This window comes from Helianthus annuus, chromosome 6 (assembly GCF_002127325.2).
Source record: "Helianthus annuus cultivar XRQ/B chromosome 6, HanXRQr2.0-SUNRISE, whole genome shotgun sequence".
In the NCBI taxonomy this organism is placed as follows: Eukaryota; Viridiplantae; Streptophyta; class Magnoliopsida; order Asterales; family Asteraceae; genus Helianthus; species Helianthus annuus.
In genome coordinates, this window is record NC_035438.2 from 84,460,501 (window position 1) to 84,532,589 (window position 72,089).

General features: G+C 38.1%; 3 protein-coding genes across 3 annotated transcripts; 2 read left to right on the forward strand and 1 right to left on the reverse strand.

The window, feature by feature from the left end:
* Nucleotides 1–5,254: 5,254 nt before the first annotated feature.
* On the reverse strand, nt 5,255–6,058 carry LOC110932533 (uncharacterized mitochondrial protein AtMg00810-like). The gene has a single exon (XM_022175860.1). The coding sequence runs from the start codon at nt 6,056–6,058 to the stop codon at nt 5,255–5,257; it is 804 nt and encodes a 267-aa protein (XP_022031552.1).
* A 5,251-nt stretch (nt 6,059–11,309) lies between these two features.
* Nucleotides 11,310–12,143, forward strand: LOC110932535. The gene has a single exon (XM_022175861.1). It carries the CDS (start codon nt 11,310–11,312, stop codon nt 12,141–12,143), a length of 834 nt encoding a protein of 277 aa, XP_022031553.1.
* A 2,850-nt stretch (nt 12,144–14,993) lies between these two features.
* LOC110932536 lies at nt 14,994–57,511 on the forward strand. Its single transcript, XM_022175863.1, has 5 exons — nt 14,994–15,133; nt 16,011–16,044; nt 16,152–16,244; nt 56,094–56,617; nt 57,301–57,511. The coding sequence occupies exons 1-5, from the start codon at nt 14,994–14,996 to the stop codon at nt 57,509–57,511; spliced, it is 1,002 nt and encodes a 333-aa protein (XP_022031555.1).
* Nucleotides 57,512–72,089: the final 14,578 nt, after the last annotated feature.

Below are 72,089 nucleotides of genomic sequence, written 5' to 3' on the forward strand. Positions count from 1 at the left end.
TCTCTTTTCGATGATAAAAGTTATTTTATACTCGTGACTTTAGTAAACTTGCTAACCGTTAAACGTGATTGTGTATGTTGGTGCTTAGTGGGCTACGGGGTTGAGTTGGGCCTCGCAGAGGTCATTGGGCCGCCATCACTTATAAGTATCTTGGCCCAACCTCCTTAAATAATCCTTGAACTAAATGCTGCTTGGCCCAACCCTTTAATATTATAGAACTCGGCCCAACTCCTCCCTTTATTTTATATATACGTAGATTAGAGAATAAAACACAACTGTCATCATATTTTGCAAACCCTAATCAAGTAGGAAACGGCTGTGGCGAGACCCCCTGTTGTGATCATCATCATCATACCCTCATCTGTCATTCGGTTAGTGTTTCATGTTAATATTGAGATTGTGCGTCTAAGTGAAACCCTTGTGTGATATTCCATGCATATTGTATGATTCGAAGTTATTGACACCAGTTATATTATGTTGATAAGTGTACACCCGAAACCGCATTGTATGTTGTGATAGCATAGATATGTTGTATGATCACTATAATTACTGAACCGAAATCAATACATGTGCGTGATCGGTGGCCCTATAGAAATAAAATACTGAATTCATATTATGTGTGTGTAGCCGGTGGTTGTAAGTAGGTTAGTATCATTCATGGACTAATTTGATTGGTGCAATGGGCCGCACACTTTGGTTGGACAGCACATTTTATGAGGTTGGGTAGTGGGTGGCATGTGCTTACAAACATGGCCTTCTTTATGAACTGGGAACATCCGGCTAGTGTTGGTCCAGTAATAGAAAAGTGTAATTGTTGTGATTGGACCTAAGTATATGCATGACCTCATGATGATGATGATTGTGATAAAAGGAAAAAAAAATAGTTAACAACCTGCTGTCTCGATAAATTGAAAAACCACAATTTGATTATTTGTATAGTGGGCCGTGCACAGAATGTTACTAATATATTAGGCCACTCACTTACAATGTTAACCTACATATGATGATTAAGTTGGCCCAATAGTGGCAGCCGGATAACTGGGTTGTTCGGCCCACTTTATTTGATGTTTCTGTTTGTACCCAAGTGTGACTAACGGATATAATGACTAGAGTATGTTAATAAATAATAATGATCATGTTATGATTCAGTGTGAATATGTTTATATTGATCCTCATGGAATAATCTTGGTCAAATGGGTTGAAGTACCTACTGGGTTTGAATGCTGAATTTGACAAAGAATAACTGTACATGGACCGATTACATGTAGCATGTGTAAGTCTTGGGCTGAATAATGAACTAGTAACATAAAACCTTAATGGGACTCATATTAGAATCTGGGTCAGATGTGTGACCGATGTTATATGTGCAATGGGGCTGGGACCTTTTTGGATGTCATGAACACTTATAAGAATATTGGGCAGGATAACTTTCAAACAAGTAAAACAAGTTTGCTGGGCCAACAATACTGGGCCGAGCAAACTGCCAAAGGGGTGGCCGCATAGGGTATGAATCGGCTGGGCAATACATGCTTTAGATTTGTTAGTAATTGTGTTCTTACATGTATTATCTTGAATTATTTATGTGTGTAACGTTGGGTTCGAGGGGTGTACAAACAGGTTACGTATGTATGTATTTGACCTGTCAAGTAGTCACATGTTAAGCAAGTTGGGTGATACCCCACATAGATGAATAAATTGTCATGACCAGGGTCACATGTGTGCGTTTTATGAGCTAAGAATATGCTTGATGTGAACCTTGCATACGTTAAATTGTTGTACGCTATGTACATGTAAACTGACCATAACTGGTAACCTTATAGGACGTGTTGATTTACTGAATAACAAGTAGCAAATCCTACCGAGCAAACCAAAGGTGAGTTCACTACATTCGAGCATGCGTCCCAGTGGTTGGGGACAGTCAGTGGGTATCCCGTTGAGGGATAAGTCTTTTGGGTAAAAACGGGTATATTGGTTAATATTCTCACCTATCATTTTTGTAAGTCCCTTATTATGTTACCTGGAGGGTAACGGGTATTAGTTGGTAGCGCTACTTAGGTTTGGCACCCTCACACCGCTCCTAGAGAGGACGGATGTGAACTAATGACCCAGTCGTGGCCCAATACTAGATAGGAGTACGTGGGAAGGGCAGTCATGTATTTCAGGAGCCGTCTTGTTCGGAATTGAGATATTAACAATATTACTTGCATTGGTTATTGAATTGCTTTACATACAACTGGTAACAAACGTTTTCTAAAACTGTGAACTCGCCAGCTTTGTCTGATACACTTGTTACATGCTCGCAGGTCATTAGGTGATTGGAACAGGAGCTTGTTGGCTGGAGAGCAGGAGTGGTCATGGTCATGCTGAGGACTTATTTATCAAACACTTATTTATTATGATCGTTTAGTATTTACTTTATGAATTATTTACGCTTCCGCTGAACTTATGGTTTTGGATAACTTATGTTTGGGATTTCAATATTATTAAACATTGGAATTTTATTTTAAATTCGTGATTCAATGTAATTGGTGGCTCATTGCTAGTCGTCACACGCCTAACAGGGACACACCCTAGGTGGTAATTTGAGGGTGTGACAAAGGACATCCATTGAAATCGGATACAAACATAAATGATGAAAAGTGTAATTTGCCCCAAGTTTTTTTTTCTCTTTTTCTTTGTTCTTTGCTCTTTTTATATATAATCAATATTAAGCCCCCGCGTTACGTAGGGAAGCATAAAATACAGAAACTAATAACTAAGTCAATCTAGGCCACCCACGTTTTGAATAAACATTTTATGAAACATAGATAAAATTTGAAATGTCGTGATGATATATTTAAAACTCTTCTATTTTAAAATCATTTTGCATTTCAATGGATATATTTTGTCTCCTTCTCTGGTATATTGTGTGTATGTTCAACAAATGACTGTAAATCAACTACAGTAATGACTTAGATGGAATGGCCTCTGGATTTGACAGCCTTCAACTTAGATGATGCATAATGTACAAATAGACAATGCTTCAACTAAATCCAGGTGCATTTACTTTACATATACCCAATTCCAACACAGATTTCAAAACATCTTTTAACAAATTTGATAAATTATTATGTTTAACAATTTAAACACAAAATCTTATTCACATTACTCATATTCTCTCATTCTCTCTCTTATCACTAGTAAAACCACCCACCTCCTGTCACACCTCAACCAATGGCGGAAACGTCGGATTGAGACTAAGGAAATTGCTCAAAACATCATAACATGACTAAAGTGACAATAATTTAAGAATTACCATCTTCATTTCATTTCTAAATTTCAAGGTACAATGTTTGAAAGGAAAAGTACAACATATTGCAAATTAAAAACATAACAAGTACACAAATTCATAAATAAACTTCGAGTGAGTTTCTCCTCCATCCTAACTAGATTTCTTGTCATATCGTCATCAATTTCCTTGTTTCGGCTAACTTGCAAGTTTTGCTTAGAATTTGAGAGTTTCTTGGAAGACATCTACAAAATCGAGTAGAGATTGAGGATAAGGCTTGATCATAAGGTGTTCATTTTTTTTGCATGATTTAGCATGATAGTATGTCACGTAGCATGTAAGTTTCACATAGTTCATATAAGCATTACATGAGTCTACTTGAATATAACAACACAATAGTGAAAGAGTCGTAAATTTCGTTTTTTCTTGAATACAATTATTGTTTTAGATTGCGAGCATAGCGCGATTTGGGATTTCGACTTTGAAATGATGGAGGTATCATGTGTAAAATGCATCAAATATTGATATAACATAAAAGAGGTTCATTGGAAAATCTTGGAGTGTCTCGGAACGAACCTAAGATTATTCCAAAGTAATAAAAAATTCTTTTGAGTTCGGGAAACATGCTTTGGCCTAATAGGTAGAATACTCTTGCCAAATTTCAGTTAACGGTATTCACCCTTCCGGTCACTACATGCCCCTAGTCAATCGAAAGTTCAAGACTTAGACGGGATTAAAAATCGAGGAGTGGGACTGTTTATCAAGATGTGGATTAGGGCTGGCATAACGGGTCAACCCGATCTGTTAAGACACGAACACGATAAGACACGAACCCAAAACACATAAACACGAACACAACACGAAATCTTATGGTGTCAGATTTTTGAAACATGAAACACGAACCTGTTATTAAACAGGTTACACGAAACGACCTCTTAAGACATGAAAAAACTACCAACGTATCATACGACCTATTTATGACACGAACACGACTTGTTAAGACACAAACACGACCTGTTTAAGACACGAACACGACCCAATTGGGGAAGATGTGAACTAAATTAGGAATGGTGGTCTTTGTGAGAGAGATTTAAAAATTATGGTTTGGATTGTGGAAAAAGAACCGTGTGTGTTTGTGTATAATTCATCCCAGGTCCCACGACTGATGGCCCCATGTCCACACCCACATATAATATTTTTTAATTTTTAATTATTAACATGAACGGGTCTTAAAAGGTTAACATGTTTTAACCTGTTTAGACACGAAACCTGTTAAGGTCTTATCGTGTTGACTTGTTTTAGACATGAAATCTGTTAAGGTCAAACACGAAAGATGATAACTTCGTGCCGTGTTATCATGTTCGTGTTAGTATTGCCACCCCTAATGTGGATATCACTCCTAGCTTGATAATGTCGCTCCCTAAATGTGGTTGGTGCTTACCAAACAAGTTAAGGTACTAAATCCGACTCGTTGGTAAGGGTCCACTAGAATGAGAATCGCAAAATTTCAAGGAAATCACTCCTATCTTGATGGTACAATTTCGTAAAGTCAATAAATGCGGATTAAGAGTTATCACCAAAGTAAGGGTTTCATGCCTAGTTTATACATGTTTGTTAATTAAATAAAGTAGTCTAAAATGAGAAGGCATGTTAGTTGAAAGCCACCCTAACGTTAAATTTAATGCAAATAAATATATTTATGTTGTTATATTATTATAGGAGAGATAATTTTACTGAATGATCTTGTCATTGTATTTCTCCTCAATTTATTAATACAAGGTGATCTGATAACTATGGCAACAAAATAATCTAATTCTAACAATAATCCTAATTACCAGTTATATAAATATATACACTATTACACCCCGTAGTCGAGACAGTAGGAGGTCGGATGTTGTCATCAAATAGAACTCGAGGGAGGCCTTTGGTGAAGATGTTGACAACTTGGTAACGAGAAGGGACATGCAGGATACGAACACACCCCCATTATACCTGCTCTCGTACAAAATGAATGTCTAACTTGATGTGCTTGGTGAGCTGGTGTTGCACTGGATTACCAGACAGGTAGATGGCACTTACATTGTCATAATACACCAAGGTTGCATGAGAAAGAGGTCGTTGCAGTTCGAGTAGAAGATTTTGAAGCCAACATATTTCTACAACAACGTTTGCTAACCCTCTGTATTCTTCCTCTGCACTGGAGCGAGATACGGTTGGTTGACGTTTAGAAGACCAAAAGAGAACGTTATCACCATGATAAACACAGTAGCCAGAAGTCGAGCGATGAGTGTCCGGGAAACCAGCCCAGTCTGCATCAGTGTAGGATAGTAAGGACAAAGTCTGAGCAGGAGGAAAGTGAAGGCCATATTCGTTGGTGCCCCGTAGATATCTGATGATTCGCTTTTGTGCATTCCAGTTAGCTTCAGTAGGAGAGTGCATATGCATGTAGATTTGCTGTATGACATAGGAAATGTCAGGATGGGTGAAAGTAAGGTACTTAAGAGCACCCACCAGACTACGGTAAGTAGTTGGGTCACCAAAGAGAGGAGCAGTGGTGTCACCCAATTTAGAATTGGTGTCAATTGGGGTGGCAACTAGTTTGCAAGAAACCATGGCAGCATGATGAATAACATCTCTAGCATAGGCATGTAGAGGCAAGAACATGTGATCCCCAGTACGAGTGACATAAATCTCTAAAAAATAAGACAAAGTACCCAAATCTTTCATTGCAATTTCTCCACCGAAGGCAGTCATGAGATGTTGTCGTAGAGTATCATGGGATGTGGTCATGATGATATCGTCAACATAAATAAGTAGGTAAGCCTTATGATGTCCATGACGATAAATAAACAATGATGTATCATATTTACTATGTGTGAACCCCTGCAGCAACACAAAGTCTGTAAAACGTTAGTATCACGCTCGTGGCACCTGCTTAAGTCCATAAAGGGACTTTTTCAGACGGTAGACGTGATCTGGATAGTTGGGATTTCAAAATCCCATGGATTAATACATGTATACTGTCTCTGTCAAATTGCCATGGAGAAAGGCATTGGTTACATCTAGCTGATGTATTGACAAGGACTGAGAGAGAGCTAAAGAGAGAACAAGTCTGCTGGTAGCCGGTTTAACAACTGGGCTAAACAGTCCCTTTCGCACGACAGGGTGATTCCATTCGCGCGAATGGCCCATCGTCCCATCTGTCACTCGTCCAAACAGTTCGTATTTCGGTTTTCGTTATTCTGTCTTTCCGCGTTCCTTGTCATTGATTCTGTCGAGCAAACTAGGACCCATAAAATCACAAAAACTCAGTGTCGAGACAAGTGCACGGACATAATATATTTTCTATTTACGTATACTTTCGTATTATACTAAGTACTTTGATTTTGTTTCATAATCCCCCAATTCCAACTCCAACTCCAACTCACGCCTTCGTTTGTCCTGTAGGGTAACCTTGGTGTTCCTGTACTATTACCACCATCCCTTTGCTCGCCGGGAAGAATAACCTTGGCGTTCCTGTACTACATCAAACAACACTACGCTCGCGGGATTTCTAAAGAATATTTAGCAAAATTGTGAGTATACTCGAACACCCATTTTCCGTTTTACCCTTTGGGTGCAATATGTTTACCTAATAACCTACACAGTTACACTTAAACTTTTATACAAAATGCACAAACAATCCAATACATGCATATGTTATACTTGATTCGTTAATCTGGATGATTCTTTTGTGTGATAACTTGTCATTTACTTCGTACAAGCTTCCCGTTAACATGTATAGCGCTATAGGAGTAACGCACCACCCGTAAACTTGTGGTCATGTTATATGCTTATTATTGCGGTAATCAGAGGGTTGACTCGAACATTCACATGCCAATTTTAATGTTAATCTTGATAACTAGTTTGCTATGTGGATTCGCTAAACTTTTTATACTATGCTATGTATCGAAACTTGTATACTTGCCAATACGTTTGTATTGAACCATGTATTTTTAACATATTGCAGGATGATGATGATATTAAAATGGGCGTAGCAAAGAGGTTTTAGATACACACTTAGAACTCGTTATGTTATGATGTTGTATCAAATTTTAAACTATGTTGTATTGTAACTTGTTTTGTTGTATTTGAACCAATGTGGTACTTTGTTTCGTATGATGTAATGTGACAATTTGTATCAATGCAATGAAATCCGTTTATCTAAATTATTGTCGCTTTTAGTGTTATGTTGCAATGAGCAATCTTGTTTTTGTCTCACTCCGATGTTTCCGCCATCGGTTGGGGTGTGACAGGCCGAGACCGGCACCCGTTAAAGTCGGGTAGTGGTTCCCGATGTTGAAGTATTGTGGAGATTCTCTCATATTGGTCTGTTAAGCCACTCAAGAGTTGGGTAACAAAGCGTTGATTATCGACTCGGGGTCAACGCTATTTACTTGGTCCGCCAAAAGCTTAAGTTTCTGACAACATGCCGCCATAGAAGAAAAAGATTCAATATGAATATTGGAGAATTATTGTTGCAGTTGAACTTGACGAGCACTCTTGTTATCTCTAAACAGATTTGCTAAGGTAGTCCATGCGTCGTGTGCAGTTTGACCAGGTGATAGGATGGGGTGGTGGAGATCGGTGGAGATGGTGCCATAGATCCATTCTAGTACTAGACATCCGATCTCTTCCACAGGGTTTCAGATTCAGTAGGGGCGACAACAACCTTGTCTGCGTCGGTAGAGGACGCCGCGGGGGTTGGAGTAGGTATGGGTTTTAGGTGGTCAAACACATGGTATGCCCTGCATTGCACCTCGAATAGGGCTGCCCAAGATGTATAATGAGAGGTTTCCAGTTCAAGGGTGAGGGGAAAATGATTTCTGATGTTATTTACTATCATAGCTGAATGGAGTTTGTTATCCATGACGGGAAGATTGAGGAGAAATGGTCGGCTAGGGCGGCAGAAGGCACAACGGAGAGGGAGGAGGGAAGGATCAAGAGAGGTTTGATACCATATAGGAGATATAATTTTACTGAATGATCTTGTCATTGTATTTCTCCTCAATTTATAATACAAGGTGATCCGATAACTATGGCAACATAATAAACGGATGCTAACAATAATCCTAATTATAATCAGAGTAATATAAATTTTTACTTATATTTTTAACTGAACTATACCAAATAAATAAGTAATTGTTTACGCCATGAGTCACAATTCTATATGCCCAAGATTTTGTAACTGTTTGAATATTTTCCCACGTGTTTTTTTTATGTAAGTCTAGGCTATACCTAATAAATAAGTAACTGAATGAATATTTTTCCTCTTATTGTTTCTCAACTATTTATTATTTTCTTTATTAATGTTTACTTTATAATTATTTTATTCATCTAATATCATTTCTCAGCTATCTCCTATATTCTTCCGCTAATTAACTAGTGTTTATATTTACATAACTCAACCCAATATAATATACGAGTTTCTAAATATATGTCTTCATCAAGAATAAAAACAACAGTTAATCCTTCTGATTAACTTGAGTTAGTTTCATAAAATCTGTGCTGGACTCATTGCCCCTCTATTATTTCTCACTCTATCAAGCTCCTGTTAATGTGTTAAACAAACTAGAAAAGTTAAGAAGAGATTTCTTATGGGGTGACACTGAAACTAGGAGCAGAATGCATTGGGTTCGATGGGATCGGGTAACAAAACCAATCAAAAGTGGGGGGCTTGGCCTGGATTCGCTTCATAATATGAATATTAGTCTATTGTCGATGTGGGCATGAAGATACAAGACCAAACCTAACAAATTATGGAGATCAATTATTAAAAGCATCCATTTTAATCAGAAGTGTGGCAACTTCCTACCATCCAAAAAAGGATTATCGGGTGTCTGGAACAATCTAATAAAGAAGGAAGCTACTCTTCGAGATAAGGACATTAATCTCAACAATCTCTTCAAATGCAAAGTTGGGCTTGGAGTGGAGGTCCAATTCTGGATTGATTGCTGGGCCTCGGATACACCATTCAAGACCCGCTTTCCAGCTTTGTATGCACTGGAGAAATTTAAAGCTTGCAGCGTACAGGATAGGATTCAGCGATCCGATCATGATACGATAAATAACATGACTTGGTGCTGGCGCAGGGTTCCAGAAGACGCAGCAGAACGAGCAGAGCTTGACGATCTAACCAATATTGTTTCACTTGCTTCCCTTTCTCAATTCGGAGATACCTGGTCGTGGGTTCCAGATCCGACAGGTACGTTCTCAGTAAAATCAGTGAAAAAACTTCTCCATCGCTCCTCCCTTCCTATCGAAGATATTTGCTTCACATGGAACAATTGGGTTCCACGCAAAGTAAACATTTTCGGCTGGCGTTTGGCCCTTGATCGTCTACCCACTAGGGTCGCATTAGCACACCGTAACATCAGCATGGAATCCATCTGTTGCCCGATCTGTGGTGATAAGTATGAATCTGCTTCTCATCTCTTTGCGGAATGTGTTGTGAGTTCCATAGTGTGGAGATGGTTTCAAGCTGGGTGAACATTCCTCCTATTTATACCTTCACCATTGAGGATCTCCTTCGTGTACATGAGAATATCACAGCCTCAGAAACAATGAAGAAACTTGTTCAAGCTATCGTCCTTATCTCTTGTTGGAGCCTATGGAAATTACGCAACGATTTCATCTTCTCCGGCACTCGAGTGGACATCTCAAGACTCTTGGCAGAAATCAAATCAACAAGTTTCCTTTGGGTAAAACATAGAGCAAAAATGCATTTGTTAGATTGGTCAGATTGGTGTAGCTTCAATTTCTTGTAAACTTCATTCTTTGTCTAGCTTCTTGCTAGCTCGTTTTCTTTTTTTTTTTTAAATAAAATCAGCCGTTCAAAAAAAAAAAAAAAAAAACTTGAGTTAGTTTTAAGAAAGAATAAACTTATAATCAAGTGTCATTGTTTTTATGTAAATTAACATGCAAAATTTAGTATTTATCAATACGAATTATTATTATTGAAATATGTGTTGCTTGGGTACGAAAACAATATTCCAACCCTTCCTATTCTGCTGTACTCTACATTTATCACACACACATAGTTATGTGTAAATAAACCAACAAATTTTGATTTCACTTGTTATTTAAAGTTTGGAAATTACGTAGTTATTTTTTTTCATATAAATTCTTCACTTCGTATGCTTAGCTTATTAAATTATTAATTGTAGAGTGCCGATATAATACAAGAAAAATGTATCCTTTCTCTGAATAGAGTGGGTGTTTTGGTCGATGTCGGATTTCCCATCTCTGATTCGGTCACTCTTATCTGGAGAAAAAAAAGGTTTAAAGTTTGGGTTCGGGAAGAGGAGAGAGAATGGATATCGGATTTCCTTGTCAATGATGAATGGCCGGAATCCTCTTCCGGTGATGATGACGACGAGGATCGGCGGGAAGAAGAGGAAAAGTCTCATGTGCATGGGGAAAATGAGGAGGTTCAGTGGGTAGTTAATGGTGTTGAGAAATACAACCTGCATGAGGAATGTTCCAAGGTCGGCGGCCAACAGAATTTAATTTTTGGAAGTTTTGAGAAAGTAGGGAGAATTAAGAAGAAGCCGTTTAATTTACTAAAAGACAAGCATCTCCCTAGGCCCAATCCTGTTAGCCCAAAGATTGATGACAGACCCAAAAAAAGGCCCAGAGCCGAATTAGAGAAGCCCTGTAATGACTCGTGGTATATTGGGCCTTTTCCTGCTGGTAGTCTTAATAAACATCAGGTGGATAACACAGGTGAGATCTCGGGGAGTGATGTGGGCATGTTTCCCCAACAACAGGAGGTCCCTTGTGGGGATAAAGGCTCTTCGCGACAGGATAGTAAGGAACCGGAGGAACTGGTGATTGAAGATACTTTGGAAGCCGTAAGGAAATTAGGTGCGGATTCGGATTATTTGCAGCAGGAATTTGCCTCTACAGTTATCCTAGGGGCAGCGGTGGGTGTAAAATTGGGAGGTCATGATTCGCTTGTTAAGCAGACGATTCTCAAAGAAGGTAACAATGTTGTTGAATTATGAATTTCCTCTCGATTAATGTTAGAGGTATTGGGGGCTCTGTTAAAGAAGGGTGGATTAAAAGTATTAAAATGGTTCATAAAATTGATTTTCTGGCTGTACAAGAAACTAAACTCGAAGATTTTACGGGTTTTAAAATCGATAACCTCTGGGGGAATACTTCCTATTGTTCGGAGTTCGTTGGTTCGGTGGGACAGTCCGGTGGTCTTCTATGTATTTGGGATGACGGTATTTTTCAGGCCTCTGCTGTTATTAAAAATTTGAACTTCCTTTATTTAGGTGGCCTTTTAAAAGGTAGCAATGAGTCCTTGAACATCGTTAACGTGTATGCACCTCAAAGTGTGGTTGCTAAAAAAGCTCTTTGGGATGAGATTCTGGCCCTGTCGGTCGGAGTTTCTGGCAAATGGATTATCCTAGGTGATTTTAACGCGGTCAGGGACCCTTCGGAAAGGAAAAACTCTAAATTCAAAGTTGGATGTGCAAAAAATTTTAATGAGTTTATTAATCAGGCCGGTTTGCTCGAGTATGAAATGAAAGGGAAAAGGTTTACGTGTATAAGAGAGCATGGCAAAAAGCTAAGCAAAACTGATAGGATTCTTGTTTGTCCGGAGTTTTTTAATAAGTGGCCGGTGGCGACGTTGAGGGCCCTCTCTTCTAAGTTCTCGGATCATTGCCCGCTCATTTTAACAATCTCAGATAAGAACTTTGGGCCAAAACCTTTTCGTGTGTTTAACTCTTGGTTCGATCAGCCAGGTTTCGGGGATTTGGTTGAATCGGCGGTCTCTCAGTGTGGTAGTGTGGTAATGAAGGTACACCGGATGTTAGGTTGTTGAATAAATTTTCGGGTCTGAGGAAAGCTATTAAAATTTGGAGTGAAGATTATTGTAAGAGGATGAATGAAGAATCTGATAAAGCTATACAGGACTTGGAGGAAATTAAGAAGATCATGGAGGATAGGGAGTTGACGGAAGAAGAAGAAGAATGGATTTTTGCCGTCAATAAAAAAGTGATTTATGATATTTCTTACAAAAAAAACTTGGACATTAAACAAAGGGCTAGAATAAATTGGGTTATCGACGGGGATGAGAATACTAAGTTTTTTCACGCTATGGTCAATAATAGGAAAGCAAAAAATTTTATTCCCGGTCTCTTTAGTTGTAGTACTTGGATTTTGAAGCCCTCGAGAATTAAAAAGGAGATTATGTGCTTCTTTAGGGATCGGTTTAAGGAGGATATTCCTATTAGACCTGAGTTTGTATGTGAAGGAATTAACCAACTGTCGGAGGATGAGAAAAACAGTCCGACGGGCAGGTTCTCGACAGAGGAGATTAAAGTTGCGGTTTTCGAATGCGATAGCAACAAGGCGCCGGGGCCGGATGGCTTTAACATGAAATTTATCAAAACTTTTTGGTATCTTTCTGAGAAGGATTTCAAAGATCTGTTGGAGTATTTTTACGAGTATGGAAAGATAAATATTGGTTGCGGGTCCTCTTTCATCACTCCCATTCCTAAAGTTCGTGACCCGGTTGAATTGAACAATTACAAGCCTATTAACCTTATAGGGGTGGTTAGTAAGGTCATCTCCAAAGTGCTCGCTAATCGTTTAAAGAAGGTGATTGGGTCGGTTATTTCGGATTCTCAATTGGCTTTTTTAAGCGGGAATTATATTTTGGATGGGCCTCTTATCGTTAATGAAGTGTTAAGATGGGGGATTAAATTTAAGAAAAAGGTCTTTCTTTTGAAAATTGATTTCGAGAAGGCCTACGACAATGTTAACTAGAACTTCCTTCTTTCTGTCATGGCTCAAATGAGGTTTCCTATCCGTTGGGTCACATGGATTAAGGGCGTTTTGGAATCAGCTAGATCCTCGGTGCTTGTCAATGGATCCCCTACTTTTGAGTTTAGGTGCTCAAAAGGCCTTCGTCAGGGGGATCCGATCTCCCCGTTTTTGTTTCTCATTGTGATGGAAGCTTTATCGCGTATGCTGGACAAGGATAAGGATATTGGTGCTTTTGTTGGTATTAAGTTGCCTAACAACGGCCCGAATATTTCTCATCTCCTCTATGCAGACGATGCAATCATTCTTGGGGATTGGTCTAAAGAAAATATGTTGAGTATTGTTCGCATTCTGAGGATCTTTCACATGTGCTCGGGTCTTAAGATTAATTTCGCTAAATCTAGTATTTTTGCGGTGGGGGTGGGAACTGTGGAATTGAGTGATGCTGCAGCTTTGATTGGGTGTCAAGTAGGGGAAATCCTTTTTGTTTACATGGGCTTAAAGGTGGGTGCTAACATGAACCGGATCTCAAACTGGAAGACGGTGTATGATATCTTTAATGCAAGATTAACCAAGTGGAGGGCTTCGTGTCTATCCATCGGGGGTAGGGTCACTCTTATCAAATCGGTACTTGAAAGTCTTTCGATATACTATTTCTCGCTTTATAAGGCGCCGGTGAAAGTTGTTAATGATCTTGAAACTAAAATTAGAAGATTTTTATGGGGTCACATTGGTGCAGCCAAGAATCTCCATTGGGTGGCGTGGTAAAAGGTTACTAGACCGAAGAAATTCTGAGGTCTTGGGCTTAGCAATTTACAGAACACAAATATCTCTCTTCTTGCGAAATGGGGTTGGAGATTCAAATCAGATAAAGAGTCGCTTTGGAAGAAAGTCATTGAAACAATTCATAAGGCCGGAGGGTGTGGGGGGCGCCATACCCGCCACCTCAGCCTCTATAGCGCCCCGGGCGCTATACACCCACACCCTCCATGTTAAGGAGGGGCGCCATACTTCACTCGCCAACATGGTAACGAGAGGAGAAGGGGGTATCAGGTGGGGCCCACTTGTTTGCACCAATCAAAAAATTTTTTTTTATTTTTTTTTCTATAGCGCCCCTAGGGTTATCACCACACCCTCCATGTTAAAGGGGGGGTTATAAAGCCCACTTGGCTGACGTGGCGCCTACGTGGCGCTGAGGTGGCGCTTATAAAGCCCCAAGGGGTTATCCCACACCCTCTAGCCTAATACAAGGTTGTGCTGGGATTTTATTCCGAATAGAAAGTCTATGGGAGGTGTTTGGAATAATATTGTCAATGTGCTCTCTAAAACAAAAATCGAAACGCCGTTAAGGAATTTCTTCAAAAGCAAGGTCGGTAATGGGGAGAACACCGCTTTTTGGCTGGACCCATGGCTTAGCATTGAGCCATTAAAAGACAAATTCCATGAAATCTTCAAGTTGGAAACTAAGAAAAAGTGCAAGATTGTTGATCAGGTGATTGTTGATGGAAGTGGGAGTAATTATGTGTGGGCTTGGAGAAGACCGATTCAAGGCGGACGTGAAGTTGATGAATTAGTGGGACTGTGCAGTCTTTTGTACAATTTTTCGCTTTCATCCTCACGGGATTCTTGGATCTGGTCCGACAGCAGTGGTGGGAACTTCAGTACGGGGGCGGTTAAGCGATTGCTGGATAGTAACCGGATAAATGACATGGTTGTTAAAGATTACAGTTGCAAATGGCTGCCTGCCAAATGAAACATTTTTGTGTGGCGGGCCAGCCTTAATCGGATTGCTACAGCGGAAGCATTAAAGACCCGGAACATTTCGCTCTAGGATGAGAACTGTAAGTTATGCAGCGAAGGTTTTGAGACTGTGGATCACATCTTTACGAACTGTTTTGTGGCCAACATGGTTTGGAACCATCTCAGTCGTTGGTGTAAGGTAGCTCCGATGTATTTTTTCGAGTTTAAGGATCTGCTAAAAGTCCACGAGTACGCCGGTTTTACTGGTCGTAAGAAGGATATCCTAATGGGTCTTATCAGAATCGGGTATTGGTGCATTTGAAAGGCCAGAAACGAAGCTATTTTTAATAACAAGGAGATTAAGATTGAAGATATTATCAGCAATGTTAAAGCTTTAGGTTTCTTGTGGAGTAACAGTAGGTTAAAAGGTTTTTCGGTTTCGTGGCATGATTGGTGTAAATTTGTAATTATGTAGCTGTGTTGTGTTTGGGTGGCCGCTTGTTTTGAGGTGTGCTGTTTTGCTGTTAATGAAATTATCCTTTCAAAAAAAAAAAAAAGACATGTCTCTAGTGGCACATGTGTGATGTTTGTTTATGAGGTTGTGATCATTGATGATGGTGGAAATTAATGTATGTAGTGTCAGAGATAATTAAGTAGATAATTTTTTTTTGAAAAATTAAGTAGATAAATCACTTAAAAAGTGTGTTATTAACCAATTTGAGTACTTGACATCATATATCAAGTGAAAAGAATAGCATAAAACAGATCAAAGACTTGTGTTATGTTATTTAAGTTGACTCGGTTACCAAGAAAGAATGATTTGATTATGCACATATGTTTGTTGCATTTTATAATTAGAGTGCTAGGTAATATTATAAAAGAAACTAGATATTTGGGTCGCGCGAAACATATTTAATTATTATACTTTGCTTCTATAGATGTACATAGCCTATTACCCATTCTATACACACATCTATAATTTTATTTTCACATCCCCTAGTATATACGGACCGTATTAGAATGATTTTGCACATAAATAAATACACTGAATTTTTTTTGTTTTACATGTATACGGACCGTATATCATTATACGGCTTGTGTATATGTGTATACGACCAATATAATGTTATAGTGCCAAATGTGTTTATTTTTTGAGGTTTGATCAATTTTTTTGAGTTTTAAGATCTGTATACGGGTCGTATAAAGTTATACGGCCTGTATGTAATTTTGTTTTTCTTGTGTAAAACCGAACAACCGTTTAATAAATTTTAGTAATTCTTTAGATAACGTTTTCAGTATCCGGAGTTTTTTGGTTTGTTTGTAGCTAGGGTTCAGAATGCTTGAATATGATGATATTAGAACACTGTATACTGCATGTAAACACAGTGGCTTTGTGATGCAAGGATCTTCGAATGCGGTATGTACGTTAAATTTCATTAAATGATACTATTATTCATCTGTTAACTACTAGATGGAGTCCTTTCGTGGTCTAATCATATACACTATGTAAGAGAGAGAGACATTTAAGTACAGATCCTACAGCTGTATTTGGAACAAGAAGTCAAACAATCCGTTCATTATCTGTTGTTGTCTCAATGCCCACAACACGCAGTCGTTGATGGCTTTGCAGGCCTATTGTTGTTTAATAAATTTAGTAATTCTTTATATAGCGTTTTAAGTATTCGGAGTTTGTTGGGTTGTTTGTAGCTAGGGTTCAGAATGCTTGAATATGGTGATATTAGAAAAGGAAAAACACTACCATAGGTGAACCCTCCAGAAGAAATCGCAGGCTGATACATAAAAATACATATAACGAGTTATCGTCTTCTGAGCCTAACAACTGTCCATGTGTGTTGTCGCCAGAACCTTGCCGATGATCGTCTGTTAACTACCGGTTAGAGTACTTTCGTGGTCTAATCATATCAACTAATCACTAGATGGAGCAGATAACGGTGAACTTTACGTCGGTGGGAATAAGTTGATTAACAGAGGATTCATCACGTATAAGTTGGTTTATGGGAACCGTTTCTAGCTAGGGTTTGTTGGGTTATTTGTAGCTAGGGTTCAGAATGCTTGAAGTTTTATTATAAACACCTTGGTGAAAGTTATCATCTTTTGGGTCAAGTGAAGCAATGAATGGAGGAATATATTTTACTTATTTTATGTTTAATATATGAAGCATATTATATAAGTTTTTAGATGGTGTTTGTAAGGTTTAATTGACTTGTGTAAGTGTATCATACATATAGACACTTGCAATGGTTCTGTCACCTGCGAGTTTATATGGATTAGAACATTCAGCTAAAATTTGATAGGCACTAGTTGTCAATACAGAAACTTAATAAGAGAAGCAACTAAAAAAGCGGTGAACGGTGAGGAACACATTTAACATCTCACCTCCCTTTAATCATCATAACCAATAACCTTCACCTTTTCACCATCACTACACTCCATCCCACACAATCCCGTGGTTTCTCTACCCATCTTCCTGTGACATGGCGTCTAAATCCTTGAATCCCAACGCGTCTCCTTACATTACTCATCATTTCCTGAATTCGAGTTCATTATGAAGTAATGATTGCTGATTAATTGCAAGACTGTATACGGCCCGTATAAAGTTATACGGGTCGTATACAACCTTTATAATTTTTTATTCGACCGTATACTCAACATACGAGCACTATTTTATGTCTTGTATACGGGCCGTATAACGTTGTACGACCCGTATACAATTAACCAACTTTCTTTTTTTAATTAGTATATGTGGAATTGATGAAAACGCAGTAACGTTGAGGATTTAGAATTACGAACTTTGTGAGTTAGTTAATAACTTTTTTGAAATAAATGGGTAGATAAACAAAGTCATAAGCAGACTTATTACCACCATTGTTGAGTTTCATGTTCTCAAGTTCACAATAAAGGTTCTGAAAATTGAAGGAAAAGGACTTTGTTATGGTTTGGGGAGAATGTTCTGGAAATTGAAGGAAAAGGAGAACTAGAATATCGATATGGTTGCTGTAAAATCTCACATTTTACTACATTGACTATGTGTTATACCTGCGAGACATAGATGCATTCGGGACAAGCAAGAGAGAATACGTCAATGATTAATCCAAGATTGCACTTGAAACCAAGTACTTTACATAACAAGAAACCTTGAACACAAGTTTTCTTTTTAAGCTTGATGGATGTCCATTATCTCAACGTTTCTCCTTACATTACTAATCTAGAATTGGAGAACCATTGTGTATTTGCTTACTGATTGTAGAAAAGATTTGTTGAAATCGAAGAAAAGAGTAAAAACGATGAAATGAGGCGTGTTATGTTGGAAACTGAGGTTGAAAATTTGAAGTAAAACATCTATATTTGTAAGTAAAACATTTAACATCTCATTAATGCAAATGCAATACTTATAATTAACCAACATACATTGATTGTGGATTTAACTTGCAACATATATCAAAGAGAATGCAAAGCTTCATGTAGTCGAGACCGCTTTGTTAATTTTAATAAAGCAACGAAGATTGAAGATGCCAAATAGAAACTAAATGAATTATGCAATGTATCCATATCCCCTTGGTAATTGTTACCATATCCATTATCCCCTTGGTAGATGTTACCATATCCATTGCCTCCTTTGTAGTTGTTACCATATCCATTATCCCCTTAGTAGTTGTTACCATTATTTCATTACGTTAAGTTTGATCTTATTTCATCTTCTAGAACTAGCAAAAGGAGAGAATACGGAACGATATTCTTCTAGAACTATATCTATCCATTATCCCAATTTACACTTGTTGGACCGTTCTATGACCCGAAAAAGTCAGTTAAGGCAGTTCATCTTCAAATGCAAAGGAGGAATCAGTGTAAATGAAGTAACACAGCTTTTCCTTTCAATTTCCTTCTCTATTAATGCTTTCTAAATAGATTTTGATAGAGTTTCGTCACCTAGCACAAGACCTGATTTCGCTCCAATAGTTACAAATGAAGATCACATTGGGTTTATATAGTGTGCCTGATTTCGCTCATATGGCTGCCTAATGAGCGAAATCCCATGTGATCTAAAAGCGAAATCACCAACTAACCTAAGAACGAAACCCCCTATGACCTAATCAGCGAAATCCCATAATCTATGTACATATAAGCGAAATACCAAGCTCTGATTTCGCTTATAATGACACATATGTCATTATGAGCGAAATTAACATTCTAAAACCCTATTTTCTGATTTTCCGACTCCGTACAATCTATCTAGACCTAAGGCTCAATATAAACGTAGTCAACAGACATTTAGTGCACCAACAGACTCCCCCTTGGATGTTGACGAAGTCTTCGGCTCCGAGTCTTTAGTCTTGGTCTTTTCTCCAACTCTGTCTTTTCATCGTAAAAACTCTATCTTCACAGGTTCAGGTTCACTTCCTAGCTCCATCTTCAGACTTCCCTTTGACTTGTTGATCTAGACTCCCTCTTTCACAGACTACCCCTCTCAAAATGCTAGAATCTGAGGTCTTAATCTGGTTCAAGCTTTGACAATTAGCTCCCGTGGGAATGATGAAGTCCAAAACCTGTGTCTCAAACATCAATCATTACAAACTTATCTTTTCACAAAATCACACAATCTATCAGTACTAAAAATCCACTCAAGTATTCAGATCCAAGTTAATGACCCTGATTACTCAATTAATCTACCAAGTCCAATCTAATGACCTTGGTTGATCTTTTGACAATACAGACTGATTTTGTAAAAACATTTTCAAACATTTTCTGAAAAATGTAACAAGCATCAAATTAATGAACTTGTTTTAACTTGTAATCAACTCAAACTCTATCAAAGTAAGCTCTCCTCATTCTTCAGCTCAGAACTTTTCCTGCATCTGCTTCAATCTTCGAGAATCCAACGATTAACTCTCCACTTTGGTTTGTCAAAAATAAAGCAGAAATAAAATCTTTTTGGATTTTAATAAAGTGTTCTAAACTAAGAAACGAAATATAGAAAACTTAAATTGCAGAATATAAAGAAATTAAACTATTTACAAACATATTTTTGGCGAGCGTGTCAGGGAATCATATCAGCTTTTCAGACAAATTACTAGTACCGTTAAGCTTCATTTCATACTCAGACTTAAACAATTCACCTCGATTGTCGATATACTGATCCATCTTAAATTCGCACACACATTTCAATCTATTCAGGATACGATTTAGATGTCTTATGAACTTAGCTCATTCATGTGTCCCACCTCTTGAATATACTCCCGTATCCAGAATCCCAGATATTCAGTCTTACAGGTGAGTATATCACAGATGATATCTGTCAGGGGTTAAATGCGAGGGCCGTGAGAGCTCAGGTCGATACTTCCGTATACGCAGAGAGATGACGGCTTCGACTTTTCGGTGTGTCCCCTTTAGAGGATCTTTTAGTTACAACAGCAGCGACTATCAATTTTATTGTTTCATCAGCTTGCTGAGGGTGATGCTATGTTTCAAGCATTTGCAGAAAGTATTATTCGGGGACTAGGTCAGAACTTCCATTCAGCAGAAGTCCCGGAATAATACCCCAGATATCACTGAGTATAAAGACCTAGTATCTCAGAATAAGGGACCTTTCAAACGAGATTTCAGGGGTTACCTATATATCCAAGTAGTGTTCCCCACAAATTACGCAAGTTTGAAATTTTAGGTTTATATCCCGAATAAATCTACTAAATGTGCGAAAACCTATTGACACATCATCAGCGAGACTGTTTAACTCATTTTACACTTTACAATTCTTTAGCATACTGTAATTGTCTAGCCGATGTACTATCATTTTCCCTTTATACACAAGTTCTTTTTCAATTTCTATTGTTTTTGGATTTTGAAATTTTATCATGTTTTTGTATTTTTGCATTTTTTACTGTTTTTGTATTTTCTGAAAATAAACTATATACAACTACTCCCCCTAAATACCAAAACAAGTAAAAAATCGATAAACCATTGCAGATTGTTTCTCATCTTCATCCGCAACAGTACTCTCATCAACGCCAATAATGCCATCCGACACCGAAAGAAGCTTCATACCGTTCAGTTTTAACAGATATTTAAACCGATTTTTATCAAACGCTTTGGTATGTAAATCAGCTTTCTGTTCGTCAGTGTGAATTTTCTCAATTCGTATCAACTTTTTCTCGAAACAATCGCGAATAAAGTGATGACGAATTTCTATATGTTTAGTTTTAGGGTGATGTACTGGATTCTTTGTTATATTTATTGCGGCCTCATTATCAACAAAAAGAGGTGTGTTAAGAAACTGCAAACCGTAGTCGCGCATCTGTTGCTGTATCCACAGGATCTGAGAGCAGCAACTGCTAGCAGAAACGTACTCTGCTTCACATGTAGATAGCGCCACAGATGTTTGTTTCTTACATTGCCAGGTAACCAATCTAGTTCCAAAGAACTGGCATCCTGCAGTTGTTGATTTTGAATTGACTTTGCAGCATCCGAAATCCGAGTCGGAATACCCTTCGAGCGTAAATTCGCCTGTTCTAGGATACCACAACCCCAATGTAGGAGTTCCCTTCAGGTAGCATAATATCCTCTTCACAATAATCATGTGCGAAGCTCTCGGGTTAGATTGATATCTTGCTGCGAGGCACGTTGGGTACATAATATCAGGACGTGAAGTAGTTAGGTACATCAAAGAACCTATCATGGAACGATAGAACGTTTCATCAGCCCTGTCTCCGGTGAGATCTGGGTGAATCCCATGATTTGTTGCAAGTGGGGTAGCAGCTGGAGTAGAACTTGACATTCCAAATTTCTCTAGAATATCATGCACGTAATTCGTCTGGTGAATGAAAATTCCCTTAGGTAGTTGTTCAACTTGTAGACCCAGAAAGAATTTCATCTCCCCCATTGATGACATTTCGAATTTTTGCTTCATCACTGATTCAAAATCTTTGCATAGATTCTCATTTGTCGACCCAAAGATTATATCGTCCACATAAATCTGAACTATCAGAAGATGTTCGTCAACCTCTTTAGTGAAGAGAGTGGCATCCACTTTTCCACATATGAAACTGTTGGCTAGTAGGTGTTGAGACAAAGTCTCGTACCAGGCTCTCGGGGCCTGATGTAAACCATACAGCGCTTTGTCCAATAAGTAAACCTTGTTTTTGTGGATTGGGTCAATAAAGCCCGGCGGCTGACCGACATAAACCTCCTCTTTAACCTTCCCATAAAGAAACGCCGATTTTACATCTTGCTGATATACTTTGAAGTTCTTCCAAGACGCAAATGCAAGGAAAATTCTGATTGCCTCTAGTCGTGCCACAGGAGCATAGACTTCAGTAAAATCAATCCCCTCCTGTTGACTTAAGCCCTGAACAACGAGTCGAGCTTTGTTCCTTACAACAACTCCTCTGTCGTCTCTTTTACACTTAAATACCCATTTCGTATTGATTTTCCTTTGACCATCCGGTAAATCCACTAGCTTCCACACTCCCAACTTTTCAAACTGACTTAACTCTTCTTGCATTGCAATGACCCAAGAGTCTTCAGTAAGCGGCTCTTTATACGTTCTCGGTTCGATCTGCGAAATGAAACAACTTAATGAGAAATCAGTTTGTAAAGGTGCTACTGTAGAGTAAAAACATGTAAGGCCCTGGTCAATTTGACGTCTCGTGCGAACGCCTGTCTGCAATTCTCCTATGATCAACTCCTCTGGATGATATGAAAGAGTTCGCGGCATTACTTCGCTTGGAACATCCACATCGCCTTCCAGATTAGTAACATTTTGATTTGCACCTTGTTCACTCATTTGGTCTATTTGACTCGAATCCTGAATCTGCTCCCCCTCAGAATCTGAATCTCCTCGATCAAATATTGGCATGTTCTCAGAATCTTGATTATCATTCTGAACCGTCTGATTATCTTGAGCAACTTCATTCTGTTGGACAGCATCATGTTCACCAGCATTACTCGGACTTGCTTCATCGTCATTTGAAGTTTCCCGTGGTCTTCTAGAATACTCAGCTGGGAACCTTTGCTGTGACTCATACTCACGTAGAATATCCAACTCATCAAAGAAATCTTCTTCTTCTTCTTCTTCTTCTTCTGTCATGTAAAACGAATCCCACAATTTGTCATAATGATATCGCCATGAATCTCCTGGATTTTGTGGTGGCATAGTATAACCTTGACATTCAACATTTGCAGCTTCAATAATCCGCTTTTCACTTGGAACGAAGACACGTCGCGTAGGACTTGAATATCCAACAAATATACCCTCAATGCACTTCGGACCAAACTTTCCAAAAGGCTCTATAACAGTACAGGGTGACCCAAACGGTTCTAGATACTTCAAATTCGGTTTGCGGTTATTGATTAGCTCAAAGCATGTTTTATTGAACTTCTTGACAGTGAGAACTCTGTTGAGCGTATAGCATGCGGCGGAAACAGCTTCAGCCCAAAAATTAATCGGTAACTTTGAATCTGCGAACATAGTTCTAGCCGTCTCGATTAGTGTTCGGTTTTTGCGTTCTGCGACTCCATTCTGCTGCGGAGTGTACAGAGCACTAAACTCATGCAAAATACCTCTTTCGTCACAAAATTCTTCCATCTTGCTGTTCTTGAACTCAGTACCATTATCACTTCGAATTCTTTTGATACGCCTTTGGTACAGATTCTCAATCTTTTTGAACAACGCCATCAAACTGTCAAATGTTTCATCTTTCGTCTTCAAGAAAGAAACCCATGAAAATCTGGAATAATCATCAGTAACCACAAGACAATATTTATCTCCCGTAATACTCTTGACATTCACCGGACCAAACAAATCCATGTGAAGTCTCTCCAGGGGTCTTGAGACTGAATTGACTTGCTTTGTAGGGTGTGACTTTTTCTTCTGTTTGCCTTTAACACAGCTAATGCACTCCCCTTCCAGATGAAAACCTTTGACATGAACTCCAAGAACTAAATCATTATGCACCAAGTGATTCATTTTTCTAAGATGTATATGTCCCATCTTCCGGTGCCACAATCTCGATTCTTTTTCAGTTGCTCTGGACACGAAACAATGAGCCTGACCCGTGGTTGTAGTAGCTACGCTCATATCCAACACGTACAGATCATTAACTCTCGGTGCCCTCATGATAATCCATTCCTCAGGGATAACAAATCCTGGTTTCAAGATCAAACATTCTTTATCAGTGAAGTGAGTGGTATACATCCTGTCACAGATCTGCGAGATACTCAGCAGATTGTTCTCCAGCTCAGCAATGTAGTTAACTCTCTCAAACGTCACAATCCCGTTGGATAACGTTCCTTCACCAATAATCCTTCCTCCTTGATTACCCGCAAAACCAACATATCCTCCATTGATATTCTTCACATCATACAATAATGCAGTCTTCCCTGTCATATGTCGAGACGCTCCACTGTCCATAATCCAGCGTGAAACTAATCTCGGAAGATCCTGCACATATCACAAACATGATTTAAAACTTCAATAAGGATGCCGATTCATGCTTCGCGATCAAGGAAGCTCCGACAATTCAAACTGTTTAGTCGAACATTGTGTCCACCCAAGCCTCATCAGTCTTGGGTGTAACCTTGACACTTTTAACTCTTGCAATTTGAATTTTAAAATTTTCAGCCTTCAGAGGTGGAAAATTTGCATCATAATCAATCGGAATTGACTCCTCAGAAAGTGAAATCTTTTTCTCAGTTTTAAGTTTCCAAACTTGTTGAGATAATGCAACCCGTTTGTAAAATTTGTCATTTTTAGTTACCACTTTCTTTATGGGTTCATTTTTCACTTTGGTGTTGTCATTTTTCACACTCTTTTTCTCAACAACCATTGGTGCTTTACCCTTCACCTCAACTTTCGTTTGTTGAATCTTCACAGTTTCAGTCTTAGGCTTCACGTTGGTACACTTTCGTGCAATGTGACCAACTTGATTACATCTGAAGCATGTGCGAGTATCAGTTACCCGACTCGTGCCTTCAGACTGAGCCTGTGAAGCTCTCTTCTCAAAGAACTCTTCATTTGATTTTGAAAAAATCTCTTTCTCTTCATCAGCAAGTGAACTCGAACTGTTCACAAACTTTTTCTTTTCAACGAACCTTTTGTTTTGAAAATTTCCTCTCTGATAATTCTTACCACCCTGATAACCACCCGACCAATTGTTTTGATTCTTGTTGTTATAAAAACACGGTGGAACAACAGGTTTCTTGTAGTATGATTTATCTTTTTCAAAATTCATTTGTCTCTTTGTTTTACTCAGACTGTTCACTTTTGACAATTCAACCTCAACCAACTTGAAAACTTTTGTTAACTTTTTCACATTCACATTCTCAATTGGAAACTGTGGATCCGAATATAACTTATCAGATCCCAACATCTTGTACATGACAAGAGTAGGTTCATCATTTAAGTTGTTTTTGGATTTTTGTTTCGGAATGTATTTGTCCAGAAAACAACCATCATCTTCAGCTGAATTAGACATCAAAACACTTTCAGCTGTGCTCTTAACAATCTCTGTCTGAACACTATCATCAGATGGTGTAAAAGTAACATCAATGTTTTCAGGAAGTTTAACTTCATTTTCTTCCTCAATTTCAACCAACGCAGATTGCTTTTTCGTATAATTTTCCAGAATCGGAGGTGGAACTTGGTGAAAACGCACCCCGGTTCCATCAGAATAAACATCTTCTCCAGCTTTGTTTTTACCGATGGGTTTTGGAACAATGTGTTGCAAAACAAAGCTTACGGAGTTGTAACTGTTAAGCTTCAACCGGATTCGCTCATTTTCAATTTCAGCCTCTTGAACTTTAAGTTTCAAATTAGCGATTTCATCCAGTTGTTGGTTGATTGATTCTTCTTTTACCCTAAGCACGGCTTTTAGTTGAACATTTTCTTTATAAGTTTTACCATTTCGATCATCATTATCTTTCATTGTGGTTTTAAGCTTCTCAAAATTTTCAGTGATTTGACGGTTTTCAAGAACTAATTTTTCATTTTCTTTTCTAATCCTTTCATGATCAGTTTTATCATTTTCAATTTTGTTAGTTAACTCTTTTATCCGTTCAGTTGAAGCTTTAACCATCTTGTCACGATCAAGAATTTGATCCTCAACTTTTCTGACTTTCTCTGTCAGATCATCAACCTTCTTACCGTTGAGATACGTGACTGTGTTACAAAATTTGCATTCTTTGATGCAATTTTTGCAATCAACATTCCCATTGACTTTCTTACCTGATTCAGTCGTTGACGTGTTTGAACTGACCTGGCTTTTAGACTCAGAGACGGATTTAGAATCTACCTCAATCGCCTTAGCTGCCAACACCTTGTCAGCCATCTTTCCGAGATTTTCAGTAGTCAACTCCTGAGTAGTGTCAATGATTCCAGTATCAACTTTCTTTGACTTCTCTTTCTCTTCTTCCTCCTTCTTCTCTTTCTCGTCTCCAGTTCCCCACCATTTATTCTGCCAATAATCATCATCCACTTTGAACTCATTGATTATGGCTTCTATATCAAGAGTGTTGTGATCAATAGCAATGTTTCCGTCTGGGTCAAGATAATACTCCCTGTCTGGATCCCATCTTCTTGCTCTTTTCGCTTCCAAATAGATACCAGATATTCTAGTAGTTCTGTTTTCAGCTAACATTCTTCTGTATCTATACTTCTGCTCTTCACTTCTGTTGTCTTTCCACGGAACAGGTTCATTCTTTGCCATGAAAGCATAACCAACCGCATCTTCCTTCGGTAACAACTCACTCCAGTCGTAACCCTCATCATCATAAATCACCGCAAGAGCTCTAGATTTCTCTTTGTTCTCTTCAATCTGCTTCATTATTGGCGGCTCCGATTTATTTTGATGATATATCACCTTCTTGTAGTAATCTTCCCTGAACGGGTTCTCTGATTCATCAGCATATGCGTTTCTGCATTCTCGCTTGAAGTGACCTTTCTGCTTACACTTGAAGCATGTCACCTTGGACTTGTCAAACCCCAGCTTGGTAGATGGTCCACCAATTGTCTTCCTGCCGGTTATTTCCATGAAACGTTGAGCTCGACGAACAGCACTGGCCATGCACCACCTTATGTCAATTAGTTCCATTTCTTCAGGATCTATTTGATCATAGTCCTCTTTTGTTAGGTTAGTGTTGCCTATCTTCCCAACTACAAGGCTTTCATACGATTCCAAAACCGACGCTAGGAAAACCATTTGTTGCTTAGCCGACTCCTCGTCAAAATTCTGAGCATTCTTTAAGTCTATTGCGATGTTACATTGAAAACGATTCTTTGCATCAGAATGACTTGCAGATGATGAAGATCCACTGTGATTTCCACTGCTTTGACCACTTTGACTTTCATTGCTAGTTGTGGACACATTCTCAGCAGAAAACGCAGTCTTTGGAGAATTGTTCTTTGGCATCATGCTCTTTGGATAATACAAATCCAAATTCTGCTGATAAGATGAGTGATTGATTTTGTGTGTCTTCTTCAATTCCAACTCGTGACTCTCGAGTTTCTCAATCAGCAAATCTAAGGTTAACACTTCTGGCTCTTTGATAGTATTTTTCAGCATCAGCGCATAATATCTCCAATCCATTTCGTCTGGCAACGAATCGAACAATTTGTCTACTAGCTCATCTTCAGGATACTTAATTCCATGTCTAGCTAGTTCCAGCTTCAGATGCCCAAACCTCTCGATCATTTTACAAAATGATTCGTTCTTTAAACACCCAAACATATCAAACTCTTTCCTAAGTAGTTTCTTTTCGTTTTTCTTGATTTCTTCACTACCTATACATTTCTTTTCTAACTTTTCCCAGAGATCTTTAGAACTAGAATAGTCAATCAAAGATATTATATCTTCTCGAACTGATTGAAATAATAACGCGACACTGTCACACCCCGATTTCCACACGTTTCACCGGTGGGCCCGGTGGGGGATTACCGTGACGTAGTTGGTAACAATACAGTCAAACAACACAATATGTAAATGCACAGCGGAAGCAAAAGATAGATATATTTCAACTGAATGTTATTGTAATATCATGTATATCACAATTAGTTGAAAATAATCCACAGGGGATCAAAAATATAAATAGGAACATTGTTCAACAGCTTGACGTCCAAGCTTGCGAGACTTATTGTGGACGCTAGGAGAAAGCCAGCCTAGTTCGTTTAGTACCTGCAGTTAACCTTTTTGGGAAAATACGTCAGTTTACACTGGTAAATACACTCAACCGACACTTTTGTAAAAGGTTTAATAAAATTGATTTGAATGCACGTGGCACAAACTTTTATAACTTGGGATAATTATTTTAATATAATACTTGTAAACGAATTACATGTTTCTTTGCGTTCAGTAGCCCGTTCCATAGACCGGGTTAAAGACTAATAGACACATCACAGGTATAATGCCCACAAGGTTAATCCTTAAAGGAGATACCATTTTTCATATGCAGCTGTCAGGTGTACGCCTACACCCCGTGCTTAGGTCGTGGCCATCTCGTAAAATGATGCTAGGGATATCCGGGACATGGTCAATAACACCCCAAAGGCTTTAAGCAAACAAATCAAATTTTTAACGGGTCATCTTGACAATACTTAACCACTAATCGATTAAGGTCAAATGCCCGACCAAGCGGTATTCTATATACCGTACCCCAAGCCCGTATAGGGAAATAAGTTAAAAGTATTTACCTTTGCAAGTATAATTCACAACAGCTAATGCAAGTAGCTTTTACCAGGTCTCCTATTCTGGAACGAAGGTTTATAATAACCTATTAGAATCCTAACGGGTCTTTGATTAAGCTTAAACTTAGACCGGTTAGTTTTAACGAAAGATACGGTTCGAACGCACGGTTAAGCGAAGACCGGAATAAAATGCGATTTAGACCCGACAAGTTTGAAGACTTGTTTAATATGGGTAATCCAATCACATTCTGGGTAATGACAAGGTTTGACATGTTTCGGCTAATTTATGTAAACTAGTTACATAAACCGTACCGAACGCGTAAATGGCGTAACGGGTAACCGTAAGAGTCCTACACCGGTTTACTAAGTTAATATGCTCTAAAGAGGTCGTGATATCAGTAGGATACCTTCCATTATGCCCATAATGAGTTTAATCCCAATATACGCCCCGTAGGGGTATTTTGGTCATTTTAAGGATTATAAAAGAGATTTCCGGGTTATATAGGAAATCTGAGTTTTCTGACCAGGTTATAAAGTTCAAAATACTTTATTTATTATATGAAATCAGTAGCAATTGGATTCGGGTCAAAATGCCATGTAGAACTCATTTTAGGTCCGAAAAGGGTATATTCGGTATTTACCGAATCGACGCCATAACCGCAGGTTATGAGCAGGTTAAAAATAATTAAAAATCTTTAAAAATCCCAAAATATTATTTTACATCAGTGTGCAAAAGGTTTGGTGTCGAAATTCGGGTTTAGATAGGCTTTATGCTAATTGCGCTGTTTAATTACTAAAGTTTTCTCAATTGCGCTATTTAGCATAACTCCTATTCTAGACCTCGGATTGACATGAAATTTTAGGGACATGCTTAGAAATCAGTAACTAAAGTTATTGTCCTTTCGCATATCCAAAATTCTCGTTTTAAGGTAAAAAGGGCATTATGGTCAACTTTAAGCATATAACGGAAAATGTGCAAACGACTCGGACAAACTACGAACCAGCCACAGAGGGTTATACCATCATGTAACCTGGTCCTAAGAGAGTCCTAAGGCATATCTAAGTCATACCAAAACGGGTCAGAACTGAAGTCAAAGCAAAAGTCAAAGTTTTGCGACTTTTGGTTCCGAACCGGGTCAAAACAGTAAATGGTCGGATCAAACAAGCTTAGACCAGTTATAATACTTATTATCAAGTTATATGAGTGATAAAACAGGTTACATACCATCTACATTGTTAATTATGCATTAAATCGAAAATTAGCATTCTGTTGACTTTTTCTAAGCAACTTTGACTCGACATTTGGACTAGTTAGAGTGGGAATCAGAGGGTGCCCTTTTAAGGGTTTAATGCCCACATGATTACCAACATATAACTACATTTGATTCGACTAATCACTGGACCATTAGTGATTAATCGTTAAGTCAATCGTTAATTACGACGGATTGACTTTTTAGCTAAAACTAAGCAAAAACTAAACTAAGAAAGGTTAAGCACACTTACAGAAGCCTAGTACACGACCAGAGGTGCTTAGAGAGGACACTTGAGCTCCAGAAATGATCAGAAGTGAAGGAATGAGGTGTGGTTACAATGTGTGCATACAAGGCCTTTATATAGTAATCCAAACACCTTAGATCCTTGATAACTAAGTCTACAAGTGTAACCAGATCATCAACAAGTGTCTCTGAGGTCTAGGGGTCGTCTAGGGGGCGCCCATGATGTTAATAATGGCTTCTAAGTCGGTTAAAACACCAAACAGTGCTTCTGTCCGCATTTTCTGTATCTGGGAGGCTGACGCGGCCCGCGTCAGAGGTCCTGCAACTCTTATGCGGCTCGTATGAATCTTCCTGTCAGAACCCATATCTTTTACTGTCCACGCGGCCCACATAAGCCTTGCGGCAACTCTTACGCGGCCTGCCTGAGGCCTGCTGTAAGATTTTTCAAATCTTTTTACATTATTGCAGCTGGCTCTTGGCGTTTCGAAAGGTTAACTTTGCATTTTGGGCCTTTCTTATTTACGTATAAGGGCCTCGTGACTTTTACCCGCTTTGTTAAGCCCTCGGTTAGTTTATTACTACCCGAAAAGTCCTAACTTTCAATGTTGACGCTTTTAACCCCTCATGTACGAATTCGATCATAACTTTCTCATTTTATAATGGAACTTGATGAAATTTATATCGTGCATTCTAGTGAGCATATTTTACCGTTACAAAGCCTCAGATTTGTTAATGGGTCACTCAGAGGTACAACTTAAACATGTTGACACATTTAACCCCTGTAGCTTGTAATCTCTCACTTTCTTCCACATTTCGTTCCGTATGATCCGTGATTCATTCGTTTGAAGGTACGAGCATCATGTAGGGTTACTGTAAAGTATATTTATCCCTTGTTGACATTTTGAACCCTTGAATTCACATACTTTCTATGTTTGCCAACTTTAGTCCCTCTATAGTATTCTTTAACACGTTCAAGCTTATGACACGTGTCAATACATTATAGGACGCAAATTTTCGAGGTGTTATATCCTCACCCCCTTAAAAGAAATCTCGACCTCGAGATTTACTGAAACAAATGAGGGTACTTTTCTTTCATCATGGACTCTACCTCCTACGTGTACTCGGGACCTCTACGGGCATCCCATTTTACCTTCAATCGGTATATACTTCCTTTGAAGCTTCTTAACCTGTCGATCCTCGATCGACACAGGTTTTTCAACAAACTTCAAGTTCTCATCTATGTGCACATCTGTATGCGGTATAACTAGTGATTCATCAGCGAAACACTTCTTCAGATTACAGATGTGGAAAACATTATGAATACTACTGAGCTCTTCAGGTAAGTTTAACTTATAGGCAACCAATCCGACACGTTCGATGATCTCGAAGGGCCCAATGTATCTCGGGCTTAACTTGCCTTTCTTTCCGAATCGCATCACTCCCTTCCAGGGTGATACTTTAAGCAATACCTTGTCACCTACTTCGAAGTTAAAAGGTTTACGCTTCAAATCTGCGTAGCTTTTCTGCCGATCACGGGCAGCTTTCAGACGGTCACGAATCTGGACAATCTTGTCCGTCGTTTCATATTATTTCAGGTCCTGTCATCTGGACATCTCCAACTTCCGCCCAACAAACGGGCGTTCTACACTTTCTAACATACAAGGCCTCGAAAGGCGTAGCCTTAATGCTAGTATGGTAGCTATTGTTATATGAGAACTCGACTAATGGTAGGTGGTTATCCCAACTACCACCTAAGTCAATCACACATGCACGAAGCATGTCTTCCAAAGTTTGGATTGTACGCTCACTCTGTCCGTCCGTCTGAGGATGGTAAGCCGTACTGAAGTTTAAGTGCGTGCCCAAAGATTGTTGGAAACTTTTCCAAAAATGTGACGTGTATTTGGTATCCCTGTCAGAGATAATAGACACAGGCACGCCATGTAGAGATACAATCTTATCTGCGTACAATTGGGCTAACATATCGGAGCTATAAGTCTCCTTAATGGGTAGGAAATGTGCTGACTTAGTCAGTCTGTCAACTATTACCCATATCGTATCATTTCCTTTCCTTGTCTTCGACAACTTAGTGATAAAATCCATTGTCACCATTTCCCACTTCCACTCGGGAAGTTCAGGTTGTTGTAGCAAACCTGACGGCTTTTGATGTTCAGCTTTGACTTGTGCACAAGTCAAACATTTAGTCACATAGGTAGCTATGGACTTCTTCAAGCCTATCCACCAGAAGTTTGCTTTCAAATCCTGGTACATCTTGTCAGCTCCAGGATGAACGGAGTATTTGGAACTGTGGGCTTCCTGGAGGATAACATCTCGTAGTCCCCCATAAACTGGAACCCATATTCGTCCATTTAACCTTAGAATTCCGTCCTTTCCATAGGATAACTGTTCTTCAGTCACTCCTAGCTTTTCATTAGGATAGTTAGCTTCCAGCACAACTTCCTTCTGTGCAGCTAACAACCTTTCATTTAAGCTATTCTTTATCTCAATGCTCTTGGCATTGATTCTAATAGGCTTTACTCTTTCCTTCCGACTCAAGGCATCGGCGACTACATTCGCCTTGCCAGGATGGTATCTTATCTCATAATCATAATCGTTTAAAGTCTCCATCCACCGTCGTTGCCTCATGTTCAATTCCTTTTGATTGAACAGGTGCTGGAGGCTCTTGTGATCAGAATAGATCACGAATTTAATGCCATATAAATAGTGCCTCCAGAGCTTCAGTGCAAACACAACGGCACCCAACTCCAAGTCATGGGTGGTGTAATTCTTTTCATGCACCTTTAACTGACGTGAAGCATAGGCAATAACCTTGCCTTTCTACATAAGTACACAACCCATCCCGGTGTGTGATGCATCACAGTATACTACAAACTCTTCTATCCTGTCCGGCAATGTCAACACAGGTGCATTGCTTAGCTTCTTCTTAAGGATATCGAAGGACTCTTGCTGTTTAGGACCCCAGTTAAACTTAACATTCTTTCTAGTCAAAGAAGTTAGGGGTGCAGCAATCCTTGAAAAGTTCTCAATAAAGCGTCTGTAATATCCTGCCAATCCTAAGAAACTGCGAATTTCTGTAGGAGTCTTCGGCTCTTGCCAATTCATGACAACTTCCACCTTGGCGGGATCCACTTGAATACCACGCTCACTAACCATATGTCCAAGGAATTGGACTTCTCGAAGCCAGAATTCACATTTAGAGAATTTGGCGTAAAGCTTCTCCTGTTAAAGTAGTGAAAGGATACATCACAGGTGCTTTTCGTGATCAGCTTGGTTCTTCGAATAGATGAGAATGTCGTCTATGAAGACGATGACAAATTTGTCCAAGTATGGTTTGCAAACACGGTTCATGAGGTCCATGAAAGCTGCTGGTGCATTAGTGAGCCCGAAAGTCATCACTAGGAACTCGTAATGACCATAATGAGTCCTAAATGCAGTCTTGTGTACGTCTTCATCTCTAACTTTCAATTGGTGATAACCTTATCTCAGATCAATCTTAGAGAAGTAGCTTGCTCCTTGAAGTTGATCGAACAGATCGTCGATCCTGGGTAATGGATATCTATTCTTGATAGTGACCTTGTTCAGCTCACGGTAATCGATGCACAGACACATCGATCCATCCTTTTTCTTGACAAATAGGATTGGTGCTCCCCAAGGAGACGAACTAGGTCTTATGAAACCCTTGGCTAGCAATTCATCCAGTTGTGTCCTTAATTCCTTCATCTCGGTTGGTGCCAATCTGTAGGGTGCTCTAGCAACAGGTGCTGCCCCTAGAATAATGTCAATCCTGAACTCCACTTGCCTATCTGGTGGTAAACCAGGTAGTTCCTCCGGAAAGACTTCAGAGTGTTCTGAAATAACAGGGATATCTTCAATCTTGGGTTTCGGCTCATCGATAGTTACTTGTGCCATGTAGATGACACAACCCTTTTTCAAACATCTAGAAGCCTTGAGCATAGTCACTTGCTCAGGCAGTCCATACTGGGTATCTCCCTGAATGGTAAGTGATTCACTAGACGGAGTCTTGATCACCACTTGCTTCTTATTACAAATAATCTGGGCCTGGTTATGAGATAACCAGTCCATACCCAAAACTATATCGAAATCGGCTAACTTCAAAGGAAGTAGGGACAACGGAAAAGAGTGGTCCTTAATGGATATGGAACACCCCTCTAAAATGGTTGAGGCGGTTTCTAGGGTGCCATCAGCTAGTTCCACCTCATACTTCACACTTAAAGTCTTAACATGTAAATTCAGCAATTTGCAAAACTTATTGTCTACAAATGATTTATCAGCTCCTGAATCAAAAAGTACTATTGCATAGACATCATTTATGAGAAAGGTACCTGTGATCACGTTATCATCTTGCACTGCTTCCTTTGCATCCATCCTGAAGACTCTAGCATTTGTCTTCTTCCCCTCGTCTGCTTTCTTGGCATACTTTGGGCAGTTTGTCTTAATGTGCCCCTTCTCATTGCAACTGTAACACGTTACGTCCTTCAGCTTCTTGCATTCCAGGGTCTTATGTTCCGTAGATTTGCAAATTCCACAACGTCCCGCCTGAGATTGGGATTTGGAGTCAACTCTGCACTTCCCATAATGGTATTTCTGCAAGCCTTACATTTGGGCTTATCCCCAGACTGATGCCCATTTTTCCTTGAACCAGATCCTTTCTTGTGATCATTGCTTCTACGGTGCTTCTTATTCTGTGACAACTCAAAATTCCAAGATTTCTATTTCGTATTTATTGCACGATCATGTATTGATTGCCATGAAATTATATATGTTTGATTGTTTGATTGTGCATAGTTGTTTGTTATTTGTGAAACTTGTCAAATGTGTAAACTTGGTGGTGGAACTATGAAATAGTTATGAGATGGTGTACTATTGTAAATTATATTAGTTAGGGGTGTAGAGAGCCATTAGTGAATTTGATTATACTTAAAACCCTAATCCCCTCTCTAATCATTCACTAATCACTTTCACCAAAAACCAAAGCACGTGCTTGTAATCTCTAATCCTCCTAGCAATCATCACCAAATCATTGGCAAGGCACCACAAGTTTGATTACTCTCTTTCTTTAGGATCATCACAAGGTAATTGTTTAATCATTGTTATGATTAATTGTCGATTGCTTATTGATTTCTTGATTCTTGTGTTCATGGTAAACCCTAGTCTTCACATGATGATTCTGTGTTTTTGATTGATGATTGATTGTTGTGTTATGAAGATTATAAGTCAGATAATCAATTGATTGATGATTGTGATGTGTGAGAGGTAGACATAGAGGTCATTGCTTTGATCTGTATATTGCAAACGTATGAATTAGGGTTTTCACGTTCGTATGTTAACAAAAACGTAACTGATATGATTCTCTCCTGTATTGGAATGCATGTTATTATGTGCCTGAGTTTAATTCCTGAATGTTGTCCGAGTTTAATTGTTGATTTGAGAGTCTGAGTTTAATCAATTCAATGCATGTCCGAGTTTCTAAGCATCCATCACAAGGTCCGAGTTTAATTCTTTAGTGTGGAGTCCGAGTTTAATGAACAAAAGATGGCCCGAGTTTAACATGTTGGTCCGAGTTTAAATGGACCAAGAATGGACCGAGGATATGCAAATGATTCGGTCCGAGTTTAACACAATTGCTTGGTCCGAACTTAATGAATTGGACTTGTCCGAATATAAACACTTGATTTGGTCCGAGTTTAATTAAGTTATCACATGTCCGAGTTTATTGTTTTGATGCTATGTCCGAGAATATAATCATGTTAGGTGGTCCGACTTTAATAAGCTCAACATGGTTCGACTTTAATTTGGTGATGTTATCCGAGTTTGTTAAATGAAGATATGGTCCGAATATAATCATGTATCCTTGGTCCGAACTTAAACATATATCCTTAGTCCGAATTTAATCTTGAATTGTAAGTCTGAGTTTAATTGATGAACAAATGGACCGAGTCTAATATCTTGACATTGGGCCGAGTTTAATGAAGGTATCAAGGGTCCGAACTTATGGGTGTAACATGATAGTCTGAGTTATTGTATGATTTCATGTGTTATATGAGTTTTAAACAGGGGTGACCCCCCACACACACACTGTCTGATATTGTGTAACTGTTTGATGCTGTATAATTGTCCAATTGAAACAAGTAGCTGCATGATATATTATGTTAGTCCTGCCTGTATGACGTATGAATCTATGTGAACAATTGCGTGCAACAGTATGATTCTACATGTGTGAACAGTATATGTAATATCGTTATGTACACAATAAACACACAAAGCACCGTTGTTTGAATATCGAGGATTTGTAAACCCTAATGGAACGAATCATGTGCAACATATCCTAGGTCGTGTGTAACGGACTTAGAGACTTATAAACCCTAGAAGCAATAACATACCGAGCAAACCCAGGTGAGTTCACACTCCTACTAAGGCATGGGATTCCCGGGTCGTGGGAATGGGTTAAAGGTTATCATTGATTGAAAACGTGCATATACTTTTCCTAGACTATCACCTATCATAGTCCTCGGATGTCAGGACGGTTCCGTAGGTTGGAAAACACCTACGTGGTTCCGTAGGTTGGATAACACCTACGTGGTCATATGCCATTACTATCCTCGATACAAAGGATACGCACGTAAAACCTACGTGTACGCATACTTACTTCTTCCGTAGGTTGGGATAACACCTACGTGGTCATATGCCATTACTATCCTCGATACAAAGGATACGCACGTAAAACCTACGTGTACGCATACTTACTTCTTCCGTAGGTTGGGATAACACCTACGTGGTCATACATACTATTGTTCTCGGACGAAGAACAGGGATAATACGAATAGTCTAGTGGTCACATAACATGGGAAGCCCCCACCAGTATAACTTACTATTGGCCCTTTAGAGCCACCTGATACTTACTGTTACTCATTTACTTACTGTGAACTCGCTCAACTAGTTTGTTGATCATTCTGTTACATGCCTTGCAGATCGTTAGGTACTTGGAGCTTGCACTGGAGAAGCGGGTCGTTGTGGACAAGGATCGCGGTCTCTATGTTAAACTATTATGACGTTTAAAACTATTAACTATCGTTGGGTTACTTACTATGCTTCCGCAACTTAAATTATGTTTTGTTGAAAACATCAATCGTATTGAATGGTTTGTTTACTTTTATTATACTTGACATTTATTACATGTTCAATATGATTGGTGGCTTGATCCTGGTCGGTCACGCTCCCAAGCGGTGATACTCCGCGTGTGGATTTTGGGGGTGTGACAGATTGGTATCAGAGCCATTGGTTATAGAGAACTTGGTTTTAATATGGGGAAAACGTTTTTATTAAAACCAGACTATAACCAGAACAGTGCTCTCAACGATCCACAACGACGCTTCGCTCCACGTGCAAGACTCGACATCCTAGGTAATAAGGTTTATGTTTGTTACCTGCTCGCTAGAACTGCATAGAACTTTGCTCGTAGTATGCTTACATTACCTTGCTCACAACTTGTTATTGCTTGAGAACACATACGTGCTTACACTTTTCTGTCACCGCACTACTCGCGAACAATGCACACTTATGCTACATTTACTACTCGATCATGTTTAGATGTGTCAACATGACTCCAGCCCAGTTGACGGCACTCATTAACGAACAAGTTGCTGCGGCACTTGCAGCCGCACAAGCAGGAGGTATAACCTGCTATTCCAGACCTATCCTAGGATGTTAGATCCTACACTCGTGACCCAACTCTCGCGCTTAACCTTGACCTATCTTTCTCGCGCAACGGGTCGGAACGCACATCAACCTCTCTGCACATTCCAGAACATCATGGACTGTCGTCCAAGCACATTCAGTAGCACATTCAAGAACTTCATGTGTGAACGCCCTGAGGCTCGCAGGGTCAAGTACGCCACTGGTACTTTGGTAGGAATCGCGCTAGCCAGGTGGAACGCGCAAGTACAGATACTAGGGTTGGCAGCTGCTAACGCCACCCCCTGGAACGAATTCAAAGAATGTATTAAAAGGGAATACTGCACGCGGGATGACATCCACAAGTTGGAAGTGGAGCCTCACCATTTGAAAATGACGGGGTCAGAAATTGAAGCTCATACGAAACGGACAAACGAACTGGCCATCTTTTGTCCAACCATGGTGGACCCTCCAAGCAAGCGTATCGAATTGTACCTCAAGGGTCTAGCCTCTGAGATCCCGAGCCATGCTACATCGGCTAACCTCGACAATATCCAAGACATTCAGCGTCTTGCTCATCGCCTCACGGACCAGGCAGTGGAACAGAACAGACTGCCTAGTTGTATCATCCCTATTACTATCGCTACCACTTCTGCTACCACTTCCAGCAAGGGTTCGGCTACCGTTCAGTCTCAAGCATAGCAGCAGCGCAAGAATAGCGATCACCAGAGCACATCAGAAGCTAAGGATTCAGGAGTCCACGACCTGCAAATCGGAATCGCCGGTAGCAACAGCCAGCAGAAATCCTATGCAAAGAAAAGATTGTTCGCATTCCTCATTCGGGTCAAGAACCTCTCGAAGTTCAAGGCGACAAGAGTGGTGCTATGGTTGGCATCACCTCTTTCTGGAAGGCTCAGAAAATGTTTACGAAAGGGACATACTGCCATTCTGGCACTTGTCACTGACGCATCAGCAAAGGTAAAGTGCATCGACTATCGTGAACTGAACAAGGTCACAGTGAAGAACCGCTATCCTCTTCCTCGTATTGACGACTTATTCGACCAGTTGCAAGGGTCGAGTTACTACTCCAAAATTGATCTAAGGTCAGGGTATCATCAGCTGAGAGTCCGGGATGAGGACGTCTCCAAAACTGCTTTCAGAACTCGTTACGGTCATTACGAGTTTCTTGTCATGCCATTCGGGCTTACGAACGCGCCTGCAGTCTTCATGGATCTTATGAACAGGGTGTGCAAACCTTACCTTGACAAGTTCGTCATTGTCTTCATCGACGACATTCTGATCTACTCCAAGAGTCAGGAGGAGCACGAGCAGCACCTACGTCTTATCTTGGAACTTCTTCGAAAGGAGCAATTGTACGCAAAGTTTTCTAAATGTGACTTCTGGCTTCGTGAAGTCCACTTCTTAGGTCATGTGGTGAACAAGGATGGGATTCATGTCGATCCATCCAAGGTTGATTCGATCAGAAATTGGCCAGCACCGCGTACACCAACAGAAATACGCCAATTCTTGGGTTTGGCGGGATACTACAGGCGGTTTATCAAAGACTTCTCCAAGATCGCGCAGCCACTCACTATGCTGACACAGAAAGGTGTCGTTTACAGATGGGGTAATACGCAGGAGACTGCTTTTCAGTACTTAAAGGATAGGCTCTGCAGCGCACCTATTCTCTCACTGCCTGAGGGCACGGATGACTTCGTGGTTTATTGTGACGCATCGATACAGGGGCTTGGTTGTGTATTGATGCAGCGGGATAAAGTTATTGCCTACGCCTCTCGTCAACTCAAGGTTCATGAACGGAACTACACGACGCACGATTTGGAGCTAGGAGCTGTTGTTTTCGCGCTTAAGATATGGCGACACTACCTGTACGGTACCAAGTGCACAATTTACACCGATCACAGGAGTCTCGAGCATATCTTCAAGCAGAAGGAATTAAATATGCGTCAACGACGATGGGTCGAACTGCTTAATGATTACGAATGCGCTATCAGGTACCATCCAGGCAAGGCCAACGTTGTGGCTGACGCCCTCAGTCGGAAAGACACTCTACCGAAGCGCGTGCGAGCGCTACAGCTTACTATCCAGTCTAGTCTTCCTTCTCAGATACGAGCTGCTCAGATGGAAGCTCTGAAACCTGAAAACGTCAAGGCTGAAGCCTTACGCGGTTCAAGACAACAAATGGAACAAAAGGAGGACGGCGCCTACTATGTAACTGGCCGTATTTGGGTCCCACTTTATGGCGGTCTACGGGAACTTGTGATGGATGAAGCGCACAAGTCTCGCTACTCGGTACATCCAGGTGCGGATAAAATGTACCACGATATCAAAACAACATACTGGTGGCCAAGTATGAAAGCCCACATCGCCACCTATGTTGGCAAGTGCTTGACCTGTGCGAGAGTCAAGGTTGAATATCAGAAACCAGCAGGTCTACTACAACAACCCAAGATACCACAGTGGAAATGGGAAGAAATTTCCATGGATTTCGTTACGGGCTTACCTAGATCCCAGCGTGGGAATGACACTATCTGGGTGATCATTGATCGACTCACAAAGTCTGCTCACTTCTTGGCTATCAAAGAAACGGATAAGTTTTCTACCTTAGCAGACATTTACTTGAAAGAAGTTGTTTCGAGGCACGGAGTGCCCACTTCCATTATTTCGGATCGGGATGCACGATTCACGTCAGAACTATGGCAAGCGATGCACAAATCCTTCGGCTCACGATTAGACATGAGCACAGCATATCATCCTCAGACGGATGGGCAGTCTGAGCGAACTATTCAAACTCTAGAAGACATGCTCCGAGCGTGTGTCATCGATTTCGGCAACGGCTGGGAAAAGCACCTCCCTTTAGTGGAGTTTTCATACAATAACAGCTATCATACCAGCATTCAAGCCGCTCCATTCGAGGCATTGTACGGACGTAAATGCCGGTCACCTCTCTGTTGGGCAGAGGTGGGGGATAGTCAAATTACGGGTCCAGAGATTGTAGTGGACGCCACAGAAAAGATTGCGCAGATACGACAACGCATGGCGGCAGCTCGCGACCGTCAGAAAGCCTACGCGGATAAGCGTAAGAGACCATTGGAATTTCAGGTCGGAGACCGGGTTTTACTAAAAGTCTCACCCTGGAAGGGTGTGGTTCGTTTTGGCAAACGGGGCAAATTAAATCCGCGGTATGTCGGACCGTTCGAGATCATTGAGAAAATTGGCAAAGTAGCCTACAGATTAAACCTACCTCCTGAACTCGGTGCAGTTCACAATGTATTTCACGTGTCGAATCTGAAGAAATGCCTATCAGATGAGACCCTCATAGTTCCTTTTAAGGAACTCACTATCGATGAACGGTTGCAGTTCGTCGAGGAACCAGTTGAAATCACGGACCGGGATGTTAAGGTCCTCAAACACAAGAGAATCCCTCTTGTTCGAGTTCGTTGGAACTCCCGACGTGGCCCAGAGTACACCTGGGAACGCGAAGATCAAATGAAAGAAAAGTACCCCCAGTTATTCGAAACCAATGCATCCACTACTGAGGCTGAAGCTACTACTACTGAATTTCGGGACGAAATTCCAAATCAACGGGGGGATGATGTGACACCCCTGGAAAACCAGTAAACGATGTAACTTACCTAGCTTCCTCAGTGAGTGCGTACCAAATTTCGGGACGAAATTTCTTTTAAGTTGGGGATAATGTGACAACTCAAAATTCCAAGATTTCTATTTCGTATTTATTGCACGATCATGTATTGATTGCCATGAAATTATATATGTTTGATTGTTTGATTGTGCATAGTTGTTTGTTATTTGTGAAACTTGTCAAATGTGTAAACTTGGTGGTGGAACTATGAAATAGTTATGAGATGGTGTACTATTGTAAATTATATTAGTTAGGGGTGTAGAGAGCCATTAGTGAATTTGATTATACTTAAAACCCTAATCCCCTCTCTAATCATTCACTAATCACTTTCACCAAAAACCAAAGCACGTGCTTGTAATCTCTAATCCTCCTAGCAATCATCACCAAATCATTGGCAAGGCACCACAAGTTTGATTACTCTCTTTCTTTAGGATCATCACAAGGTAATTGTTTAATCATTGTTATGATTAATTGTCGATTGCTTATTGATTTCTTGATTCTTGTGTTCATGGTAAACCCTAGTCTTCACATGATGATTCTGTGTTTTTGATTGATGATTGATTGTTGTGTTATGAAGATTATAAGTCAGATAATCAATTGATTGATGATTGTGATGTGTGAGAGGTAGACATAGAGGTCATTGCTTTGATCTGTATATTGCAAACGTATGAATTAGGGTTTTCACGTTCGTATGTTAACAAAAACGTAACTGATATGATTCTCTCCTGTATTGGAATGCATGTTATTATGTGCCTGAGTTTAATTCCTGAATGTTGTCCGAGTTTAATTGTTGATTTGAGAGTCTGAGTTTAATCAATTCAATGCATGTCCGAGTTTCTAAGCATCCATCACAAGGTCCGAGTTTAATTCTTTAGTGTGGAGTCCGAGTTTAATGAACAAAAGATGGCCCGAGTTTAACATGTTGGTCCGAGTTTAAATGGACCAAGAATGGACCGAGGATATGCAAATGATTCGGTCCGAGTTTAACACAATTGCTTGGTCCGAACTTAATGAATTGGACTTGTCCGAATATAAACACTTGATTTGGTCCGAGTTTAATTAAGTTATCACATGTCCGAGTTTATTGTTTTGATGCTATGTCCGAGAATATAATCATGTTAGGTGGTCCGACTTTAATAAGCTCAACATGGTTCGACTTTAATTTGGTGATGTTATCCGAGTTTGTTAAATGAAGATATGGTCCGAATATAATCATGTATCCTTGGTCCGAACTTAAACATATATCCTTAGTCCGAATTTAATCTTGAATTGTAAGTCTGAGTTTAATTGATGAACAAATGGACCGAGTCTAATATCTTGACATTGGGCCGAGTTTAATGAAGGTATCAAGGGTCCGAACTTATGGGTGTAACATGATAGTCTGAGTTATTGTATGATTTCATGTGTTATATGAGTTTTAAACAGGGGTGACCCCCCCCACACACACTGTCTGATATTGTGTAACTGTTTGATGCTGTATAATTGTCCAATTGAAACAAGTAGCTGCATGATATATTATGTTAGTCCTGCCTGTATGACGTATGAATCTATGTGAACAATTGCGTGCAACAGTATGATTCTACATGTGTGAACAGTATATGTAATATCGTTATGTACACAATAAACACACAAAGCACCGTTGTTTGAATATCGAGGATTTGTAAACCCTAATGGAACGAATCATGTGCAACATATCCTAGGTCGTGTGTAACGGACTTAGAGACTTATAAACCCTAGAAGCAATAACATACCGAGCAAACCCAGGTGAGTTCACACTCCTACTAAGGCATGGGATTCCCGGGTCGTGGGAATGGGTTAAAGGTTATCATTGATTGAAAACGTGCATATACTTTTCCTAGACTATCACCTATCATAGTCCTCGGATGTCAGGACGGTTCCGTAGGTTGGAAAACACCTACGTGGTTCCGTAGGTTGGATAACACCTACGTGGTCATATGCCATTACTATCCTCGATACAAAGGATACGCACGTAAAACCTACGTGTACGCATACTTACTTCTTCCGTAGGTTGGGATAACACCTACGTGGTCATATGCCATTACTATCCTCGATACAAAGGATACGCACGTAAAACCTACGTGTACGCATACTTACTTCTTCCGTAGGTTGGGATAACACCTACGTGGTCATACATACTATTGTTCTCGGACGAAGAACAGGGATAATACGAATAGTCTAGTGGTCACATAACATGGGAAGCCCCCACCAGTATAACTTACTATTGGCCCTTTAGAGCCACCTGATACTTACTGTTACTCATTTACTTACTGTGAACTCGCTCAACCAGTTTGTTGATCATTCTGTTACATGCCTTGCAGATCGTTAGGTACTTGGAGCTTGCACTGGAGAAGCGGGTCGTTGTGGACAAGGATCGCGGTCTCTATGTTAAACTATTATGACGTTTAAAACTATTAACTATCGTTGGGTTACTTACTATGCTTCCGCAACTTAAATTATGTTTTGTTGAAAACATCAATCGTATTGAATGGTTTGTTTACTTTTATTATACTTGACATTTATTACATGTTCAATATGATTGGTGGCTTGATCCTGGTCGGTCACGCTCCCAAGCGGTGATACTCCGCGTGTGGATTTTGGGGGTGTGACATATTCGATCGACCGAGTTGTCGTCATCATCATGCTTCCTCTTCTCGGCATCCTTGTTCCTCAGCGATCTCAGCCTGACCGCATCCAGCGTGAGGGATAAGGATATATCAGCTACTGACCTGAATGTAGCTGGCCGAGAGGCTTTCACACTAGCCTTGATCTCCGGAGCTAAGCCTCCTATGAAACGAGCTATTCTTTTAGGTTCCGGGGTCACCAGATAAGGAACCAACCTTGACAACGTGTTAAAGCTCGTAAGGTAAGCCTGGCAATCCAGATTCTTCATAGTTAATGACAGAAAATCCGACTCAATCTTTTCCACCTCATGTTGAGGGCAGTAATTCTCCCGGATGAGGGCAACAAATTGTTCCCAAGACATACCATATAGTGGAATCTTTCCAGTAGCTTGAATTAGTGATCTCCACTAGGCCAAGGCCTCACCCTTGAATGACTGAGATACAAACTTCACTATATCCTTCTCAGCGCACCCGCTGATATCAACCACCGTGTCCATCTCATCTAACCATGTCATGCAGTCTATCGCTCCTTTCTCCCCTGTAAAATCTCGGGGCTTGCAAGAAACGAAGTACTTCTAGGAGCAACCCTTATCACGGGGTCCTTGATTCAGCACTACTTTTTGAGACGGGACACTGTGATGGTTCGAAGAGTGACGATCGTCATCTTTCTTCGGTTCTTCCTTCTTGGAGGGTGGTGGCTTCCTATGTGACTCGGAATGAGTTTTGGGCTTAGAATGTGGCGCGGATAGCGTCCTACTTCGAGACCCGCTATATTCCTCATACTGCCGTTCTAAGGCCGTTGTAACAGCGTTGTCTACTAACGCTTTCAGTTCGGCACCCGTTATATTAATTCGGGCGTTATCATTCTCATTCTCCTTTGGATGACTAGTAATTTCGTCCGAGTCAGCCATTGAAATCTTGAGCTGCTACATAAGATAATGACAAAAGTCTTATTCGGGAGTTTATTATGGAATTGTCTTTTATGGCAATTCATTAACCATGGTTAATATAGACCATATTTGGCTAATTTGTTACTCACATTGATTTAGGATTTTAATATAACTTATCCTAATTACAAACAATATTGTTAGTGGCACAAAAGCCTAGTCACAGGGACATTTTAATTTATAAGCCAGGATTTCAGAGAATCAAGGCATAAAGGTTTGAACATAGTTCTTTACCCTTTTCTGACAGGGAGTCATAGACTACAACTGTCTTTTGCCTTATATGACAATGAGTATGGCCCGTAAGCACTACATCACTAATGGATGCTTGATATGTGATCATCTTAATCGATGATTTAAACCCATGATTTATAAATCATTAAATTAGGTTTGGAATCCCTTGAAGGATCCTTGTGTAAAATGACACGTGTGATTTTAACGAATCACGTCTGCCAGGAGTGTTAACATGTTTACAGAGGTTAACGGGAATCTGAATCTTTTAATCAGGTTTTACCATCTTGGCCGGGTCTTATAATGACACAAGGCTAGGTACACCATTAAGATTCTTTATTTAATAACTGGTAGGCAGATTAATTTAAAAGGAATGATTTTGATTTATTTATTTCATATATAATGCATATAATGACAAAAATGAAATTTATAGACTTAACATCCCAATACATAGTAAAAGATTACACACTGCCCTAAACGGGACTTTTAAAAGACGAAATACCTACGCAGAGGTTATACAGAAAAACAAGTCCACGCAGGGACCAAATACTAGGATAAATGTCCACACAGGGACGGAAAGATAAGTCCGCGCAGGGACTGAAAGGCAAGCCCACGCAGGGACTAAACACACAACAAATGTCCATGCAGGGACTAAAACAAGTCCACGCAGGGACTAAACACTAAGACAAATGTCCACGCAGGGACTTGATTGAAATAGGAATTACAATAGTACATATAGAGACTAATGATCTCGCTTCTTCTTTCCTTTCAACAGGTTTGCTAGGCCTTTGAGGAATCCACGATTGTTCTTACGCTCTTGCTCGAAATCTCATTCCACCCTATTTAAGCGGTGGAGGATTTCTTCCTGTTCCGGTGGGGAAAAACGTGGTTGCTGCGATGGCTGCTGAACCGGAGGTCTGGCAGGTGCTGGATACCCATGAGCTGAGTATCCCAGTCCCCAAGGATTTCCATAAGGTCCTTCTAGGTGGAGGGCGTTGTAATTGGTCGCTACCAAGTATGGGTCGGCGTCAGCATAATTATAGGGAGTGTGAGTCGGCAGCACAAACGGGTTATATGCTGTGGAACCGGCATATGTAGGTATCGGGTTATCATAACCGAATGGTGGCGGAGGTGGTGCAACTGGTGCAGAATTCACCTCTGCAGGGTGGTTCGAAGGTCCACCCATTTGTGGGTCTTCAGGCAGTGGCGGAAAATGACTTCCACTTGAGTGGCGAGGGGTGCTAAAGTGAAAATCCCCTCCTCTTGTGGACATCCGCGCGCCTGTTCTCCTACGCCTTGGCGGATCCGGAGGTGCTTGATGAACTGGTGGCGGTGGAGGCGGTGGCGTAACTGCCACGAAACGTGAATTCTCGGAGGGATCCTGCTGCTGCTGTTGTTGTTGCTACTCATGAGGCGATGAATGGTGAGAGGGTGTAAAGTACCACTCACACTGGTTGAACCTCGCCTGATAACTGTCTGGACCCTGATAGGGTGTTCCGTGGAAGGATGACCCATCAGAGATCTCGATTGGATGGTTGGGGGTACCTCTTGCAGGCTCGACGGGATCCGTATCTTCGTCCATGTCCATAGCATTGTGTTCGGAGAAATGGTCCTCTGGTCCTAAAGGGTTAAAACCTATTGGTTCCTAGACAAAGTTTGTCGGGTTGAATCGGCCCTGAAAGATAGGAGTAGGGTCGCCAAAAGAGTGGTGCGAAAGGGATCGCTGGAGAGGTATATATGAAGGCTGAGGGTTATCGGGCTCGTTTTCTGAGTTCGGCCCAAAAGAGTGACGGTATGAAGGTGTCGAACTGTGTGAGGTAGACCGTCTAGCGGGCTCAAAGAGGTTCCTCCTGTTCCTCCGAGGTTCGTCACTCCTTGTGCTGGAAGGAGCTCGCATGTGTGAAGGTCCGGCCTCATGATCATTGTGGGTAGTGATTGGCCCTTTGCCTCTTCCTCCTCTTCTGATTGCTGGTGGCATATTTCCTGCTTTCAAAATTTTAAATCACAACAAACAATAAAGGACAAACTTAGAACAACAATTCGAATTCGTCCTATGTTCTTGTCTAGACTTGAGTATGTGCAATTGTGTCATTGAGATTAAACACATAAGGATAGTGTTTAATTCACTCAACGTTGGCTCTGATACCAACCTGTCACACCCCGATTTCCACACGTTTCACCGGTGGGCCCGGTGGGGGATTATCGTGACGTAGTTGGCAACAATACAGTTAAACAACACAATATGTAAATGCACAGCGGAAGCAAAAGATAGATATATTTCAACTGAATGTTATTGTAATATCATGTATATCACAATTAGTTGAAAATAATCCACAGGGGATCAAAAATATAAATAAGAACATTGTTCAACAGCTTGACGTCCAAGCTTGCGAGACTTATTGTGGACGCTAGGAGAAAGCCAGCCTAGTTCGTTTAGTACATGCAGTTAACCTTTTTGGGAAAATACGTCAGTTTACACTGGTAAATACACTCAACCGACACTTTTGTAAAAGGTTTAATAAAATTGATTTGAATGCACGTGGCACAAACTTTTATAACTTGGGATAATTATTTTAATATAATACTTGTAAACGAATTACATGTTTCTTTGCGTTCAGTAGCCCGTTCCATAGACCGGGTTAAAGACTAATAGACACATCACAGGTATAATGCCCACAAGGTTAATCCTTAAATGAGATACCATTTTTCATATGCAGTTGTCATGTGTACGCTTACACCTCGTGCTTAGGTCGTGGCCATCTCGTAAGATGATGCCAGGGATATCCGGGACATGGTCATTAACCCCCCAAAGGCTTTAAGCAAACAAATCAAATTTTTAACGGGTCATCTTGACAATACTTAACCACTAATCGATTAAGGTCAAATGCCCGACCAAGCGGTATTCTATATACCGTACCCCAAGCCCATATAGGGAAATAAGTTAAAAGTATTTACCTTTGCAAGTATAATTCACAACAGCTAATGCAAGTAGCTTTTACCGAGTCTTCTATTCTGGAACAAAGGTTTATAATAACCTATTAGAATCCTAACGGGTCTTTGATTAAGCATAAACTTAGACCCGTTAGTTTTAACGAAAGATATGGTTCGAACGCACGGTTAAGCGAAGACCGGAATAAAATGCGATTTAGACCCGACAAGTTTGAAGACTTGTTTCATATGGGTAATCCAATCACATTCTGGATTTTGAGATAAAAATGACAAGGTTTGACCCGTTTCGGCTAATTTATGTAAACTAGTTACATAAACCGTACCGAACGCGTAAATGGCGTAACGGGTAACCGTAAGAGTCCTACACAGGTTTCCTAAGTTAATATGCTCTAAAGAGGTTGTGATATTAGTAGGATACCTTCCATTATTCCCATAATGAGTTTAATCCCAATATACGCCCCGTAGGGGTATTTTGGTCATTTTAAGGATTATAAAAGAGATTTCCGAGTTATACAGGAAATCTGAGTTTTCTGACCAGGTTATAAAGTTCAAAATACTTTATTTATTATATGAAATCAGTAGCAATTGGATTCGGGTCAAAATGCCATGTAGAACTCATTTTAGGTCCGAAAAGGGTATATTCGGTATTTACCGAATCGACGCCATAACCGCAGGTGATGAGCAGGTTAAAAATAATTAAAAATCTTTAAAAATCCCAAAATATTATTTTACATCAGTGTGCAAAAGGTTTGGTGTCGAAATTCGGGTTTAGATAGGCTTTATGCTAATTGCGCTGTTTAATTACTAAAGTTTTCTCAATTGCGTTATTTAGCATAACTCCTATTCTAGACCTCGGATTGACATGAAATTTTAGGGACATGCTTAGAAATCAGTAACTAAAGTTATTGTCCTTTCACATATCCAAAATTCTCGTTTTAAGGTAAAAAGGGCATTATGGTCAACTTTAAGCATATAATGGAAAATGTGCAAACGACTCGGACAAACTACGAACCAGCCACAAAGGGTTATACCATCATGTAACCTGGTCCTAAGAGAGTCCTACGGAATATCTAAGTCATACCAAAACGGGTCAGAACTGAAGTCAAAGCAAAAGTCAAAGTTTTGCGACTTTTGGTTCCGAACCGGGTCAAAACAGTAAATGGTCAGATCAAACAAGCTTAGACCAGTTATAATACTTATTATCAAGTTATATGAGTGATAAAACAGGTTACATGCCATCTACATTGTTAATTATGCGTTAAATCGAAAATTAGCATTCTGTTGACTTTTTCTAAGCAACTTTGACCCGACATTTGGACTAGTTAGATTGGGAATCAGAGGGTGCCCTTTTAAGGGTTTAATGCCCACATGATTACCAACGTATAACTACCTTTGATTTGACTAATCACTGGACCATTAGTGATTAATCGTTAAGTCAATCGTTAATTACGACGGATTGACTTTTAAGCTAAAACTAAGCAAAAACTAAACTAAGAAAGGTTAAGCACACTTACAGAAGCCTAGTACACGACCAGAGGTGCTTAGAGAGGACACTTGAGCTCCAGAAATGATCAGAAGTGAAGGAATGAGGTGTGGTTACAATGTGTGCATACAAGGCCTTTATATAGTAATCCAAACACCCTAGATCCTTGACAACTAAGTCTAAAAGTGTAACCAGATCATCAACAAGTGTCTATGAGGTCTAGGGGGCGCCCATGCTATTAATAATGGCTTTTAAGTCGGTTAAAACACCAAACAGTGCTTCTGTCCGCATTTTCTGTATCTGGGAGGCTGACGCGGCCCGCATCAGAGGTCCTGCAACTCTTACGCGGCCCGTATGAATCTTCCTGTCAGAGCCCATATCTTTTACTGTCCACGCGGCCCGCATAAGCCTTTCAGCAACTCTTACGCGGCCCACCTGAGGCCTGTTGTAAGATTTTTCAAATCTTTTTACATTATTGCAGCTGGCTCTTGGCGTTTCGAAGGGTTACCTTTGCATTTTGGGCCTTTCTTATTTACGTATAAGGGCCTCGTGACTTTTACCCGCTTTGTTAAGCCCTCGGTTAGTTTATTACTACCCGAAAAGTCCTAACTTTCAATGTTGACGCTTTTAACCCCTCATGTACGAATTCGATCATAACTTTCTCATTTTATAACGGAACTTGATGAAATTTATATCGTGCATTCTAGTGAGCATATTTTACTGTTACAAAGCCTCGGGTTTGTTAAAGGGTCACTCAGAGGTACAACTTAAACATGTTGACACATTTAACCCCTGTAGCTTGTAATCTCTCACTTTCTTCCACATTTCGTTCCGTATGATCCGTGATTCATTCGTTTGAAGGTACGAGCATCATGTAGGGTTACTGTAAAGTATATTTATCCCTTGTTGACATTTTGAACCCTTGAATTCGCATACTTTCTATGTTTGTCAACTTTAGTCCCTCTATAGTATTCTTTAACACGTTCAAGCTTATGACACGTGTCAATACATTATAGGACGCAAATTTTCGAGGTGTTACAGACACATTTTTGCTCGGCAACAAACGATTCTATCTCCTTGGATGATGATAACATTTCACCCTTTTTGCCTCCATTATCGTAGCCATTTTTGAGATTCTTCCAACTAGGGAACACAAACGCCATCAACCAATCTTCGAATTTCTTTGCCCACCGACTATAATCCTCGATAGCCATCAGCTTCGGTGGTTTGTTGTAAGTTCCGAAAGCACTTTCAACCTCCAAAGCATCCGATAATTTCTTCTTGGCATTTGGCGGGTTCTCATTGTTGTTGCTTGTAGATGTATCATCTCCCGAATTTCCAGCAAATGCGTACATGTCGCTAAACGGGTTCATGAAAATGTCATCCATCTTGAACGTACCTAAAAAATCAGCAAACACTAAATTTTCGAAATTTTGAAAAACTGTGATTTCGAGCGAAATCACCTATGAGCGAAATCAAGATGTACTCTCGAGCGATATCAGTATATGACTGATAAGCGAAATTAGCACTATGACTGATAAGCGAAATTAGCACTATGACACAAAAGCGAAATTAGCAACTTGTGTCCCTACGAGCGAAATCAGACAAATCATGTCCCTATGAGCGAAATTAGGATGTATCTAAAAACGAAATCACTGAATTTTATGTCCTTATCAGCGAAATCAAGCAATTACAAGCGAAATCTCTTCGATGTCCTTAAAAGCGAAATCAAGTTTTTAGCCAATTTTCACCATTTTTAGTCCGAATTTTAACCTGATTCTTTCTAGGGTTTGTTATTTCTATGTTTTACACGTTATATTCGAAATTCAGGCCATTTCAACCGTAGAAACTAGTTCAAATCAGAAAAGTATGAGAAGAAGTGAGTAGAAGTAAGAGAATTTAGTAGAATCAAGCTGTAGTAGTATGAACTCCTCGTCCTGAGCTCTGATACCACTTGTTGGACCGTTCTATGACCCGAAAAAGTCAGTTAAGGCAGTTCATCTTCAAATGCAAAGGCGGAATCAGTGTAAATGAAGTAACACAGCTTTTCCTTTCAATTTCCTTCTCTATTAATGCTTTCTGAATAGATTTTGACAGAGTTTCGTCACCTAGCACAAGACCTGATTTCGCTCCAATAGTTACAAATGAAGATCACACATGGGTTTATATAGTGTGCCTGATTTCGCTCATATGGCTGCCTAATGAGCGAAATCCCATGTGATCTAAAAGCGAAATCACCAACTAACCTAAGAACGAAACCCCCTTATGACCTAATCAGCGAAATCCCATAATCTATGTACATATAAGCGAAATACCAAGCTCTGATTTCGCTTATAATGATACATATGTCATTATGAGCGAAATTAACATTCTAAAACCCTATTTTCTGATTTTCCGACTCCGTACAATCTATCTAGACCTAAGACTCAATATAAACGTAGTCAACAGACATTCAGTGCACCAACAACACTGTACATTGCATGTAAACACAGGGGCTTTGTGATGATATGTTACAAATTGGGAACCACATATTCATATGTTGCAGTTTGGAAAGATGACCGATAGAGATCTGAATAACTGATACAACCCATTTGTAACCCAACTAAAATCTCGTAACTGTGAATCTCTTCCCTCCAATGGTCTCCTTGAGTCTAGATTCTTCCTTAAACGATGTTCTAATATCGAGAATGTTCGTTTGGGGAAAAGGTTCTGGAAATTGAAGGAAAAGGAAGGTTGAAACTGTACAATAATGATGATTCAACACCAAATTTCATTTGTCCACACGAAAAGATGGCGGACCACAACTCCGCAGCAAAAGCACGACTCATGATAGATGACTTGCACTATCAAAAGAAAACTCAAACAAACCACCAAACTAGGACATCAACATCAACTGAAGTCTAATTAACGAACACGAATGTGTGAAATGGGATTTATTTAAAAGTAAAAGAAAACTGAAACCAGTTTTCCTTGATAGCAGAAGCCGTTCGATTTGATGGTTCTGAACACTACATAGATTGCCATATCGAATGGTCGTTAAAACAAGATTATAGGGGTGTGTGTATAGAAAGGGCCCTTTTCTTACCTTTTTCTTTTTATGATGGGATGATGTTGTTATTGAAAGTTTCAGTGACTGTTGCCAACATTTCACATATTTCATTTAACAAATCTCATTTATTCAAAGAGAAAGAGAACTCAGACTCTTGATAATCATTGCGTTTTTTTAGCAAGCACGACTGATGATAGATGACTTACACTATCAGATGAAAACTCAAACAAAACACCAAACTAGGACATCAACATCAATTGATGTCCAATTGACGAACACGAATGTGTTAAATGAGATTTATTTAAAAATAAAAAAGAAAACTACATAGATTGCCAGATCGAATGATCGTTTATCTGAGTTTTCTTTCTCTTTAATGAAATGGGATTTGTTTCAAAATAAAAAGAAAACTGAAACTCGGTTTTCCTTGATAGCATAAGCCGTTTGATTTGATGGTTCTGAACACTATATAGACTGTCAGATCGAAACCCTAATGTGTGAATATTAACTCAAAAAAAAAAAAGGAAATCCTATCGATACGGGCGTATGCCATTACACGGCCCGTATAAAGCTATATACACCTTATACGACCCGTATACACCATGTTAAAACAAGATTTTACCATGTGTTAATATTAACACCCTTAAGAATATCCATAACTAGGGGTAAACCAATTCATGAAATTTAATCAAAGTACATTTCCATACGTACATGCCTAAACACACATCATATAGATGAAGGTATTCCGATGCCACCTCCCTAAACACACATCATATACATAAAGCAACATTCAGCTCAGCGTAGCAGTATCCATTTTAACATATAAAAGGTCACCGATATCAAAAATAGGAAAAGTTAACAGTCTACTTGTAGATGAGAAGTTCGGGTTAATATGCAAGTGGGTTTAAAACAGAGCCGGCTATTGGGCCGGCCAAGCCGGGCAACGGCCCGAGGCCCAAGCTGTTAGAGGGCCCGAAAAGTTTCTAAAAGTTTTATATATTATAAATACTATAAATATTTTAGTCATAACCTACTATAGCTCAGTTGCTAATAGCATTCTTCTTTATTGTTGCCATCTCCGGTTCGATTCTGCCATCTCCTTGCTTTCCCCTTTTTTATAGCTTTTGAGAAGTTTAAAAGGTCAAATTTCTGAAACAATTATAGTCGTTGGCCTTTGGTTTATTGGTTCACTATAGAAACAATAAAGGTAATTGGTGCAAGTTCGATCCCTCCATTCCCTTTCCAATATTTTTTCCCTTTTATTAAATCAACATTAATAGTGCCCTTTACAATAATATTTTTTTTTTCTTTTTATCAAATCAACATTAATACTGCCCTTTACAATAATATTTTTTTTTTCCTTTTTATCAAATCAACATTAGTATTGTGTATATAACTTGTTCAAATGATGCAAAAGCAATAATCTACATTAATACTGTGTATATAACTTGGCAAATGATGCAAAAGCGATGTCAGTATTTACAAGCGAATACAACAAAACAAAATCACATACAAGCAAATATGATCCATATTGCTGATATACCTTTATATCTATTATTTTAGTTTTCTATTGTTTTAACTTATTATACTTTCATCTAAAAGTGACTATTATCATAAAATGTATGAGTAAAATATAAGAATTTTATATGTGATAAAGTAATATTATTAGTTTAGTATATTACATTTTACTTATGCTTATTAAAACCTTTTGGGCGTAATATTTATTATTTACATTGAGTACCTGTATTGTACTATACTAAACAAAACCAAAATTCCATCAATACCAATTATAGTGAGGGGCCCGAATTTTTTGTCTTGCACGAGGCCCAAATTATCATAATCATTCTCGGGGACGGCTCTGGTTTAAAAGTATAGTTACAGGAAAAAGAAATCGAAACTGAAAAAACAGAAGCTTTATGAACTTTGAAGGATGCAATATTATGTGTTTTAGTTTTGTCTTAAATGACAGTTACATAAGAAAATAATTTTAGATGCAAGTAGTTTTGTATCATTAAACATTCAATAATAAAGTATAGTATTGCATAGTTGATGGAAAGATTAAAAAAAATACGAAATGCAAACATAACGAGTCTGTGATTAACCCTCTTGACCATTGACGTAACAAAAAATTTAACCACATGATTATATGTGTTCATAGCGCACTATACGCCATATCCAATTGTGTTCAACAAAATACCACACGAGGGCCATTTCACTAAATGTGACAAATTTGACCAATAACCTGTTCACTTATGAACTAGTCGATTTGGGTTATTTTTAATCTCATACTTTTGAATTAAAAATGACTAAACGGGTTGAAAGTCCACCGAAATGTAATATTATTTCCTACATCTCATATCGTTTCAACAGATCCGGCTATTGGGCCCGGTAGATTTGTATAGATAAGGTATTATATGTATGCATTAAAGGCCCAAAAAAGGTAAATTGAATGTTCCCGTTAGTGGCTTGTTCACAAAATCCTACACACAAAATAAAGGCCCAAAGACTCAATAAAAGGCCCAAATAATGATTTTTTAAACCCAATAAAAAATATACCTAGTATGCGTGAATGGCGCTGTAGCGCGAAAAATATACCAGCAATCCTACTTCGTATCATCAAACAACTGAACGACAATTCAGTTTCAAAATTCAGATTTTTTTGGCTTTTGCTTTAGATTGGAACAGAATAACATCAGCAAATCATCCGATCATTGTTCATTCATTCAAATGACCTTAAAGAATCTTCAAGAGTTTCTGGTATGAATTTGTGAAATCGATTAATAGAATGTTTAGATTTACTGTTTTAGAAATAGACAACTTTAAATCTTTCACACATAGCCGGCCCTGAGGGTGGGCGGGGAGGACTACCGGTCAGGGCCCGATATTTCGAGTGACACGTTTTTTTATAAAAAAAATCCGATATGTATATGTAAAATATTTTTTTAATAGGGTACACTCATACAAACACCAACATAGGCCCCTTATAAAACTATTCTTATGGTTTAGATTAGTTATTAACCTCTTTGGCATTAGGTTTAGACCTTTAGTGAGCCCAATACCCAATTTCGTTAAGGCCTACGGACACATTTTTTCGAGCTCGAACAGGGTACACGAATTCTCAGGGTCGGCCCTGCTTTCACGTTAGAATCTTTGAGACCTGGATGTTTAGTTAAAACTTTAATTAAACTTTGAATCTTTGATGTTTAGTTATCACTTTAATGAAACTTAGATTACTTGATGTTTAGTTAAGATTTAGAAATTAAATGAAACTTTGAATCTCTGATATTAGTTACAGAGTTAGATGAAACTTACATGTTTAAGATGAAACTTACATGTTTAAAACTTTGATTTTGATTAAGTATTTTGTTTAGAAATTATGCCTCCCATTCGTAAATACAAATACCTATCCAGTAGTCAAGAAGTAAGAAGAAGCTAGAGGAAGAAAAAGAAAAGGCCGACAAAGCGCGTATACTCAAGTTTTTCCCAAAACTACCTCAAAGTTCTAGTTTTAATGTTGATAAAGATAATGCAGATGTTAATGTGGGTGAAGATAATATGGTTGTTAATGTGAATGAAGCTAATTTGGGTGAAGATGATGTTAATGTTCACGTGGATGAAGCTAATGCGGGTGAAGATGATGTTGATGTTAATGTCAATGTTAATGTTAACGTAGATGAAGCTAATGTGAGTGAAGATGATGCTAATGTTAATCCTAGTATTGATATTTTTGATCCTAGAAATTTGGATAGGCTTAATCCTAACTTGATTAATGAATTGGTTAAGAATGGCCCAAAAAGAGATTTGACTATTCATAAGGGTCCCATGGATAAGGTTGGAAGACGATTTTCTAAATTCATGTATAACAGTAGCGGTAAGCAGAAAACTGAAATAACCGAAAAATCTGGACCGAAAAAACCGAACCGAAACAAAAACCAACGGTTCGGTTTTCAGATTTTTAATAACCGAAAATTTCGGTTCGGTTTTCGGATAATCATTTTCAATAACCGAACCGAACCGATAAGTTTTAATAGTATACCAAATCTATATATTTTTATATTTAAGTTGTTTATGTGTTTACCCATGCTTCCAAGAATTATTAATTTTATTCTTGTTTGTTAAATATTTATAATAAGAACATTACCATGTTTATTTATCATTACAATTATCCGTTGTTTACAAGAACTAACAAAGTTTAATATAAAAATTAAATGGTTTTCAAAGTATTATAAAAGAAAACGTCTTAACAAAAACTTTGGAGAAACATTAAAATAGATTAGAAGGTTAGGTTTATGTGAATAATATTAATTTAAAAGACTAAATATATTAACTTAAATGTAAACATTTAAGAAAGATTCTTAAACTTTGAAATATACTTTTAAGTTTTGAATTTTACATAACTTGTTTCAAAAACCAAAAAACCGAACCAAACCGTTGCTAAAAGCGAAATAATCGAGACCGAAAAAACCGAAACCGAACGGATTTTAAAAACCAAAAACCGAACCGAACCGTGCACACCCCTATATACTAGAATTCTATCAAACAAGGAGACGTGTGATAAAGAATGGTTAGTGTATTCGAAAGAGTTTGACAAAGTCTTTTGTTTTTGTTATAAACTTTTTAGACAAGGGTATAAGAAAGGTGGGTTGGATAATGAAGGTTATTCAGATTGGAAGCATGCTTCTCAGGGTCTTAAGGACCATGAAGTTAGCTTTGAACATCTCAAGCACATGCATCAATGGTTTGAAATAAATCAAAGGTTTAATTGCAATGAAACAATAGACAAAGAAGCATATGAGCATTTCAAAAAAGAAAAAGATTTTGGAAAGAAGTGATCTTTAGGATTATTGCTCTTGTGAAATTTCTTGCTAAACATGGCTTAGCTTTTCGTGGGTCAAATGAGAAGTTGTATCAAAAAAGCAATGGAAACTTCTTTTGGGATTGGTTGAGATGTTGGAAGAGTTTGATCCGATTATGAAAGAACACGTGCAGTGTATTTTGAATGATGAACTCCATATACACTATCTTGGGCACAATATCCAAAACGAGTTGATACAATTATTAGCTGATCAAGTTAAAACAGAAATCATCAAAAAGATAAAACAAGCAAAGTATTACTCCATCATACTCGATTGCACGCCTGATATAAGTCACCAAGAGCAAATGTCCATAATTGTGAGGTATGTAAATTTTAACTCTAATTATGTGACAGTTGAGGAATCGTTTTTAGGTTTTTTGGTTGTTGATGATAATACCGGTAAGGGACAATTTGACGTTACATCTTAGGAATTAGAGTCTCTAGGTCTTGGCATTGTTGAAATGCGTGGTCAAGGCTATGATAATGGGGAGAACATGAAAGGAAGAAATAGTGGAGTTCAAAGTAGATTTCTAGAAAAAAAAAATCCTAGAGCTTTTTATAGTGCCTGTGGTTGTCATAGTCTTAACCTTCTGTTGTGTGACATGGCAAACACGATTACTAAGTCTAGGATATTTTTTGAAACAATACAACGGATATATACTATCTTTGCTAGTTCTATTAATAGGTGGCAAAATTTTAAAGACAATGTTAAAATATTCTGACTCTTAATCATTGTCTGTCACTCGTTGGGAAGGTCGTGTAGATAGTATTAAGCCTATTAGAACTCAACTTGTAGAAGTAAGAAAAGATTTGAAAGAAGTTAGTGACTCAGATAAAGATCCTAAAATTCAAAGCGTATCTAAATCACTTGAAAAGCATGATGTTGGTGACTATGAATTTTTGGTACAAATCGTCATTTGGTGTGAAATATTATCAAATGTGAATGTGGCGAGAAAAAAGTTGCAATCAAAGGATGTGATTCTTGATGTTGCTATTGATGAAGTTGACAAATTGATTAAATACTTCAAAAATTATAGAGAAGTCGGGTTTTCTAAGGCGACTATGTATTGGGTGTTAATGCGGAATTCCCTCAAAAACGTGTGGTACGTAGGAAAAAACTGTTTGATGAGAATTCAAGCGTAGAAAAAGTTATATTTTCACTCGATGAGGATTTAAAGTGAACTACTTTCTATGTATTGTTGATCAAGTTATAAGTTCCCTTGAAACAAGATTCGATCAATACCAAAAATTCGAAAAAATATTTGGGTTTTGGTTTCCTAAAAAGTTGAAGACACTTGATGAAAAAGAACTTAAGTCTTGTTGTTATCGTCTTCAAGATGCATTAGAATATAAAGAAGAATCGGACATTGATGCTAATGAACTTTATTTGGAGTTGATGTCGATTAGGACATTCTTACCGGGTCACATTGTTAGCCCTATTGATGCTTTAAACAATATCATGCGGCTCGGTCATTGTCCTAATGCTATAAATGCATATCATGTGCTTTTGAAAATTCCGGTAACGGTGGCATCGACAGAGAGAAGCTTTTCTAAATTGAAGTTGTTGAAGTCTTATTTGCAATCGTCAACGTCCCAAGAAAGACTTAATGGATTGGCGATGATATCTCTTGAATACGAAATATTAGAAGGTATGGAATATAAAGACTAGATCGAGAGTTTTGCTTCCTAAAATGCCAGGAGAGCCTCATAATTTGCTTAAGTAAGTTCGATCATTTTGCTACACTAGTATTGTTTTTTTATAACAATTAATCAATTATTGTTGTATCGTGGTTTTTGGATATATAAAATTATAAGTTTATATTATAGAAAGGAGGCCCAACTTTTTTATTTCACATGAGGCCCAAAAGTTTTTTATTATTCTCGGGGAAGGCTTTGCGTTTCAACCAAAATTTTACATAGGTATTGTTAATGTTGTTTCTGTAATCATATTTATTGATTAGTTATTTATTTATCTTTTTATATAAATGTACAAAAAGTATATATATCTGGATCAACCCAACCCAACCCAGCCCAACCTTCCATTCTGTCACCTCTACGTTCCAAAGATAGCAATCCCTAGACCAGAAAAGAAAGCCAGAAGATAAGCATCTCTATACTTATAAATAAAAAAATTGTACACTTGGCATTGTTTTAGCCCACCCTTTTTAATTTTTCTCTTAATAAATTAATCCAATGCTGCCACCTAGGATTTTTTAACACGTGTCATGTTATACATTGTACGCGTTTCTCTCCTCATTCTAACTAGGTTTTTTTTTTCTGATTGAGAGAAATAGACAAAATCCTCCCAAACAGCCAAACCTTCGCAAACCTTCAGCCGATGGCCGCCGATATGAAGTAAACTATATCCAAACGCAGATAATAGATATTACAGAGAATGATCTACAGTCACAGATCTGTTCATCGAAGATTCCATGGTTCGTCTCGTGACCGATCCAAACGCAGATCTGTTCATCGACGGCCAAACTTGGGGTAAGTGCTTACACTCATGTTAATTGTATTCGAGATTAAATGTAAGGCATTACATGTGTTTAATCTCAAATTTGTGGTAAGTGCTTACACTCTGCAGTTTTGCCCTAATTCAACTCTCTGGTTCCTCCATGGCTTAATTATTTCTCGTTTCTTCTTTCTCAAGGTATACTCCTCTTCTGTTATATGTTATTCGTGCGTGTACAATTATTTTTTGGATTGATTTTGTTGAATTTAGTTCTTGATTATGTGTTTTTCTTTCGGTTTTGATGTTCGCTAGGGTTTGGGGGTTCTGTTGTTGATTTTTAGGGCTTTTATTATTGTACTCCTTTTTGGTTTTTTTTTTTTTGGGTAGTTTAGGACCAATTACTATGCGCAGTTTGAGTTTATACTAGGAAGCTTTAAAACGTTTAAACACGAGATGGACCTAGTCTAGCCTTAGGTGCCTATGTGTTTAGAAACGTTAAAGATAAATTCAGAGTAGTTAGACCCGAACCCTAGACCAGATTATTCATATCCATGTGCTCCACTAACTCTGCTAGGTCAGGTGTTCTACAATATCTGCAGAATTTTATACATATACGAGGGCGTCGAGTGTCACGTAAGTTGTAATCTTAATTTGTTGATTGAGTTTCAAATCTGCAGAATTTTATACATTTATAAGGAGGGTGTCGAGTGTACATAAGTTGTAATCTAAAGTGGTTGATTTAGAACTATAGTTTACTAATCTTTATGTAACTTTTAAACTTCTTAAAAAGTTTTTCTTACAATTATATTTATGATTAATGTGGTTGTCAATCGTTCACAGAAAGAACAAGATGAAATTCGAGTGAGAAAGACCGACTCAGGGCCTCTCGAATGGGAAGACTATAAATCCATGCCATTCACACAATGCGTAAGAGATCTATTAAACATTATTGCCATTTCAAAAAGCGACAAATTTATTTGTGAATATATAACTCGGATTATATTTGTTACAGGTGATTAATGATACATTGAAGAACGATAACAGACATTGACAATAAAGGTTTGCTCATGAGTTTGATCCATTGTCCTACTGTCTCACCTATATTGTAAGGAGTGCATTGTACAACATAATCTATCATACCATGTTGTATAGCGCTACCCTACAACGTATATCAAACATATGTCGTTATATATTAATAGTTTAGAATGTATAGTTTTCCTAGGTTATAGAATTCCTAAAGGATCCAAAGTGTTCACTTCACTCCAGGCAGTTCATCTTGGTCAAGAAAATTTCAACGATGCTAGAGTTTTTATCCTTGGAGATGGTAGGTACATGAGCCACTCATCTCCTCTTCATTTTCCTAACATATATTTATAATATATATATTGAGGTTCCTGTAAAATGACATCTTTATTGATGAAATGGATATGGTATTTAGCACATATTATATTAGAGCCAAAAACGTATTTTTTCGTGTCGGATTCGGGTTTCGGGTCATGTGAAGAATTGCCGCTCCTATTATGTCTTTTGTATTCTATTAATTCAAAAAGTTAATTGTTTAGTTCTTGATTATGTGTTTTTTTTCGGTTTTGATAAAGAATGCTAAAATGTATATATAACTTAGAAAGAAAATCATAGATGAAACTGAACGTAATATGCTTATGGTTATGATTTTGATGTGATGCTAATGTTTTTTTTTCTCTTGCAGGTTCAAGGCACTACTAACCCTAATTCACAATTGACAATTCCTCTTATCGAACCACTTGAAGCCATGTATAACAAAGGTGCTCTAGAGTTTGTTGTTGATCAGGGCATGTACTATCCTTCTGCTAGCGGTTACGGCTATATTTGTACAGGTAAGTGTTGGATTGTTGACATGTTCATATATATTTCGATAAATTTAAAATTAAGAAAGAATATTATGATGTGAACAATTTTCGTACCTTGAGAACTTAAAAAATCTCTTATCTTTAGGAACGTTTTAAATTTCAACCAATCAGTTTATTATTGGAATAAATCGTTTAAATTTGTGAACGACAAGCAAGGAATAGATTAACCTTTTAAATGTAAACAACATTTAATTTTAGAATCTTTTTAAATTTCAATCGATCATTTTTTAAATTTTGGTTAAACTATTTATATTTAGAATCTTCTTAATTTCCAATCAATTGTTTTCTAAATTTTTGTCAAACTATTTATATTTAGAATCTTTTTAAATTTCCAATCAATATTTTTTAAATTTCGGTCAACCGATTTATACATTCAGTAGATCTAATCTGTAATGTAAAAGGAAATGATTGTTGTTTCTATATAACCACTTTCTAAGTTTAAATATAAATAGCTAATCTTTCATTACAACACAATACACTTTCACTGTGCATAACATTCTCAAGCATCAACTAATACAACATAACTACGTATGTAGACATGTTTATACTTCAACCTTTTCTCATTCTCAAGTTTCTCTTTCCAACAGTTATTTCTAATATGTGAATGTTATAACACGAAGCTATTATTTTCTTCTACAGCTAATGGAGCAAGCAAATGTCACTTTGTTGAACGAATTGAATGTTTTGATGAACAATGTGACCTTAAAGGTCCGTATCATAAGGTTGTGGACCAGACCATTGTTCAACAACACCAAAGGATTCTATTTGAAAGAGATGATCATCATGGATGAGGCGGTATTTTAAAGATTATTCTCCATATAATTTATATTTAAATCTCTTTAACATTTAAATTGAATATAATTAACTTTATTATGTGTTGTATATGTAGGGCAACAAAGTTCAATGTAATGTTTTCTATAAAAATTATGGAAAATTTTCACATCTTCTTCATGAAAACCAGTGCATTTTCATTGATAATCCAACCTTTGTTGAGAACAAGGCCAAATAAAAGTATGTGATCAATGAACATAAGGTCTCTTTGAATGAGAACACTACTGTTAGAATGTGCAACGACTTTGCTGGGTTAAAGTATGGATTTTCTTTTGCTGTATTTCAGGCTGTTTTGGAGAGGACAATTGATTTAACTCGTAGAATTGGTTTGTTTCTAATTTTTTTATTTACACGGATTGATTTTAATTGGTCTAACCATGTTTTTATATTTATGTGATTAAGATTTATAGTTAACAAAATCTGTCCTTTTGCTAGATATCATCGAAATGATTGTTGGCATATACAAGATGGTGGTAGAGACCTTGGTTAATGGCAAGTTGTCTTAAAGAATCAACCTCAAACTACAAGACCTAAAATGAGAACTCTTATATTTCAGTATACATTTGTATTTAACATGAATTATAAATCTAAATATTATTTAATGTATTGATTAACCTTTAGAATATACTTTTATATGTAGTGGCCATTATTTGGATGTTACTTTATGGGATGCATATGCTGAACAGATGGCCGCATTTCAGGCAAAAAATGTTGTTGGTACAGGTGTAGTTATCATTCTTTAGTTTGCAAAAGTCAAGACGTATGGGAGTAAGTATATGATGTTGTATTGTTATATTTACCGTTGGATATGATTTATAAAACTGATTATATACATAATATTCATTGTTACTATAACATATTCAGATTCCATTTCGGTTTCCAATTGCTATGAAGTTGCTAGGCTTTTCATGATGAGGACATCGATGATGTTGCAAGTTTTAAGTAAAGGTATTGCAAATTACTTTATTGTTATCATATTGCATACAATTCCTGTTGCATCAACCATATTTAAAAAAATCTTTTATTTTTATCAACAGTTGGTCTTCTAAACCACTATGTGAAACCTCCTCTAGTCTTTGTGGAATTGGTTCTTTCATATCAGGTTCTTTGGATGATGAGTTTCTGAAAGATCATCCATTCACTTTCATCTCTGATATTAGTCTAATAACTGATGTTTTTTTTAAACAAGATACTCTAAAATAATTTAATTACATTTCTTTACACCTACTTACTATTCGTATGTTGATTGTTATAGGAAAAGAGAAAATTTCACAGAATAGTAACCAAGTTTAAAAGTGTTCTAATTAGGTCACTGGTGTTGTTTTTGTCCCAATTAGATAACTTAACATTCAAATCGAGCCATGTCCTTTTTTCCACGTGTCAAGAAAAAAATGGAGTATAAGATGCTGGGGTCGAATTATTTTAATATATGAAATTATATCTATTAAGAATAAAAACCATTTAATTAAGTTAAAAATTAAAAAAAACAAGTTACAATCCGCGTCATCACTTGACATTAGCATCAGATAAAAGAGAAAAAAGAAACAAAAATCCACATCATCACGGTTACCTATGAAATGGATGAAAAAACCCTTAATTTTAATTATAATGAATGTTGAGTGACCGGATTGGAACACTTTTGAAACTTGAGTGACCTAATAGTTGGTGTTAAGGATGATATGGAGTAGTATTACACTGGATGCAAGAAATGCAATTGTAAGGTTTTCCCAAAAGTAATTTTAAATGAAACCGGTGATGTTGAAGAGAAGAAGGTCTATGAGTGTCAAAGTGAGATATGTAAGGACCAAGAGATAACTGCAGTACCCAGGTATTAACTGTCTACTTTTTAACCTTTTTGTGATTTTTTTATACATTTTAGTTTTCATACAAAATGTTGTTCTAGGTACAAAATTCCGATCAAAGTTATGGATATCACTGTAACAGTGTCTCTTACTATGTTTGAGCGGGAGGCGTAAAAAGTTATTAAAAAATCTTGCTATGATTTGCTTGAGAACGTCTTGGATGTATGAGTATTTTATTATTTAATTAATTAATTGATGAATAATATAATGGATGGCGATTAAGTATGGGTCTACAATTTTGTTTTACAGGGGAAAGCTGAATTATTTCCGCTGGAATTAAACACTTTGAAGGATAAAAAGTTCGCATTCATGATTTCAGTCAGACAATATAACTTGAAAAACAAGAATGATCTTTTTTCCATCACTGAAATTACCGAAGATCCAGAAATTCTTGCAGCTCTTGAAAAGAAGTTTGATGTCGAATAGGTATGATCTTTGCTACAAAAAATTCGACTATATATGTATTCCATCTTTTATGCTTAAAAACGAATGTATTAATTCCGATTAATGTCAACGATTTAGGTTAATAAAACTGTTTCAGTTGAAAACGAAGTCACCTCTTCAGTTGGCAAAAAGGTTTGGACTATTTGATATATAGTAATAAATACATTAAAATACAAACATAAAAAACCATGTTTAATTACAATTGTTTATTGTTAACGTTATTATCTCTCACAAATTTCCATCTCTTGCGTCGGTGATAATGTAACACCAATTTCTTCTATCGGCAAGATTCAAAGGATGGAAACGGATGAGGACAATGAGGTATCGCCAAGTAACAGTCTTAAACGTAATTTTGGTTATGTTTATGACGATGATAGCACGTGTCAGTCTTCCTCAAAAATTCATGGTGGTGTTGATAAAGATCAAGATAACAACAATGAGAAAGAAAAGCTTTTGACACCCAAAGTCGAGAAGTAGCTCAATTGGTGTTTCAACTCGAAAGAATGAATTTGATTTCCGAATTATTTAAAAACTATTTTTATTTTTATTAGTTTGAGACAATCTTTTATTTTCAGTTATGTATTACCACTTTATTTGTGGCATGTGACGTTTATTACGTTTAAATAAAATGTCCTTTTGAGTTTGAAGTTGTCACGTTCGTGTTTAATTACGTTAGAATATCCTTGTGTGTTTTTCTTAATTACCTTTTATTGTGTCTATAGATAGCTAAATCTTGAGATTGTTGCTTATTTGCTTCTTTACATGTTTATCCGTGTGATACACGGGGTGAACTAATATGTTCTGTAAACAATCTCAAGATTTGATTATTACCGTAGAGGATACAGTGAAACTTTTGAAGAAAGTGATACGTTTATTCTGTTTTTATTTGTTATTTTTTTTTGTTTCCAAGTTCTAAGATGCACGTATAGCTAAGATATTAGTATTCATGTGATGTATCCATTAAAATTCTAAGTTTAGATTCAACTTGATATTCCTGATGATAATCAAACGAATACATAACAATTGACCAATTACATCAGCAATCAAAAAGGCAGTATAATCTATAATTGATTAATTCCAATCACCCAAAACAATTGACCAATTACATCAGCAATCAAAAAGACAATACTACTAAATTAAATACCAAAAGAAAGATGTTAAAATGAAACCCATGTTTGCATACTTCCATAATTGATTGATTCCAATCACCCAAAACTTGCTAAACAAACTTTAATCTTCAACTAACAATTTAGAGATCACAATCATGCGTTGTAACTGTTAAATCTTTCCAAATTGTCTTCAATCATCCGCCCGAAGTCAAGAGACTTTGCATTTTTTTATACAACGTTTTTTGTCCTATAAATAATTTATATCCTTACGGTTTACTAACACACACCACCTACCTTTCTATTGAACACTCGAATAGCCTGATAGCTTTTTTGCCGCCGTCGTCGCACACATTCAGTCGAAGCTTCGCCACTGTCGACCGAGCTCCAGTTCAAGGAAAATATTTTATCGATTAATTGTTTTGTTATTCCGGCCACCTATAAATACAACGTAGAAGATGGCCACCTGTATTTAAAATATTGTACCTTTCAACGAGGTTTTCGTATGGGTTTTTGTTCTCCCATTCGAAAGAAAGGAAGGCGGTTGTATCAGTTTCAATAGTCTCTGACTTGGGAGAATCTTGCCAAATACCACTTTCATTTGCGGTTTCGGGAATCACAGATATGGTGGTGCCCACTGCCAGGTCCTCATGTTCTAAATTAGAATCACTATCGTGCTCACGAAAACGCTTCACAGAAGTTTTTGCCTCACTTCCATCATTAATTGTGTGTTCCGCAGTTACAGCAACCTCCGAAACTCGGTGAAGATTAGTTTGCCTTTGTATCCACCGATTCAAGGTTGGAAATCTCTCTGATTGATCAAGTGCAATCTCATAGAATAATATGTCAGCATCGCGTTTCATCGCTGAGCCCTCTGTAGGATCGTTGTGCGATCAATATGAGTCATTCATAAGAGTTTGAATCTGAATCAAAAGCGGAATCAGTGAAACGGACTGGTAAACAGCTTGATATATATTTAACTGTCTCTATTATTGATATAACAGTGATTTACAACCTGGAGACAATTCAGCAGCACTTTAGTACCGAATAAGAAAAGTTACTGTTGGTGCAGTCATCTGTCGTCTTCGTCTTATGTCGAGTCTCGGTCTCGTTGCGGATCCGATCAAGCATGACATCACATGTGACATCACCTTGATGACATCACATGTGACATCATCATGTAAATTGATATTGGCCGATTGAATTTACTAGTCCATATAAGACAAAATTGATAAAGGTCAAATGAGAAGTTACTATTTAATGGTCCAATGAGAAGGTTCAATCACAAGAGACAAAAAATGGAAGGTCCAATTAGAAGATTCATTTGAAAGTCAACATGGAGGTTCGCTTGAACGTCAATAAGAGAGGTTCGCTTTTAGGAACATTTGGTCCGCTTTTAGTGACATTTGTGGTCCGCTTATAAAGACATTAATCTGGTTCGCTTTTGTGACCATCATAGTCTAATTCAGATCTAAAGTGTTTCAGTATTTCACGTGATAATGCATTGAGTTGTGTGAACCGATTGAAAAAGGCTGTTGGATATTGAGTGTTATTATCGATTTTAGACAAGTGTTTTGATCTGGCACTGTTATAATATATCAATTGTCGGCTACTGTTATAATAAATACAAGGTCAAATCATTTTATTTTGAACTTTAAAAGGGGTTGTCGGCTTATTAGATTTTGCACGTGATTTCAAAACAAGAGACGCAATCATCTTCATATTGCCGCCCCACTATGTCAACGGCCCAATCAATGATTCAGACTTAAAAGTGAACTTTGTTAAAATAAGGCTTTTACATGTGATTGGTTCATATATGCGGCCCAATCAAAATTTTAAAAAAATATAAAAATTTGATTTCATCGATATGTGTTGAAGTTGTCATCAGCTCATGTGTTCACGTGAAGTTGTAAACTGGTGGTTTGTTGGTTAAATGATTAGTTATCTTAAAATTTTCAGCATATGATATTGGATAATAGATGTCAGACTAGTGGTCACGTGATTTGTTGAGTCCATATATTACATTAAAAATTTGTTGCTTAGTGGGTTTATTGTCCAAGTTGTTGTTGATTATCAAGATTGTTGGCCCAATCATAGTCTTCGGCCCATGATTTGTTGTTTGCCATTTAAATTGTGATCATTTGAATTTACATTGAATATTGTTTTTGTCGATACATGTGATAAGGTCAAGTGTTTGTAGGTGTTTTTGATCGAAAACACATAACAAGTTCACCAGAAGTGGTTAAGTCCATTTGATTTCAAACTCGGTCAAGGTCGGTGTAGTGAGGTCATTGAAAGAGGTCGTTGTGAATTTGATCCGGGTCATAGCAGTCTGCAAAGTGTGTCAACTTTCAGTCTGCACAGTTTGTCAACTTTCAGTCCGCACAGAAAATTCACCAGTTCGAGTACCAGTTCGTTTCTATTAATTGATAAATCTTTAAACTGATTGTGTTTTATTTGTGTGTTGACAGGTATTTCCCGAAGCATCATCTGAGTTCTGTAACATGGCTGAAGAGTTTTACAATGCGTTCGCGACACCCGTTGCCCCTGTAACTCCTGCTGAAGCGTTGTATAATGAGAATGAGACGGGAACTCATCAAAAACCACCGAAACTCATGTACATTGAAGATTTTCAAGGTTGGAAGAACCGATTCGAGAACTGGGTTCAAACTTACAGATTCGAAGCATGGTGTTCTTTACTTAAAGATTACGAGAAACCAAAGAATGAACGCGGTTTGGAAAAGGGTTTCAATGATTTTACTGAAGCTGATAAGTTGAAGTACACTAGTGAGAAAATGATGATCAGCATCCTTCAGCAAGCTGTTAAAGAAGACATCTTTGTCTTACTTCAACATAATGGTACAGCTAGATCAATCTGGGAAGCGTTGATTCAGAAATTCAGAGGGAGTGTTGATTTGATCAAAAACAAGAAGGCATTATTGAAGAAATCGTTTGACATGTTTACTGCATTTGATCATGAAACAACCAAGCAGACTATAGATAGATACTGTCATCTAGTATTGGAAATGGGTAGGTTGGATATCAAGAAAGAGGACGATGAGTGGGTCGACAAACTAGCTGAGGCGTTACCACAACACAAGTGGGGAACATATTTGATGGTTGTGAAACTCATGAGAAAGTCTGAGAGCATGAATTTGGCTCAGTTTATTGAGAAAATCGAAGAGCAGGAGCTGGATATTCAAAAGACAGCTATCATGACAAACCCAAATGCGAAGCAAGATGTTAGTTTGTACTATCGAGGGAACAAGTTTGAAACCACTCCCAGTCAAAGTCCAAAGATTAGTACTGCATTCAGTGCTGATGGTTCTGCAAGTCCAAATGCAAGTACTACAACTCAAAGTGGTGGATCTACTTCATCATTCTCAAGCTTTGATCCAAACAGTAACACACCTAGCCCTCAGAAGCAAAATTCTACAAATCTGCAGTGTAATGTGACCTTGAACATCCAGAATTGTCAACATCTTTCTCCTGAGGTGGCAAAGCAACACATGGCATCTCTTGTCGCCATGTTAGAGTCGTATGAAAGTTTGATTGCCGGAAGGATTGGTAATCCGATGCTCACAAAAGAAGATTACGACCAAATTGATGCAGAAGAGCTAGAGCTGATGGATGTGAAGTGGTGCTTAGCTAGTGCCTGCAGAAGAGCTGAAAAATTTCAACAGATTACTGGCAGAGACGAGTTCCGAGGAATGGCTACTTCTCCACTTGGTTTTGACAAGTCAAAGGTTACCTGTTTCCGATGTAAAGGAAAGGGTCACTTTAAACGGGAATGTAAAAACCAAGAGTCAACTGGAAGTCAAGAAAAGAGCAATTATTATCAGAAATCGATCTTTCATCAAATCGATCAAAAACCTCAACAAAAGGAACCGCAAACTGCTCATGGGAAAATGATTGAAGAAGCAAATAGGAAAGCTTATTATGGGATAATAGATCAAAGTGATGAGTTTGTTGCACAGGGATTTAGCTGGGACAAGTATATACCTAGTGGAACTAAATCTGATGTTGCACTTGTTACCAGGATTCTGGATCAAAATGAGGATTGTCAGAAAAGGATTCCAATATTTCCAGATCTTGGAAGTGATGTTGATACGGATGATGAGGAAGAGTATCTTAACAAATGTAGAAAAAGCATTGATCCTGACAGTTTTAATTTTTTCTATGCAGATAAAGTTGAGATGCTGAATCAGAAGAAGATTGCTCGATTGCAGAGAGAGCTTGAAGCAGCAAAGCTACTCGCTGATGTAAAGGCGAAGACTGAAGCTGTAGAAACAAAAGATGAAGCAATTGCTGAGATTACACCAGAAAAGATTGTTGAAATAGAGAAAGTGGTCGAAGTCGAAAAACTCGTGGAAGTTGAGAAAATTGTTGAAAAGATTGTCGAAATAGAAAAGATTGTCGGAGTCGAGAAAATTGTAGAAGTTGAAAAGACTGTCGAAGTCGAAAAGATAGTTGAAAAGGTGGTTGAAGTCACAAAGCCTTGTGAGAAATGTTCAGAATCTTGCAAAGTTTGTGAAGAAAAAGACAAAAAGATTGTCGATTTAGAGAAAATGAAGGAAGATTTACTGTTTGATGTGAAGTATGTGAAAGAGTCATACGACGTATTGAACAGGACAGTTGACAGTTTGAAAAGAGCAAATGCAGAATTTGAAAAGGCAAATGATAAAATGAGTGCAACTTTGATGACAAAGCAAAGTGTCATAAATGATTATATTGAAGATTGTGCAAATTTGAAGAAGGAGTTGGAACTTAAGAGAATCGAGAGTGAAAGGATCAACCGATTACTTTTGAGTTATACTACTTGTGATTATCTGATTGATCATGTTTATCCTACTGTTGCAGGACTTGAAGCGTTCAAGAAGAAAGAAAAAGAAGAGGATACTGGTAAGAAACCAAGTGTCAAGTATAACAGATGTCCGCCTCCTATCTTTGAGAGTTATTCCCCCAGGAAACCAAATGAGGAACAAGTAGACAAGGCTCTAAACATCAAATTAAAGTCTGAAATCACTGATGAATTACCAGACAATATTGATGTTACATTCACAGCGTCTGACACTGATCATGAGTCCGAGTTAGTTAAGAAAGTTGTCGATCAGGTGTTGGATATGGATGAAGAGTCAAAGTCGGAGTCTAAGTCAGATAGTTCGAGTTCGTCTAAGAAAAGTCCGAGTTCGCCGGTTAAGAGGGTTTACAATAAAGAATTTCTGTTATCAAAATCTAATTTGAATGATGAATCAATCAAAGTAGCATATACGTTGAATGATTCAGACAAATTATATTATGATGAGGAATTCCCAATAAGAAGTGTCAAAACTGAAATGATCAAACAGGTTTTCAAATTAACAGAAATTAATATTTCTGAAATAAAAGATGTAAATCTTACTGAAAAACCTAGAAAGTACACTTCAAGAGTTCAACAGAGATTGAACAAGAAAAAAGGTTACGGTTATGGTTCAGATTATCAAAAGAAATCAAACCATAATGGTAATCTAAAAAAGAAAGGTCTTGGTTTTAATTCTTCAGAAAATTATAAAAATCAGAAAACTTATAAACCAAAAACAAAATTTGTTTCAGGAGGAAGTTCAGAGGATGAATAGAAGAAACCGTTCTGGAAGCAGCCGAATCAAGAGTTTCTTGCTGAAGTAAAGAAGAATGTGAGGAAGTTTGCTTCGAGAGTTGATAGAAGAACCTGTTTCAAGTGTCAAAAAGTTAGACACATTGCTTGGAACTGCCAAGAGTCCATTTATTCAAAACAGGGAGTGTCTTCTAACTCTGATATGAAAAGGAAATGTGTTGATAAATCGACTTTGGAAGTTGGTGAAACTTCAAAACATTTTTACAAAAGACAAGTCGATTTGAGTAAACAAAAATGGGTTGTAAAGTCTAAAAGTAATTCTGACAATGAATCTGATTCCATAAAATCAGAGGAGTCATTGGTTGATAAAAAGAT

Coding starts and splice junctions, on each gene's coding strand:
- LOC110932533 (XM_022175860.1), bottom strand. CDS start 6,058: ATGACCACATCCCATGATACTCTACGACAACATCTCATGACTGCCTTC.
- LOC110932536 (XM_022175863.1), top strand. CDS start 14,994: ATGGTTTGGAACCATCTCAGTCGTTGGTGTAAGGTAGCTCCGATGTAT. Junction 15,134..16,010: donor ATGGGTCTTATCAGAATCGG/GTATTGGTGCAT, acceptor TTGAGTTTTAAG/ATCTGTATACGGGTCGTATA. Junction 16,045..16,151: donor CGTATAAAGTTATACGGCCT/GTATGTAATTTT, acceptor GTTTGTTTGTAG/CTAGGGTTCAGAATGCTTGA.
- LOC110932535 (XM_022175861.1), top strand. CDS start 11,310: ATGAATTTCCTCTCGATTAATGTTAGAGGTATTGGGGGCTCTGTTAAA.